The sequence below is a fragment of the Xenopus laevis genome, chromosome 9_10L, assembly GCF_017654675.1.
Source record: "Xenopus laevis strain J_2021 chromosome 9_10L, Xenopus_laevis_v10.1, whole genome shotgun sequence".
Classification (NCBI taxonomy): domain Eukaryota; kingdom Metazoa; phylum Chordata; class Amphibia; order Anura; family Pipidae; genus Xenopus; species Xenopus laevis.
The window spans coordinates 1,343,857-1,404,804 of NC_054387.1; the positions used below are offsets into that span (position 1 = coordinate 1,343,857).

The following is a 60,948-nucleotide window of genomic DNA, read 5'->3' on the forward strand; positions in this document are numbered from 1 at the left end:
AACTCACTACATGTAAGGGCAATATCAAAGGAAATAGTGTTTAATTCTCTTCACTAAAGGAAATTTCAGCCATGGTCAATGTCAACAATGGCATGAGCTCAAAAGATGTCAAACAAGCGGCTATTGGCTGTCTACAAATCCCAGAAATCTCCACTTTCCTGTGGTCTTTTGCACCTGTATTCTCTGTTTTATTGCTTCAGCTCCAACAGGACTATGTTGTTTCATGTTGACTGTAAATATGCTTGGAATTTGGCCTAATTGTTGGGAGGCTTAATTAATATTGTGGGTTTGAATGTTTAGAATTAAGTAGGGTGTGTGTGTTCATGAAAAGTTATTTATTGTGCTCTTATTTATCCTGTGCCATAATGTACAGTAGGGACAGCATATACAGTAAATATTCATACAAAGGTTGTGTTATTCTTTAGTTAGATTATAAAGCAGAAATACATCTCAGGGTTTGAATCTGTCATTTTCCTGGTGTTTACTGTATAAAGGATCTTTCTGTAATTTGGATCACCATACCTTAAGTCTGCTAACGATCATTTAAACATGAAATAAACCCAATAGGATGGTTTTGCCACCAATATGGATTCATGCAGCTTAGTTGCCATCAAGTTGTAATATTATTAAAGAGTAAAGGGACATCATTTTTAACTGAAATTATTTGCTTCAAATTGAGTCTATGGGAGCTTTCTGGATAATAGGTATCCGGAAAAGGGATCCCATGTCTGCTTATCTTTTCCAAAGGAAAGCCTTCTATACTGTATTTCACTCTTTTCCCTGCACTTGCCACATTTTGGGGTATATACTGTACGGTATATCAAAAGGTGAAATTGATGTTGGCACAGTTCACTAGAGGTGAAATTCCGATGCACTCTATTCATCTGCATGGAATTTTCAGCAGCATATGTATCAATAAATTATAGAGAGGAATAGAGGTTTATAAAGCTCTCATTAATTGCAAATGCAGTGGCTTAAGTCAAGAATAACAGCCTGTGCGCCAATGGCAGCCTCCTTAATTATAATTAGCCATGAATACTATTCGATTTCAGATGAATATGAACTATACTCCCTGTACTCCACCCAACAGTGACCCAGTGCAGTAAATAAAATAACTGACCATGGTGCATTTTTGTAAAGTTAGACAACAACTGTAAAGTCTTATTAATATTCTGTGTCACACCCACGGGATATTGCATATAAAGAAATCACCCTCTTCCAGGCATCGACTGTCTGTACCTGAAAGGCTGTTTCTTTGACTACTTAATCATGTCTGTGAAAGGTGGAAGTTATGGGGGAAAAGGGTTTGCCCATTCAAATTCAAATAGGATCAAATGTTATCTTTGTGAACTGAGGGGCTGTAAGTATTGTTGTAAAGACTGTCCTCCTTTTTCATTTAAACCACTTAAAAAAGATAAGGTATTAAAAAGTCTTGCCTATGAAGATAGTGGTGCAGGAGAACAGTATGACAGCAGCCTCTCGGGGAACAAGAAGGAAACCATGCAGAACCTTAATGATCGTTTGGCCAACTACTTGGACAAAGTCCATGAACTGGAGGCAGCCAATGCGGAACTGGAACGCAGAATTAAAGAATGGCATGACAAGCAACACACTGCCAGTGATGGAGAAAAGGACTACAGCAAGTATTTCGCTATAATTGATGACCTAAAACTGAAGGTAAGTTGGTAAAAGTGTCAGATACTACCATAAAATTTAACTCTTTCCCCATTTGTGGTTAAACTTTGTTTTGACATTCTCTTGAAGAGTTCCCTAAACTGTCCTTAATAAGAATATATAATTTTAGATTGTATACTGTAGACAGGGACACTTGTTTCTGCTGCTGTTTCATGTGCAGCGGTTGACATAACTTCTCATGTGTCATAATGAGCTGTAAGCTGTCATTTTGGTGTTTTCCACTGGGTGTCCACTCAGTCTTCCTTCAATACTGTTGGTCCTACTTTCGATGCTAGTCTGGCTGAAGAAGACACAGATACTGATGGCCAAACTGATAAACTTACCAAGTTTCAGACCATGAAACAGTGGGTAAATTCCTGGAAACCTAACTACATTTTCAGGACTGATGATATAAAAGGGGTTATGCCTGGCTGGTGACTATGATAATCCTGTGAATATATATTGTAAACTAAGTATGTATTTGTCCAACCAACTTCTTTCTTTATAGGAGAGATGTTTTCATTCTATAGTTGAATTACATTGGACCCATGTTTAGGTCTATCCAGTTACGTAGTAAAACCAATTTGTATTGCAGACCATATCTGTTATTTGATATCTAAATGTGTGTCCTATAGTCCTATATTAACATTATTTTTCAGTGTAAACAAACCTCTTCCATTTTTTTGGTTTTATGGTCCTTTGGAGGTCTGCTAAAGTGCTGGTAAAACTTCTCTTTGTAGTAAGGCACAATGAGTAACAATATCTTTGGTCTGTTATAAATGCATTTAATAGAAAGTAGACTACATGTTTAGCATCACAAGTATACATCGACTTTTTCAGATAATTAATGCAACAAAAGACAATACAGGAATCCTACTACAGACTGATAATACCAGGCTGGCTGCTGACAACTTCAGGCTCAAGTGAGTTGACATGTTAATATATAACCCAATATATCCCTTATGTGCGTCTATATAGACTATGTCACACTCTTTAGAGTTAAATTCCAAAACTAAGATTGATGGACAATGAGCCAGATTCAATATGACAGGGAACGTTGTTGAGTCTTGAAAGTTTCTAATAGCACTGGATTTCTTACTAGGGAAAATCTGGTTCAATACTGTACCACTGAAACAAACCCAAAACATGCATAAGTAAGATAAACAATCAGGGGCGTAACTACAGAGGAAGCAGACCCTGCGGCTGCAGGGGGGCCCAGGAGGTACAGGGGGCCCCATGAGGCTCTTATTGATGAGCAATTTCAACATATATTGGTAAAACAGGACAAACACTGGATATGTTGGGGGTCCTAAAATTAATTTGCTGTAGGGCCCAGCAACATCTAGTTACGCCACTGTAAACAATGATGCATCATTCATATCTCAACAGGTATGATAATGTGCGAGTCCTTCACCATTCATTGGAGGCTGATACCAATGGTCTCCATAAAGTAATGGATGATCTTACCCTGTCCAAGTCTAAGCTACAACCCCAACTTGAGAGTCTCACTGAGGAACTGGCTTATCTCAAGAAGAATCACGAGGAAGTAAGCCTTTACTGAGACCAACATTAGATCAATTGTGCACAAACATTGTCTTTGTATTTTGCATATTTAAAACTGCACATTCTTAGCAAGACAGTGACAAAAAGTAAAGCTTGACGTTCTAGTACAGGTAAAGTTTTTGAACACCAGTGAGGCAGATGTTGTTCATTGATGATGGGAACAATGGTGGGTGGCTTGAACACTTAAACATGGTGTTTCAAGGTGTTAACATTACACAAAAATGGTACAGAAATTATACATGGTTTTCTACCAGAAATCTACCAAAATCGCCCCTTGGGTGTGGAATAGTGGCTACCAGTGCAGGCTTTCCTCAGCACTTTTATAATGAGGACTTTTTTACCTTTTTAAAAGCTCTTGGTTCCTTTTGGACTGGAAGTAGGAAGTTGACGTTTTAGCCCAGTCAGGGTTATGTAAAGGGGCAATGTAAAATAATAATCTTAATAAGAGAAGTATTTTGTAAATGAGCTGAAGTGAGCATTAAAAGTGACCTCTACAGTATGTTTCATTCATACTAGATTCTGTCTTTTCTTTATAGGAAATGCAGGGTGCCCCAAAGCCTACACTTGGTCAAGTTAATGTGGAAATGAATGTCGTGCCTGGTATGGACCTGACCAAAATACTGAATGACATGAGAGCTCAGCATGAAGCACTGGCTGAGAAGAACCGCAGAGAAGCTGAAGAACGTTTCAACAAAATGGCAAGAAAGATTTATTATAGAATTGTCATGAACATACATATGCAAACAATAGCCCTTCTGGTCACTGATTATACACACAATATACAATACTCTCTGAACAAGGACAAATAATGGGTTTCGCAGATGAAAACAAAGACCAGTGGGTCCCCCTTGTTAATGGAAAACTGACCATTAGAATTTACCATAATTTTTCTCCAAATAGTTGCAATAGGGCAAAAATAAAATGAATCTTTGCAGCTATATTTTCTTTACATATAACAGGGTTACCAGCAACATCCATTAATAAGAGACATGTAAAACACACGCCATATGCTGGAATTTTGGGAAACAAAATCTTTCCTTGTGAGTAAAAAAAAAACATGACTAATGACATGCCATATCAGACTTTGCATGCTACACTTTAGGCTTTATGAATTCCTTCTTTCCGAATTTTCAGCTTTTTAAATGATTTTCTTGTCATTGTTTTGTGATTTTCTCAAGTCTGCAGATCTGAAACAACAAATATCTGCTGGGGCGGGACAATTGCAGACAAGCAAAACTGAGATTTCAGAACTTAAAAGAACCCTCCAAGCTCTTGAAATTGAACTTCAGTCCAAATTTGCCATGGTAATGTATAAAAAAAAATGATTGCAGCAAAGCTTTGTATCAAGATCTAGGAGTATGTTTTGATAGAACATCAAACATTTAATTAAGGGCTTGATCCAATTATGCTGCAGAAAATGATCTTATTCATGTAGACCATGTTAAATACTTTCATCTGCATGATAATAATGTCCATCTGTCTAAGCTGAGGTGCTAATTTCTAAGAGCTCCTAAATGTGTTTGCAATTAATTTCTTTACTTGGCAGAAACAATCTCTGGAGCTGACTTTGGCAGAAACTGAGGGCAGTTACTGTATGAAACTGTCAAGTATTCAGGTGACCATTTCCAGTATAGAAGAAAAGCTGGCACAGATCAGAGCAGACTCAGAATGCCAGCGCTTAGAGTACCAACAGCTCTTAGACATCAAGACAAGGCTGGAACAAGAGATTGAAACATATCGTAAACTCCTGGATGGAGAAGGGTAAGGATTATCCAGAATAGATGGAGACTGGTTGGTTTGTGTGTCCACACTATATACTAATACTGTTTTTAAATTGCAGGAGCAAACAAACCAGGGACTTGGAAAAAGGAAGGGGCAGTGGCTCTGGAACAAATAGCAGCATTGGTCAAAGTGGGCCTGGCGCTGGCCCCATTGATTCTGGAGGTAATGGAACTATTAAGGATTTGTTAAAACGACGAGTCAGCAACTGTGCAATTTATGCAGTTAGTTGGTAACCTAGGACATTGTGGGCTACTGTAATGAAGATAGGACATTTGCTTTGTTTCTGACTCTAAACTGGATTCATTGATTTCAGTTTAATGCATTACAATGTACAGTATATAAGTTTATGCTATGCAACTTTTAAAGGGTGAGAGCCATATATATTCAGTAGTTATCTGCTTAATATTTGAAGGCTTGCCAAAGGTTTGTGCCATAAGACCAGACCATTTTTTTCTTCCGTAAGAGCCCATATTTGTTCCCACTCACAGCAAGGATCCCCATATTTACAGTATTCTGACCCTAAATAAATTATTCAACATGCATAGGCGTACAGTTTTTCAAGGGTTTAATAAATTGGCTTCCTTCATCCAATCATAACATTGATATTTCTTCCTACATCTACAGTCCTTCTTTTCCTTCTCATACTAATTTTCTTTTTCCATTCTCATTCGTTCTTCTCTTTCCTTCCTAAATGTATCCATTCATTTTTCACCCACATTTTACCTCCCACTCCTCCCCCTTCCTCTTCTCTTCCCCATTTCTGCAGTCACACTTTGTTTCCTTTCTGCTCTCCCATTCTGTGCTCCTTCTTGTTTCTTTTACTTCGTTTTTTCCCCACCCACTTATATGCACCCCACAAAAATAGAGTTTCTTATTTTGTTTTTATGAACCAGTGAGAACCATCAAAGTGAAGAAAATTGTTGAAGACGCGGTGGATGGAAGGGTTGTGTCAGTGGAGGAAGAGGTGCGGAAGGTATAAAGCAAAATAATCAATCACCACCTTCTGTGTTACTTTAAGGAAGGAACTTTCTGGGCTTGGCCTTTTTTTTCTTGTTTTATGAGGCTCCTTGATGCTGGATCTATTATTTACATTTTTATTTCAACATTTGACACGATAAACATACAGAGGCTCCTTTACTTGGCTGGAGCAAGCTTTTAAACTGCCACCACCATGTTGTGTGTCCAACTGTGATAGGCAGTCACCACAGTACAGTAGAGAACAGTGTGTCCATGCTAATTATCATTTGTTTATTTATGCTATTAGAAACCTATAATGTAGTTCTATGATTTTGAAAAATGTGAGGGAAACAAACAACCAGGAGAAAAGGAAGGGAGATTTGGTTGGAAATTATATAAAGAACCCATCATTACAGTGCAAACATGCTATCCACTGCACCACCATACAAAAAAAGACATTGTAATGTTATTTATATAGTGCTGAATGCAAAAAAAATGCTCCAAAGGTCAAAGAAACACAGCTTAGAACGCATATGAATGTGGGAAATGAAGAGAACAAAAATAAAGGTGATTGCTAAGCAGCAAACTTGGGAAACTGGGGTTATAAGGATCTCTTTGACATGGATAATGATGTTGGGCAGGGAAACAGAAGAAGGAGGTGGGATGGCATCATTGGGGTTATTTGGAGACATATGAGCTATGCATGGGTACCCTCTTCCTTATTAGCCTGCCTGAAAAAGTCACCTTATATACATACCCCAAACACATAATACAGTGACAGACAGTGCAACCTGTTGGCAAATACCACCCAACAGGAGAAAAAGAGGAGAAGTTTGGTAACATCTGAATGGTTTAGGCTCCCTGAAAGCACTTGATGCTGTGATGCCTAATAATGAATTCAGATGACTGCTTATACACCATTATTAATACTTAAAAATAAACATCCATTAGTAAAATGGTAGAATTCATTATTTGCAAGGTACACAAATAGTATTATAACACCAAACATCGAATTCATGACAGGGAAAGATTCCGTAATTTGTTCTACAATATGCAATAAAGGAGCTGAATAATACAAGGCACAATATAGAGTTAAGCCTAAAAAAACATGTCCTTAATAACCCTATAGGGCATATTTTTTAGTATAAGGTATGCTAGCCACTTCTTTGCTTGCTTTTGGTCAATATCCCATGATGTTCTTATCATGTAATTCTGCCTCTTCACTGTTCTTGTTAAGCCTCGCATATTAAACACTCTTTTACGCAATGATATTTCGAATTCTGCTTTATTATTTATTAATAGTCAGGGATGATGCATCATCATACATAGGTGACTTGAGGAAAACCTCAAGCATTATGGCTCTAGGGCAATATCATAAGGAATGTTTTTATTCTGAGTTTATGGAAGCACCATGCTTATAGCAAAGACTATCAATCTGACCAGTGTCCTTATTTAGGCCATCACATTGTGCCTGTGCCCTATTGAGTACTCTACCTGGGATGATACACTGGTCTAAGCTTAACAATGGACATGGGGCAATTAGCTCCTTGCAGGGCAGGCATACTACATATGCACATATGAAATGTTAAAATAAAAAAGATTCAACACAAATTAAATGAATTGAGTTATTATTTCATTTATTTTCGGTGGGAGGTGGAATAGTGTTTCTTATTGCTTGGTATGGGGTTGGCAGGATCTCATTCCTGGCTTTTGTCTTGTTCCTGACTGGGGTCTTACATTTAAATGGAGTTTTCAGTTTTATTTCAGTGTGAATTATGGGCAGCAGATGTGGCTTCTGTTGCACATATGAAAATGAATTCAGAGTGCGAGTAGGGTTGCCACATGGCCAGTAAAAATTATGGCTGATCCCAATGTTATTAATAGGGAAATAAAGATAAATATATAGGAAGGTCAGTGATCCCAATGTTATTAATAGGGAATAAAGATAAATATATAGGAAGGTCAGTGATCCCAATGTTATTAATAGGGAATAAAGATAAATATATAGGATGGTCAGTGATATCCCAATGTTATTAATAGGGAATAAAGATAAATATATAGGAAGGTCAGTGATCCCAATGTTATTAATAGGGAATAAAGATAAATATATAGGAAGGTCAGTGATCCCAATGTTATTAATAGGAATAAAGATAAATATATAGGAAGGTCAGTGATCCCAATGTTATTAATAGGGAATAAAGATAAATATATAGGAAGGTCAGTGATCCCAATGTTATTAATAGGGAATAAAGATAAATATATGGGAAGGTCAGTGATCCCAATGTTATTAATAGGGAATAAAGATAAATATATAGGAAGGCCAGTGATCCCAATGTTATTAATAGGGAATAAAGATAAATATATAGGAAGGTCAGTGATCCCAATGTTATTAATAGGGAATAAAGATAAATATATAGGAAGGTCAGTGATCCCAATGTTATTAATAGGGAATAAAGATAAATATAAAGGAAGGTCAGTGATCCCAATGTTATTAATAGGGAATAGAGATAAATATATAGGAAGGTCAGTGATCCCAATGTTATTAATAGGGAATAAAGATAAATATATAGGAAGGCCAGTATTTTTTCAGAAAAAAAGTGTGAGGGTAGGGTAAGAGAGAAGTAATTCCATTTATTGCAGGGAGCTGAAAGACAATAGGAACATTCTCTTAGTCCTGCACATGGGAACTGGTGCATCAAGTAAAAAAAGTTTGTAAACCAAATAAACATATATACTTCTATACAAGCAATTCAGAATACAGGTCATATAACATTATGCTGTACTAACACTGTTCTGGAAATACAAATAGCAATCCTATAAATAAACTAGAGTGGCTATTATAAAACAGTATAACACTTTATATCAGGAAAAATACAGGATCTGTAATGAGCATAAACTACTGTGCAACATGTGTACTGATTGTGCAGGTGTAACTGTCTGTCTGCTGTAGTTCACTGCAGGCTGTATGTGCTGGAGACAGTATACAACTATATAGAAACAGCTTTTAACATTAAACTAAGGATTACTAGCTGAAAGACAACAGGAACTTTCTTTTAGTCCTGCACATGGGAACTGGTGCATCAAGTAAAAGTTCCTACCTTGGCTGTGCACCTTAGTTCCCTCTGCAGTAGCGGGGCAGGAAGTGTTCCTGGAAAATGCAGTCTTACAGGAAACAAATATAAGCGCTGAACTTGTTCTATTGCACAAATTTTATTAGGGGGTGCTTTACTTTATACCTCCTTAGCATTATGGTAATAAAATGAGCAATGCTAATAGATTGTCTATAAATATTAACAGGATGCTGCACAACTGGACTTCCCTGTACTCCACCCAATACGGGAACTATTGCAGCAAAAAAAGTGTGATTATAATAACTGGCCATGCAGCAGTGTTGTAATAAGAACAATAAAATCCTAATTAGTATTCCATGTTACACCCAGGGAATCTTGCATATAAAGAAATCACTCCCTTTACACAAGCTGCTGTCTACAATTTCTTTTCTTTCTTCAGCATGTCCTACAGTTGTGTGAAAGGTGGAGGTCATACAGTAACATCAGATTTCAATGAGATCAAGTGCAAGCTTTGCGAGTTATCGGGTAAAACATGTCCAAGTTGTAGCAATGTAGCTAGGGTTTCTAGCAGTGCCTTACCTGGTGTTGGTGGTGGCTTTGGTGCTGGTGGCTATGGTGCTGGTAGTGGTGGCTATTGTGGTGGTGGTGGCTATGGTGGTGGTTTTAGTAATATTTACTGCATGCTTTGCAGGGCGAGGGGCATTATATGTGCAGGGTGTTGCAATGTAGCTAAGACTGCTAGCAGTGCCTTTACTGGTGGCTTTGGTGGTGGCTTTGGTGGTGGTTTTGTTGGTAACTATGGTGGTGGCTTTGGTGTTGATGGCTTTGGTGGAGGCTCAAGTGGTGCTGGAGGACAATATGATAGCAGCTTCTCTGAGAACAAGAAGGAAACCATGCAGAATCTTAATGATCGTTTGGCCAACTACCTGGACAAAGTGAGAGCGCTGGAGACAGCCAATGCTGAACTGGAACGCAAGATTAAAGAATGGTATGAAAAGCAACACACTACCAGTGATGGAGGAAAGGACTACAGCAAATATTTGTCATTAATCGATGAACTTAACATGAAGGTAAGTTGCTAGAAGAGTCTGCACTGTAATAAAATCAAAATGTAACTTTTCTCTATTTGAGGTTATACTTTATTTTGGTTAAGTAGAGCACAATACAAAGGCTATAATAGGACATGGGGCCATGCTTGGACAATATATTGCCCCACAGTAGTGAGCAGACTTCTCCAGTGAAACCCTCCAGTCAAACAAGGCCTATTAGGAGCAGTGACAGTTGCGCATGTATGTTTTGTTCCCTTTTTGTCCTGTGTCCTACTTTTATTGTTAGTGGAACCAACTTTTCAACCTGCCTTCTGAAATGGCTGAAGAATGCACATGCACACTATAGTGCTCACTGCTATCAAGCAGAAATCACAGCACAGATTATCTGGATGGATTCCTGTAAGCCTACATTTTCAGTGATGATTGAAATGGGTGACACCTAGGTGGTGACTATGAAGCAATGGTGAAAAAATTGTGATTACTCTAAGAGCAAACCTAATTATATGGGGTGACGCACTGATTGATTGAAACTGTATGGTTATCAGGTCACAGAATAATCAAAAGGAGCACACTAAAATCACATAAAACCAAACTATACAAGCATATACACATTTTAATGACTTGAAAATATATTTGTTCTATATTCATTCTGTAGTTCTTTATAGAGTCATGAATGGCCTTTGAACAGTACCTGGAATGCTCCCATGTGCCCTTTAGAATCTGTTAGTCAGCTAGTTGAGTCTCCTGCTGGACAAAGGCTCGTTCCATATGCATATTTACTTGGCAGCATAATGGATACCAAAATTATATTATTATGATTTTACTGCCTCAAGTATCTTGATCTGCTCTTCTCTGGCCTATGGCTTAGATCTATACTACAAGACACGAGGGGTGCTAATGTTCCAGGGCCTAGCCTCCCATGGAGGGCCTCATTGGCAAAAATAATATAATTGATATTGCCCAATAGTATGAAAAAGAAACTACAACATAGAAGGGAAAACACAAAATTCTAAGTGCAGGGGATGAGAGATATGGTTAATATGATGACTGTAGGAGTTTAGAAGCATCAACATGTGGTGGTCCTACAATGATGGGTATGCATGTGACTTTTGCAGATACTAAATGCAACTGTAGACAATGCGGAAATCGCCCTACATGGTGAAAATGCCAGACTGGCTGTTGACGACTTCAAATTAAAGTGAGTTGGCCCTAAATAATATCCGGCCTCATGTAAAGCAGACATTCTTGCATGGTTTAATCAGTGTATAATATGTTAAATTGCATTGTTCATATCTTGACAGGTATGAGAATGAGTTGTCCCTTTACCAGACAGTGGAAACTGATATAAATGGCCTGCGCAAAGTCATGGATGAGCTTACCCTGTCCAAATCTGATCTGGAATCTCAGCTTGAGAGCCTCAGAGAGGAACTGGCCTATCTTAAGAAGAATCACGACGAAGTAAGCCTTTACAATAAAATAACACCTATATTCTCTCAAATTTTTTGGGAGCCATTGAACAAAAGGTTTCAGAAAAACAATGAATAATAAATAATTTGTTGCGTGTTTTGGCCTTAAAACGTGAGTGCATGGCTTACATGAAAATATTGCATGAACCACAATAATACATTATAAATCTCTGATAATGCTCAATATAATAACATAGCATAGTATATCAGGGACAAGGGGTTCCAATTTGTTAGTCACCCTCCCAGTAAATATAGTGGTCAACCTTATACTCTGGGCACCTCAAAAAACCAACCAGCCTGGGGTACTTTTCTTCACTGCCATCGTAATAATATTTTTGCCCTATCCCTGTCTATAATACTATTTTTAAAGCCTCAGATTACAAGGAGCACATTCAAACAGAGCATACACCCTCTGCTTGTGATAGATTTTGTTTTAAGGAACACATCTCATGAGATGACAGATTATGGGTAACCATGGGAGAGTGGAAGATTGATAACCATAGTGCCTTTGTTTTCTGGCTTGAGCTTGAGGAATGGTGCATGCCACATTAGAACTTGCTTTTGCCAGAAGATATAAGGGGGAAATTGATCTTTCACATCTTAAGTGAGAAACAATTTGAAATAAGTTGGGGGAGTTACCAATGTTGCCTCTAATTAATATTCACCATTTTGTTTATTTATTTATAAAGGAGAAAAAGGGTGTCCAAAACAATAAACTTAGCCAAGTTAACGTGGAAATGAATGCTGCACCTGGTATGGACTTGACCAAAATACTGAATGACATGAGAGCCCAGCATGAAGCACTGGCTGAGAAGAACCGCCGGGAAGCTGAAGACCGTTATAATAAATTGGTGAGAAAACTTACATACGCAAAGCCCTTGCCCTTCTGGGCACTGATTATACACACAATGAACATCTTTGAACAAGGACCCATAATGTATTTCCCTCCTTTTACATGGCACCTTACACCAGGAAACTAACCAATAGCATTTGTTGTTTTGCTTTTTCAAGAGTGCGGAACTGAGACAAAAAATATCTGCTGGGGCGGGACAAGTGCAGACAAGCAAAAGTGAAATCTCAGAACTTAAAAGAACATTCCAAGCTCTTCAAATTGAACTTCAGTCTCAAATCGCCATGGTAAAGTATAAAATAAAGATCAGTGATGAGTCTTGAATGAGGCCAGTAATGTTTAGGAGATGGCAGTAGAAGTCCAAACACTTAAACAAATACATTCTTTTTTTTTACTAAACCCTAACCCTAATTCATCTAAATGCGTGAGCCTGATTGCTCTTTGGGTTCCTCTTTCTTCTCGGCAGAAACAATCTCTGGAGATGGCCTTAGCAGAAACTGAAGGCAGTTACTGTATGAAACTGTCAAGGATTCAGGTGACCATTTCCAGCATAGAAGAAGAACTGGCACAGCTCAAAGCAGACTCGGAGTGCCAGCGCTCAGAGTACCAACAGCTCTTAGACATCAAGACAAGGCTGGAACAAGAGATTGAAACATATCGTAAACTCCTGGATGGAGAAGGGTAAGGATTATCCAGAACAGATGGTGGAGGGTAAGGATAATACAGAACCGATCTTAAACGAGAAGCAAACCCCTTATTAAGAAAAACCCTACCCCCCCCACAAAGACCGCCCTCCCCCCAGCCTAGCTGCTACCCCGGGAAAATGCCCCTAACTTTTTACTTACCCCTCAGTGCAGATTCAGGGATCGGAGTTCACAGCAGCCATCTTCCAGGTCTTCTGTAATCTGAGACTGGCAGAGCGACGCATGTGCAGTTGGAGCAATTTCCCGGTTTGCGACAACTGCACATGTGCCAAAATGGACGGAAATTGCCGAATCGCTGGAAGACGAAAACCCGGAAGATGGCTCCCGTGAACTCTGATCCCTGAAACTGCACCGAGGAGTAAGTAAAAGGTTAGGAGCATTTGTTTGGGGTAGCAGCTAGGCTGGGGATGAGGAGGGATGTATGTGGGGTAAGGGGGTAGGGTTTTTTTTTAATAAGGGGTTTGTTCCTCCTTTAAAGCTGACAATGCAGTCACATAATTTTAAAGATTTGGCTGGATTAAGCCAAATCTTGTCAAAAATCTGAGAACTGAGTCTTGGATTCGGTGCATCTCAAACAGAAAAGCCCTGATTGGTTTCTATTGGCAACTGCGCTTTTTTTTAATGTAGCACCTATGCTTCTAAATCATCCCTACAGTATTCTATTTGTTTGAAAGCTACACACTTTACATTATCACTGATATTGTCCTTTCCCAACTGTAGGAGCGGAACAGGAAATGGCTCCACTGGTTCTAGAGGTAATGGAACTATTACTGCAAGAATTCTTTAAAATTCCATAATTTCAGTGTAATCTATTTCAGTGTAATCCATTGCAAAGTGCCAAATCTAAATTGGTCCAAGTGCAAACCCAGATTTATGTATTTAAGTTCAATTTCTATCTTCTTTTAATCATTACATTACATTACATCATAAACATATTGCTAAACTTAACTAAATACATTTCTACAAATAGATTTTTAAGGTTTTTTTCTTTTGAGAAATATGTGATCATTTGTAATACTCATATTTTGATAAAGATGATTTAGATGTTTCCTCAGCCTGCCTTTTTAATATTGCAACCCCAGTTGGGAAATCTGATACAATTGTAGCTGATCACTGCTCAGCACTGACAAGAGGTTTTTGATAATAGCTCTTATATATTTATATGTGTGTGTATTTATTTATTTATTTTTTTGAACCAGTGAGAACCGTCAAAGTCATTACATTTGTTGAAGATGTGGAGAATGGAAAAGTTGTTTCAAAGGAGGAAACGGTACAGCACTTATAAACCAATCGTCCATTCTGGCCAAAGATTCTTCTTCAATGCAAGTTCCATCTTTTATTTTGCTTGACACACAATCATGTTAATAAAATGCACTTGCTTTAACCAAATATATTTCATGCCTTGATTACTTATTTGTTACAACAATTTACAACATAAACACAAAGGGTGGCACAACCCAGTTTTCTGAATTGGTCCCACTATGATATTTGTCCTCCTTTGTGGGGCAATGGCCGGCACTGAAGTGGGGTAAAAAATGTTCTATATATATCTAGGACAACTATACACTATATTACATTCAAATAAGGTTTTCACATGTTTCTAGGAGAGCTAATAAGCATTCACCCCAAATCTTACCCTTAATGATCTTAAAACTAACGATTATATCAGCATTAACTCATATTCATATCTTTAATAATCTTTAAGCCAGGCTTTAAAGAGTATCTAGAAGTGGAAATAGGCCAACCTCATCTTAACTTTCCTTCAAGTTGGACTCCCCAGCAACTGGACCATACCCCCTTGGCGACCACTGGACTAGGGTATTAATCTACTTTATGTCACTCAGGAAAGTGAAAAGCGAGTTAAACACTCCGTTCTCAGGTTCAGTTCTACTCCAGCAGTCATTGGTTTAAATAGGACAATAGCATTGAAGCTCATGCTTAAAACGCAAATTTTAGCTGCTATACTAATGGTGATGATGATGGTGCTCTGATATAAAAGATTATAAAAGCCCTCCAAAAAAGCTCTCATGTCCTAAGGATGGAGTGTTTGAAGACTGAATCACCAACTTTCCCACTTATAAAGAATATTAAAAAAAAAAGCATAATGTCGCTAAATATTTAATTACATGATAATCACCCCAAGGTTATCAAGCATTTTTAACACAGTATTTTAGAATTGTGTTTACAGTGGAATTTCCTTAATCCATTTAAGGAAGTCGAAGGATATGCAAGATCTGGAGATCAGATACAGCTACTTTGGTTACATACACTGGAGAACTTATGTAGGCAATTCATTTTCTGTTTGAGAAAGGCTCACGATTACCTTAAATGTTATGGAAGTCATGATGTATTAAAGTAACAAATGAAGATGCTGCGTACTGTCCTCCATCTGTTCCAGCTGAACTTTCATTTCTTAAAGAAACAAACTTTGCCCCTGGACTGAAGATCTTTTTGGGCAACACACTTTGGGGTTGATTCACTAACGGGCAAATTTGCGCCAGCGTCAGCTTCGCACACCTCGCACCACTTCACCAGGCCGCAAATGCACTACGACTATGCTAATTCACTAAGTGCATAAAATAAGCACATACTCACAGGCATATGTATATGTTGCTTGCATTCAAGAACATTGTATTAATAAAGGGCCAGTTGGGGGCAGTATATGGGCACATTCTAGCTTGTGCATCATTTTGACATGGAAGCTAAGGCACCAACAGGCACAAGATGCAGTGAGGCCTAGTAGTTCGGCCAATGTGGGCATTAAGAAGAGGGCTGTGCCCTTTATGCCAGTATAAGATGCAAAGCACTGGATGAAAAAATGCCACAGGTTCAAGTGCTTTGTGGATTAGACCCAAAGAGCATTTCTGCCTGAAAACAATGCATTTGGGCAATTTATTGTGGTGTTTCTTTTCATGCTAAACGCATTGTAATCCGTGGGTGTTTTTTCCCATGCAAAATACATTGACATCAATGAGTATTTTATTTGTGTGTGTTTTTCATTTAATTTGCTATTATGTACAAGCCAGGGCTGGGTTCATATATGGCGCTACCCTGGTCACGTGGCCCCTTGCTTCCCAACCTCCTTCTCAACCATAGTAGTAGTAATGTACCTGTCTACATGAATTGGGATGGGGGGAAAGTGTCTGAAGTGGCTCAAACCAGGTTGTATAACTTGTAAGATCCTCTGAGCCAACTTTCACGCCTTAATTGCATTATGCAAATACATTTTTACTATATGCTGCAGACCAGTTCTTCCTTGTACTCCACCCAGCAAATAATTTGGGATGAAAATAACCAGCCATGTAGCATTGTTACAATGTTATATTATAATTCATATTATAAATCATAATTAATATTCCACGTCACACCCACAACTTATCGAATATAAATGATCCATCCTTAGTCCAGCAACTGTTTTCTACACCTAACAGGTTGTTCCTTTCCTAAGCATGTCTGACAATCTTGTGAAAGGCAGATGTAGTGGAGCGGAAAATCTTCCCAAAATATTTGATTTCCAGCCGATTAGCTGTGAGATGTGCAAATTAACAGGCTGGCCTTGTAAAGATTGTAAGGCTTTCAATAATGCTATTGATAAGCATCTGTTAGCTGGGATTGATAGCAGCGCCGAAAGTGGAGTAGACAATGGTCGTTTTGGCAGTGGCTTTGCTGCAGCTTGTCCAATCCGCTGTGAGCTGTGTAAATTAATTAACTGGCCTTCTACAGGTTGTGAGTCCTACAATAATGCTATTGATAATAAACTCTTAGCTAGGGTTTCTGGTTTTAGTGGTGTACTTAGGGCTAGCGTTGGTCATGGTTTTCTTGGTGGAAATTTGCATGAAATTAGCAGTGCAGGAGGACAATATGACCCCAGCTTCTCAGGGGTCAAGAAGGAAACCATGCAGACTTATAATGATCATTTGGCCAACTACCTGAACAAAGTCAGTGCTCTGGAGGCTGTTGGTGCTGATGGTTTTGGTGCAGGTGGTGGTTATGGTGGTACCTTTGGTAATGCCTGTAGTGGAGGTGGAAATATAGGGGTCTTGGTGGTTAATGAGAAGCAAACCATGCAAAATCTTAATGATCGCTTGGCTGCGTACCTGGACAAAGTCCATGAACTGGAGGTAGCAAATGCTGAACTGGAACACAAGATTAAAGAGTGGTATGACAAACAACACACTACTAGTGATGGAGGAAAGGACTACAGCACATATTTCTCATTAATCGATGAACTAAATATGAAGGTAAGATGATAAAAATAATAAAATCAAAATTAAAATGTACTATTTTAAAAATATCTATATATTAGGTAAAAGGTATTGACATAATGACAGTATTAGCAATGATAATTGAAAAGGGCGAGGTCTGGGTTGTGATTATAATAAGTTTGTGAGGCAATAGTACATACCTAGGTGGTAGGTGACCTAAATTGAATGAGAGAACAAAAGCACATAAATCAAGACTGGACGAATCTTATACAGTTTAAAGATTACCATTCCTACAATAAACCATTTCATGGCAACAACTACCTAAGAGGAAGCTGTATTCCAGATGAATGAATGACATTTGATACCTGTAACCAGGTTTATTTAGAAACCATTCTTCTATTGCCCTATTTTCAACATTATATTTAAATGCATGGAAACCTATTTACCTTTTTTGGTGTTACTGGTCCATCAATGGTCAGCTGAAGCTTTGGTACAACTTTCCCCAATAACACAGATTGATCACTGACCTGCACTAGAATCATAGCCCATCCTTCTAGCTAATGAAGGAAGACCATCAGGCACACTCCATGATGAGTCCTGCAAGTGGGCTAGGCCAGATAGCTGCAACTGGCAGAAGAAACACTTGTGTTTTTATGGAAATAAGTTCATCATACCAGCTCAGACCTACAGATATGCCATAGAAGTCAAAAGGAAGTAAATTTCATTTAGGGAAATATATATGTGGTCTGTTATAAATGGAATGAATTTTGAAAAGTCAGTCCTTTCACTAAAGTTAGCAACAGAGATGCACATGTGACTTTTGCAGATCCTTAATGCAACAAAAGACAATACAGGAATCACCCTAGAGGCTTACAATTCTAGGCTGGCTGCGGAGGACTTCAAACTCATGTGAGTGAATCTATTTTCACCATGTCACAGGGGGTTGTCCTCCCCAAAAATGTATTTTTGTATAGTGAAAGTAAATATGATTCTAAGCTACTTCCCAATATACATTTCTTACAGATTTCAAGTGGTCAAGTTATTTGTAAATATAATTGCTGGAGATACCTGTTGGCTGTTTCTATTTTCCGTCCTCTTGGCTCTTCCTCCCTTCAAAGCTCATCAAAATAATCACATATCTTTCATACAATATATAAGGCAGACGTTGCATGTTATGCAATTGAAGTGCAGAATTTATATACACTACATTGAATTGTTCATATTTTGACAGGTATGAGAAAGAGTGGGACCTTTCCCTGGCAGTGGAAACCAATACCAGTGATCTACGTAGAGTCATGGATGATCTTACCCTTGTTAAGTTTGACCTGGAATCCCAGCTTGAGAGCCTAATTGAGGAAAATGTTTTTATCAAGAAGAATCATGATGATGTAAGCATCTACTTTAAATTACATGGAAACCTCTTTATTAGGGGGGCCATGCGCACAAACCTATCTTTGTGCATACTTTACAAAACCATGTAAATTATGGGAAGGTCCAAGAAACACTGAATAATCTTTTTGTGTGCAATACAATTTGTTGTGTGTGTCACCCTCAAAGTTCAGTGTGTAGTTGCAGAACTACTCCTGAGTACTCCCCACTTGACTACCCACAGTCTGGCTGGTATCACCTGGTGAACTATCCACATACCTGTAGGGCTCATTCTCTTTCTACCACTTCCTCTAGGATATCTTGCCTTCCCCTTATCAAGGGCTCCTGTCTCAGGATCTCCAGCAGCATCTGCCCCTTCATAAAGTGGAAATTATCAGGTCAAGGATAAATTTAGGACAAAGGTGAAGCATTTTATGTCAGTCTTGCACTGAGGACCTTCTAGAAAAGCAGCAAATCAGGCAGGTCTTCTTTTATTGCTGCAGAGCATCAGAAAAGTGAAGTCACAAAAACTGGTGGAACATTTAAATAAATACATACAGAATTACACAGTTCTGGTTTTCTTACTACCAACCACTAACCTTCCTGAGTCCCATGGTTGGTGGCATAGCACTTTCCTAGGCTTTATTATAGAGATGTACTGTAGATATATACATAGATTATATAAATTCTGTATTTTATTTATAGGAGATGAAGGGTGCCACAAAGACTACATTTGGCCAAGTTAATGTGGAAATGAATGCCGAGCCTGGTATGGACCTGACCAAGATACTCAATGACATGAGAGAGCGGCATGAAGCATTGGCTGAGAAGAACCGCTGGGAAATTGAGGAACGTTTTAACAAAATGGTAAGATTTATTATGGAATTATAGTGAAAGTCATATACTTATACACCCAGACCCTATTCAATTATTTCCTTGCTGTTTTGTATTTCCTCGAAGACTGCAGACCTGAGACAACAAATATCTGTAGGGGTGGGACAAGTACAGACTAGCAAAAGTGAAATCTCAGAACATAAAAGAACACTCCAAGCACTTGAAATTGACTTCCAGTCCAAAATCGCCATGGTAATGTATAAAAAATACAATAAATACACTACTGCAGCTTTTGATTGTGATCTTGGACAACATAAATAAAAAGGGTGCTGGAACATCAGATTCCACAACAATTGCTGTGTGGTGGCTTTATGAAAAGCCAAAAAGTTGTTTCTAGCAATAATGATAGTTACCTCAATCAAATTGTTCCTTCAGGATTCCCAAGTTCATTATTTAATAATAGATCTTTGGGTTCACATCAAATCCTACACTGTAGATGCAATCAACTGGGAACATCCCATTAATCAATGAGAAGACTGTTTAAAAAAAAAAATTCTACCTGGCAGAAACAATCGCTGGAGTTGACTTTGGCAGAAATTGAGGGCAGTTACTGTAGGAAACTGTCAAGGCTACAGGTGACCATTTCCAGTATTGAAGAACAGCTGGCACAGATCATAGCAGACTCGGAATGCCAGCGCTTACAGTACCAACTGCTCTTAGACATGAAGTCAAGGCTGGAACAAGAGATTGAAACATATCACAAACTCCTGGAAGGTGGAGGGTAAGGATAATCCAGAACATGGCATTTACCATACTATACAGTACATTATAACTAAAATTATCCTTTCCAAACTTCAGGAGCAAACAAAGCAGAGACTTGGGACAAGGAAGAGGCAGTGGCTCTGAATCAAGCAGCAGCGTGGACCAAGGTGGTGGGGGTTCTGGCTCTTTTGATGCTGGAGGAGGTAATGGGACTATTACTGCAAAGAGTGCAATTAACTGATAGATCTGAAGAAGGACATGGAAACATCTTGACTGCTGTAATAAATTTAGGCTGCCAATTTGTTTCTGCCATAAGGCTAAGCCATCTTTTCCAAGCTTACTTGCAAGGGCCTCATATTTCTTTTGTGCCCCCCCCCAGCAGTACAAATATAGATGTTTGTGGGTATATCTGCCTCCATATTCATAGCCACAGTTGGTATCACAAGTTTTAAAGGTGGAACTATCATTAACGTAAACATCCAAGCATTTTGGCATCAGGCTCTGCCGGCCTTAGCACCATGGGTATCAATCAAGGTGTATTCAATTTAATAATGTCAGGAGCAGTGACAGTTGGATCGGGGTGTTCTTTGTCATCTTTTGTGCCTTAGGGCTTGATGTAGCTCTTCTTCACTTTATTTTTCTACTTTTTCAATTATCTCACTTTTGCCTTTTCCCTCTGTCAACCAGTTAGAAGCAGTTCACCGATCACTGACACTTAATGAATCTTAATAACAGAACAGTATTCACTATAGTGTTTCATTTTGTTTTATTTAACCAGTGAGAACCATCAAAGTGAAAAAAATTGTTGAAGACGCGGTGGATGGAAAGGTTGTGTCAATGGAGGAAGTGGTACAGAAGTTATAAACCAATATAATTACCATTCCCTTTAAGGAAAGGACTTTATACACTGCACCATCATCCAATAAAAAAATGTTTTGCCTGTATTGTCTGTGCATATTGAATGCCTCTCTTCCTTATTCATTTGGCTTCACAAGTGACTTGCTGGGCCACTAATAGAAAATCATCTATCAATACAATTACCCTGTACAGTACTATAACCCTTTAGAAAATGAGAGACACCTTTGTTCTTACCTGTCCAAAAAAGGTTGAAGAAATGATTCCAGTATTTGTTCTCCATAATGTCACCAGAATAGAATACTGTAAATGTTAGCCTGTTAGTCATTAATAACCCTGTGGGACACGTTTCCTGGTATAAAATGCGCCAAAAAGTAGTTTGCCTTCTTTTGGTCAATATACTTTTCTGCTAACAGAACTGGGACGACGACAAGCTTGCTGTTTGTTGGATATGGATTGGAGGTGACTACTGTGTCCTTTCATGGGTTGGAAAAGCTGTTTGTTAATAACAACCTATGTAAATTGTACTCTTTGTAAAATACTTAGTGGGCTATTTACTAAACATCGAATCTATCTTTTTGGGGCAAAAACTCGAAATTTTCATGGAAAAAAACTCTCAAATTTGTTAACATTTATTATACGACAATGCTGCAAAAAGAGGGAATCTGAAAAATCCACCATCTCAGACCTGTGGAGGTCCTGTATGAGTCATTGGGAAAGGCACCAATCTCAATTGGAAGTTATCATGGTTTGCGCTGGGTTTAGCCTGAAATTAAGGTTTTTCCAGCAAAACCCTGAAAAAAGTCTGAAATAAATGGACGATTCAGGTTTTCACTCGATTTTATCAGGTTTTTTCCTGATACGATTAATTTGAGTGTTTTAATTAATACATAAGGTCAAATCGGGCATGGGAGTTTGGTCGTGGTTTTTTTTTAATAAAATAATGAGATAAATTCAGAGTTTACAAAATAACCCCCTTGGTGTGTAAGGGGGTACCGGTCATCAGAACAAGGGGTTAGATCCTTATGCCCATCCATTAGAAAGCTAGACATTCTTTGGTTTGGCTGCATATTACAGGCAGTATGAAATAGACTTTGCTCATATTCTTCCCCCCTTGAATCAGTTGCTCCCCACAAACCCATCGCACAGGGAAACCCTTTAAATTGGTGCCCATGGTGGTAACTTAGCTTTATGCTAATGTGCCTGTCTGCCTCGTGGAGCAGGGGAAAAAGACCAAGCAAAGTACAGATGATTTTTGGAAGCATAGATGGAACTTTATCCAAAAAATTGTATTTGGAGACTGAGCACTTAAACTAGTATGGGAGTCCTTTCTCTGTGGGACAGACGTTGCCAATGCAAAAAGTAACCCAACTATGATTCAGAAGAGTGCTCGGTGGCTATATTGCTAACTGAATAACAAAAACATCTTCTGCTAATTCCCTTCTTCTTCATAATGGGAAAACTCCAACACCAATGGACATTTGTGTTACTAGGAGCAGCAGAGCCCATGTATATGTAGACAAGCTCCTGGGAAGATAGTTCTAATGCTGAGCCACACCACAAAAGGGTTGTGTTCTGCTCTATTACATAATATAATTGCCATCAATTATCTCTTCCCAATACCGGCTTCACACATACCAGCCAAAGGCAAGGCACAGGTGGGAATATTGGGAAAGACCATTCTCACCCAACCAGTTTTAAACGCAGGTGCCAGAGGTGCAGGTGCATTTAATTCTAAAAAGTTGATGACTTTGACTTTATGAGGGTTATATCCTCCACGGAGCATATCAAATGAGCAGAAAAAAATGCTTTATACTGAAAAATGAAAGTTCATGTAACTAGAAATAAAACTATTCATCCTTACACTGTTTTCAGAATATGCAGGGAGTTGATACCTAAACAAATTCATTTCTAATTAAGAACGTATTTAAAGGAGAACGAAATAAAACTTTGGAGGCCTGGATCTTCACTGCTAAACTGTGGTTGCCTTGGTTTGGTACAGAACCCTAGAACTTTATGTACAGCATTTCTACTAGTTTTTTGTTAAGCTTTAGATCTCCTTTAGACAATGCTAAATCTATGATGAAGGAATATTTAGTACATGTTACAGCATGATGATATCAGTCCATCCTAATAGAAGAGACAGTTCCTTATAGAAACATATGTAATGCAATAATGACCTCTGCTGGAAATACACAGATGTTGCAAGGACTGACTAAGCTACAATATTTCTACCTATTATTATCTTTATCATCTATTCATTTTATCCAATGGTCCTTAAATTGGCTGCCAACTGCTTAAAGCTTGATAACACTTTCTAAAGAAAAGAAAATAACACGGGAAGACAGAAAATATAAATTATTAATCAACCAGATAATAAGTATTATTTTCAGTTCTGAAGAATATTAGTAAATTGCAGAACGTAGAGACTGCTGCTTAATCCCTCCTGACTCCCGTTCTGGATCGAGCACAATTCCCCAGGGCCGGATTTACATAGTGGGCGCCCCTAGGCCCACTACCGGTCGTCACCCCTGTCCCCTCTAGGGGGACAGGAGCAATGGGGATTGGCACACGGGAAATTTATTAAATTATTGTATCTCCAGCGCATCCCCAGTGTTTCAGAACCAATGTGGGTGTGGTTGGGCAGCATGCCTCCCCCCTAAAATCCTGCCGCCCTAGGCCCAGGCCTAGGTGGCCTTTCCACAAATCCGGGCCTGCAATAGGAAGCCTGGAGCTCATGTCAGCTCCAGTTTGGACCAAGGGGTAGTTCCAGGGTTCCCAAAGTGCTGTGGGTTTGTGTAATTCGCATTTCTGTACTGTTATTATATATAAGAAAAAATTTTTTTTGATAATTAGTGGGGTGATTTACTAGTATTTGTTTGTTTGGTGATTTCTTTTATTAATAAAATCAATTTTTCAGTGACCCAATGGCACAAAATGGGTAGCTTCCTTTTCTTTATTTTTCTTTTGGTTAACGTATTGGTAGGTCAGCTGAATAAGACTTTTTCTGACTGCAATACACTTTTACTGCTGCATTGTGGGTAAAGAGTCCAGTCTTATAGAAATGAGAGCAGAGATTTGGGTGGATCTGGGTGTGGCATAGCTGGGTAGGGCATGGCTGCTCTGCCAACAGAGAGAAGGTAGAGAAGGTACATGCTGCATTTATTTAGAGCTGCACCTGATCTGCTTCTCATCTGGTCTTTAATGGACACACCACCGATCTTGGTGCTAGTTTCCATGCCAGTAATGACATTTGGGCTTCCCACGTGGCCCACTGTTAATGTCCATACTAGCGGTGCCAGCTCAGTTCACTGCAATGGGCAACATTTACATTGGTCACTGGAAAAAGCCCTGGTCTCATCACAGCTGTGATCCTTGGCTCTGAAAGTTCTGCCCTGCTTTTTTATTAAAATAAAAATATACATTGCCAAATATTTGGGCAATGTCCTAAGATAAGACCTTACTGGCCGGAGATTCAACAATCGTTAATTAAATTTACGGATATGGAGATAGAAGATTCAGCAATCTTCTTTCTGTTACATAAAAATAAAATGTCCACATCTCAATACAAAAAAAATCGGTGATCTCCACTGTGATCAATGCAGCTAAGTTACTCATTTCACAATATTGGAAATCCTCAGATATTCCAACAATCAAGGAATGGCTACATAAAGTTCAAGAAATTTACACGCAATAAATTAGAACAGATTCAACAACTTCAGTTTCTCCAAAAATGGCTTCTCTTTCTAGATTCTAGTGAATATCAAAAATGAATTAGGTAGAGGGTACATAGGAGCTCAAGAAGCGGGAAGAGGGAAGGATTGAAGGAGGGAGAGGTAGAAGAAAAGGAATGTAGTGGAAGCGCTAGAGAGGTCAACCCATGGTCTTAAGTGGTATTAACAAACAAAATTATTTTTTTTCCCTTTCTTCTTCTTTTTGGTATCTTTTGTTTTTTGTATATATGTTTTGGAATGTAAATGTCATTTTAAATGAAGTTAGATAAGGAAATCTTTGGCATAAGTTAAGATATGATATGTCTTGTCGAAAAATATAAATAAAGAATTTTTAAATAAAAAAATAAATAAATAAAGTGTCCTGTAAGTTGCCTGTTGAAAAGTGAAATTCCAATATAATTAAAATACAGAGATATAGCCGTGACCTGGCTGTGGACCCTTAGAGTATCAATGGTCCTCTCACATGCTGACCCTGCCTGCTGCAAGTATCATAACCAGGGAAATTGCAGTGAAAACAGGGATGAAACATGTCACTTCTTGTATGTTCAAAAGAAGGATTTCTGGAAATTCTGTTCTTCTAGTGCAATTGCAGTCTCTGCACTAATGATAGCACCCTCCTTGGAGCTGCTCCAACACAAAAGAGGTAGCAGAGGGTGGGTAAGCTCTCAGGCAGTAATGGGGGAAACTTACCCTTTAACACAGAGGTTCCCTAAAATGGTATTGCAATGTGACCTGACATTCTGTTATTGGAGGATATCATATTCATATATAAACACCATGTGATCTAGACCAATGCTGTCTAACTGGAATCTAAATGTGGCTTTTGCACGGCAAACATGGACAGCTACACCCCTTGAATAAGTGGAGTTTTGGGGGATGTCAGTGCCACTTGAGGGCCTGGATCCTCTCACTTTGCTTGGATCTATCATTGAGGCAGTGGATGTGTTTCCAGCTATTGCAGAGGCCCTTTGGGCTGATTAATAATATGAATTTTTTCTCCATCTACTCCCTGCAGTTTAGCAGGGAATATCATGCTGAGACACAAGTCTTGGGATTGCCTTTTGATCCTTTGAGCTCCAGAATTTTTTATGGAGTGCAGCCAAGTAGTCTGGGTATTTTGGGGCTGTTCAGGGTGATGATCAGGGGGCCCCTAAGCTCAGCATTTCTTTCATTAGGCTGTGCATAATAGATAATTTACACTACCCCCTGTACCCCATGACTGTGCCCAGTTATTACCAATCACGCTGCCAAGCCAACCAATTTTTGGGAATACTTGCTTATGTTTCCTTAAATCTCTACCTTCCTGCCTAAATAGGGACTTCTGAAAGGAAACAATTCTCTGCATTTATCCAAAATATTGTCCATCCACTATTTAGTGACATTTGTTATGGCTGCCCCGTAGAGGAATATACAGTATATCAGTGGAATACACAACTTTCCTAGAAAAAAAACTCATAGAGTGACATGTGCCCGTACTCAACAAGGCATAACTCTCCTGACACCAGGTACAGTCAGGGAAATATAGACCATTTACTGGGCCCAGTCAACTCTTCATGAAAACAGCAAACTCCACCAAACTCTATCAAGTAGTAGAGCCCGGGAAGATATAGATGGGCTCCTGTTGCCCCCAGTCATTGTGTTGGGTCAGCTCCCTAAACTGTTACATCCCTGGACACACTTTAAAGCTAAAAGGACATTATACACAGTAAATCATCCAGAAAGCTGCTTCTCTCCTGTTTCCTACACTAGGGAACACGTGGAATTAAGCAATAACCTTAAACTTGCCCTCATTTTCTTTCATAATTAAAAGCACCTCCGGCAAAGGTGTTGGAACAGACACCCTACAATTGAGCAAAAACAGCAGATATGCAAATCAGTTCCAATCCTAATTCACCTTCAGGCAGGGCCACCCCACCCAGTGCTTTACACCCTCCTAAAAGAACCAGCCCACACTTTGGGAACCTGTGCCTTAGTTTGTAGAACTTGTAGAATTTCCGAATATAATTATAAATAATATCCCATATCCACAACATAGTAACATTTAAGTGTAATTAACACTATTATCAGCATTTATTTGTGAATAAAACTATTTCAAGAGAGTCAAGAGTCAAGTCAAAAGTTTATCGTCATTTCATCCATATACGTTTGTATAGTACACAGTGAAACTAAACAACTTTCCTCTAGGACCATGGTGCTACACACAACATAGAAGTACCGGACAACAGACAACACACAAAAGGGCAAGTGCAACAAAATGTGCAACTACTGCAAGATAGTGCAGGAACAGAACAATACAGTGCACACTCAGCAGATGTAATATGTTAAGTAAATAATGCTAAACATCAGACATGATGGGTGTATCATTGTGATATGATAGTAGTAAGAACATGATAAAGTGCAGATGTGCTCATAGAGAACAATTGTACACAATGGTTATATACAATAGCGTAGGTCAGATGGAGTGTGTGTGTGTGAGAGATCTGTCCGGTCCCTGAGTGTTCAGGAGCCTTATGGCTTGGGGGAAGAAACTGTTACACAGTCTGCAAGTGAGGGCCAGATGGCAGGAGTGTGAACAGTGAGTGTGAGGGGTGTGTTGGATCAGACACAATGCTGGTGGCTTTATGGATGGAAGGAAGAGAGACACCTATGATCTTCTCTGCTGTCTTCACTATCCTCTGTAGGGTCTTGTGCTCCATGACAGTGCAGTTCTCAGCCCAGACAGTGATACAGCTGCTCAGGATGCTCTCGATAGTCCCTCTGTAGAAGGTTGTGAGTATGGATGGTGGGAGATGGGATTTCCTCAGCTTGTGCAGGAAGTAGAGGTGCTTTTGGGCTTTCTTGGCAAAGTAGCTGGTGTTGTGGGACCAGGTGAGGTTCTCCGCTAGGTGGACACCGAGGAATTTGGTGCTTTTGACGACCTGCACATTAGAGTCGTCGATGTACAGTGGAAGGTGGTCACTCCTAGTCTTCCTAAAGTCAACAACCATCTCTGTGTACATTGAGAGACAGGTTGTTGGCTCTGCACCAGTCTGTTAACCACTGCACCTCCTCTCTGTATGGTGACTTGTTGTTATTTCTGATGAGACCCACCACGGTCGTGTCATCAGCAAACTTAATGATGTTATTTGTGCTGTGAATGGCTGCACAGTCATGCATCAGCAGATTGAACAGTAGAGGACTAAGCACACATCCTTGAGGAGCTCCGGTGCTCAGTGTGCTGGTTCTGGAGATGATGTTTACAATTCTGACATACTGAGGTCTGTCGGTCAGGAAGTCCAGAACCCAACTGCACAGGGAGGTGTTCAGACCAAGCAGACTCAGCTTTTCTATCAAATGCTGAGGAATGATAGTGTTGAATGCTGAACTGAAGTCTATGAACAGCATTCGGACGTAGGTGTCTTTTTTTTCCAGAGATGAGAAAGAGCCAGATGAAGGGTGGTGGCTATTGCATTGTCTGTTGAACGATTTTGATGGTATGCGAACTGAAGGGGGGCGAGTGTTGGTGGCAGCAGGGTTTTGATGTGCTTCTTGACAAGCTTCTCAAAGCACTTCATGAAGATGGGGGTGAGTGCCACAGGACGGTAGTTGTTGAGGCAGGACACTGATGACTTCTTTGGCACGGGGACAATGGTGGTGGTTTTGAAGCACTTAGGGACAGTGGAGGTGAGCAGGGAGATGTTGAAGATGTCAGTGAAAACATCTGCCAGCTGATCTGCGCATTCTCTTAGCTTTCTGCCAGGGATATTGTCTGATATTTCTAATATATTCTTGCCTAGTTTTTAATTCCTTACAGGCCTGTATCATAGTATTCCTTGTACTCTTTTTGCTGGGTCTACTATTTTGCTGTCAAACACCAGATGTAATGTCAGCCATTAGTCATGAATTAATAAGCGAAAAGAAAACAAAATCTGAAATTGTTTAAATTCCACTTATTTCCTTCTTTGCTGTCCATGTGTCCCAGCAGGCGGCGGCAAATTAGCCGTTCCAACAATTAAAAGGTATTCGTATAATGTGAAAAATATGTAGGTGTATGTAAACATGATATCAGTGCTAAAATTAATAACACGCTTTTAAATGTTCCTATAAATCTGTCTGTCCCAGTGAGTGCATGCCAATGTCGACAGTGGCTGTGCTTTACACATTACTTTCATCTCAAGCATTTTAGTAGAGTTCACAACCACGGTGCATTTTTTTCAGATTGAAATCAGGTTTATTCAAACAGGTCCCAACAAAACAGCCTCCAGAATCATTCAGTTTAATATCACCCACCATAATTCTTTCTTTTGCTGGAATACAGGCGCAAATAATTTGCCCTCTACAGGCATATGGTCAGCGGCAAGACTTTATGGCCTATTCTGGAGGTGCACAGAACTCCATCGGTGCTAGAAAGAGGGGCAGGTTCATTGTGGACAAAAAACACCAATTAATTTTACTTTTCCAAATAAATCACCTGATCTTAAATCGGTAAAATGGAGTGTCTTTGTTGATCAAGTGTGCTCAGCAGAGTTTTATGTAACACACATGACACAGAACAATATTATGCTCAGTATTACCATTGGGTCTACTCACAATGCCAGAGGCCACAGATCCCCCCACCCAATACTTTATAATCTCAGTATTGTTATGTGACTCATTAATCCGTGTTAAAAGACTGCCATTAACATCATATTGCTCATCCAGTGTCATTAAGTCAAGCTCTCTTTAATCAGCACTTTAAATATATGTAGTTATATATATATATATATTGAGCTTAAGATACATTCTTGGATAATAGTATGCCTTCAGCTGATCGCACCTGCTCATTATCTCCATCCACTCCCTTCTCTAAGCCACTTCATCTCAGTGGCTCACTGACTCCATGTTTATGAAACCAAGTGACCAGAAGAGATGTATTGACCTTACTTATATGTGTCATTTCACTTACATTCTCCCGATATATTTGTGGAAAATAAATCAGTGATGTCCATGTTAGAACCTTCTGAGGACCTACTGTCCTAACATTGGGTAACCCTTGAAATATATCCAGAACTGATGACCCAGTTGTATCATTAACATGTGCTGTTTCTGTAATCCAGTGACTCCTCAAAGAAGACTGGGATCAAAGAGACACCAGTTGGACCTCACCCATCAACACATTGACCTGCTCCTTCACAATCCTTTAAATATTCTTAGAAATATATACTATTACCAAGAATTAGTAATTGAACATTGATGTATATATACTGTATACATAAAATGGAAATTGCTATCCGCCCAAACTGAGTTATTGATCATGGAATTTGCCTGTCCGATTTCATAAAAGTAACATACATATTTTTGACATAAAAATGTCTATTCTGCTTTAATGTAAGATGTACATAACGGAATTATTTATCAAAGAAATCATTTAAAAATATCACAAACCAAATGTGTAACGCAGACTAACTACCACTGGAATTTAGAAACAAGGAAATAGCTCTCTTTTATTCTTCTTGGGGGAATGCACCAAAATGATATTTTATGAGCAATTATTGAGAAATGAAAAGTAAAAATAATTTGAATGTAAAAATAAATATCAATACATGAATAAAACGTGTGTTTTTATGGTTGGAAATGTTAACATAAAGCATAACTGAGAGTAATTTGGAAAAAATTTGAGTTTTGCTATGCAATAGAGTAATTTAAGTAGAAATGATTTTGAATATCTTTCCAAGTAGCAAAGTGTCAGATCTACTGAAGTACCTGAATATACACAATGCAAAAATGAATTATTGTATATCCCAGGCTATATCCAACCAGAATCTCCTGAATATGTTTGCTAAGAGTTAATCAGAAAGACTAGGGGGTTATTTACTCAACTCTGAATGCAAAAATCACAAAACAATCGTGAATTTCTTTTATTAAATCGGACTTGTAAAAAATCACAAATTTTTCGGAATTTATTAAACCCCAAGGATGGAAAAGTCTGAATCTGAAAATCCGACATCTCAGACCTGTCGAGGTTGTATAAAAGTCAATGGGAGAAGTCCCGATGATTTTTTGATGTGCGCTGGGTTTCGAAATGTGTGGTATGGAAAAAATCGGATGAAAAAGTCAGAAAAATTTGTGAAAATCTGATTTTTTTTCCCGCACAGCAAATTTTCGGGAAAATGTAATAATAAATAAGCGTTAAAAATCCGAGCGGATTTGATCGGAGTTTGCAGCAGAAAATATTGAGATCAATTCGGACTTTGATAAATAACCCCCCAAGTATATGACTAGCGTCCCCCACCTTTGTGCCCTAGCACACTTAACCTAGCCTACCCCTTGTTCCAGCCCCTGAGAAAATAAGTGACCCCAAAATTTACAAATTTATTACAAGATGCTTGTAACAATCTAATGTTTGAGCTGGTCAAGTGCTGTACATTATAAAAATATCCAAAAACTGGATTAGCTTTAATAACATCAGGGCTGATGGAAATGCAAAGTGGACTTTTTGGATGAGATTCACCATGTTTCATTCCCACAATACTGCATTTTTCCCCCAAAATATCAGCGCTATTGCAGATACCCACTAAGGAGCATCGGCTGTGACTTCTTGCACAGAACACTAATTCTTACACAATTCTTGGCAATTTTGTCATCATTTACAGCATCTAATTCATTATGTGCAAGTCAGTATAACTGGGATTTGTCCCTTGCGTTTACTGTTACCGATTGTAAGCCATTAATGCTCCAGCTTTCTTTTTCCTTAGTTGTGTGTATAGTATAAAGGGCCAGACATTAAAGGGATACTGTCATGGGAAAACATGTTTTTTTCCCAAAATGCATCAGTTAATGACTATGAAGATTTTCATTCATCCAGGTCATGGTATATCTAGTATAGGTAAATCTAAAAACAACTGGACTTGCTGAGTAATCAATGAAGATGTTTCACTACTCATCCGAGCAGCTTCTTCAGTTCAAGCTCCCTGGTAGATCTAAAAACAACACTCAATAGTAAAAGCCAAGTTCCACTGAGATTGCTTCAGTGCTCAAAGAGAGAGACAAAAAGAAAGGAGTATATGGCGTCGCACAATCTATTTGCAAATTTGTGTTCGTGATTGTGTCTTAAAAGACGTTGTGATCAACTAATTCATCGTGATTATACAAGTAAATCGATTGTGTTAATTTGTGGAAATTGCTTTTGTAATTAATAAAATTGAATTAATAAAGTGAAAAATCTTGTGAAATTCATTGCGGAATAAAAAACTTTTAAAGTGCGAGGTGCTTCTTGTGAACATTGATACATGATTGGACCCACGACATATGACCCATGGATGAGAAACCTGATAAAATGTAACTTTTATTGACTCCTAAAAATTCATAAATTGTGAGAGGGAATTAATTGATAAAACCACTTCAAAAAACAATTAAAAAGAAAGGGTGGAGATTCGATCTAGTATGTAGGTGAATAGGGATTACAGCGTAATTAATTCGTTAGACTGTTCCCTTCTAGATCCTACATCACCCAATTACCCTATAATGAATTGATGGTAAGAAAGGGGTAAGTAGAGAACATTAGTGAGCAAATGTAACAGTGGTATAGTGAGAGGGTGGGTGAGGAGTTAATAATGTGGTAAGAGTTAATCTTTAGGTCAAGCCTTTAAACTCTCTCTTGAGGGTGGGTTTAGGAATGAAACTGATCAAGTTCCACTGAGACTGATTCAGTTACATTGAGTAGGAGAAATAACAGCCTGCCAGAAAGCAGTTCCATCCTAAAGTGAGGGCACAAGTCACATGACTGGGGCAGCTGGGAAATTGACAATATGTCTAACCCCATGTCAGATTTCAAAATTGAATATAAAAAAATCTGTTTGCTCTTTTGAGAATTGGATTTCCGTGCAAAAGTCTGCTGGAGCAGCACTATTAACTGATGCGATTTGAAAAAAACATGTTTTCCCATGACAGTATCCCTTTAAAGAACATGAATGATGGGCAGAACATTTAATCCTGTATGAAAAATAGGAGAACCTTTGGCGATACCCAGCCTGATTCTGTGAAATCATTTCATTCCAGCGGGTGGATATTGCCAAAAAGCAACGTGAGAAAATGTCAATAGTTCATAGTTCTCTATATAAACAGAATGCAAACGCAGCAGAAATGGCATGAAATAAGATTAATGATGATAATCCATCAAATATAGAAGCACACCTACCTGAGCCAAACCCAAAGTGGTTTTTCAGGACACACCAGTGGTGCAGGATTGAGGCATATCATGAAAAGATCTATAGTTGGCAGCGCTGGATTGGTATTACTGACTGAAGGACTGATTGATCTGGCTGCACCCATGTGGGAATAACCTTAGAAGTAGCACAGTTACTATGGTTTCATAACAAAAGTAATCCCTTTTGGCAGAGCTGCAAAGCCTACAGGTTTCCATATGCAAATGAGCCATGGGTGTTGGTTTTTTGTATACCAACAGCTGGAGGTCCACTTCTTTGATACCCCAATTCCCCTGATTAATGCCATGAGTTCTAGCAAAATATATTCAAATAGACAAACTGAACTGAAGTGATACATATCTTTGTGCATATTTACAAACTGTAGGCAATGCATATGGATGAGCATTTCCCAATGATCTGATCAATGGGGCACTTGGGCAGTAAAACAACTAAAGGCCTTAGGTAATGAGATAATCTTGACAATGTGTTGCAGGTTACCAGGGGAAATTGGGTTCTTCTGGTGCTCTTCAACAAAGGTCTAGCAAACATGCCATTTTGCGTTAGCACCTCACAATTCAAATACATGGTTGGGTTGTGTCCCTTTCCCCTCAAATCTTGGCATTCCATAAATGGCCTCACTGGTGAAAAGGTGGACACTCAAAGTCAAGGTGCTCAATATACACTTCGCTCTGGTTACATTGTAGTTGCCCAATGATTGCACCAAGAGGGGTCATCCACTGTACACACTTATTACATTTATGCCCAAAAGCAACATATCCAATGGGAAATTGGGTTATTTGACTACAGCGCAGGTGTTGGTCAGTTTGGTACTTTTTTTTGCCATTTTTAGCTATCTATGCGTACTCAAATAAAAGAAGGAAATGTAACTGATAAAATATGCCTTTCTGAAGTAGTTCTTATTCATTATATACTTATTCATAGTTGGTTAGAAGAAATTGACATTTGCTGAAAATGATATGGTGTTTCGATAAAATTACATATTTAATAAGTAGAGATGACATGTAGATGTTTTTCATTGTTTTGTCTAACTCTACTAATTAATGCCTATGGTACTAATAGGGGCATATTTCTCAAAAGGTGAAACAGAGCTCCCCATAGGGCACCGGAGGAAACCACTCTTTGAGGTCTATTTATTAAAGGCTGAGTTTTGTTTTCTTTAAAAATTAGAGAATTTTTAGAGAAAAAAAAAAAAAATTTTTTGAGATTTATTATGCCCAAAAAAATCTGAATATGAAAATACTCTAAAGTCTGAAATTCATGTAAAATTCAATGGTAGAGGTCCATTTATAACGATTTGAAGATGATTTTTGCCTTCATGATTTTTGGGTGTTTCACACTGGTTTTTCTTTGAAAAATCGATAAAATTGAGGTATTCGTGTTTTTTTTTAAGCACATAAACTAAAACAATTGAGGTATTTAAGCCTATAAACTAGAAAAATTCATTTCACTCCGAGTTTGTTTCTGTTAGAATATGAGAAAAAAAGATTTTAGGAAATAACCCCCTTTATGTTTCTCTTTATTCACTTGTATGGTACATTTAGGGGTAATATTTGTCACTTTTTGTTACTTTGCCAGATAACTGAATTGTGAATCAAAAGAATTTTCTTCTTATGACCTGTGGAAAGCTCCGTTTATACCTTTTGAATAATATATCCCATAGTGTATCAAAATGCCTGGAATCGCCGCCTGCAAATCTAACCTGAAAATACACTTTTATGGGCCATTAGTGCAAAATGTGGGGTTAGAAAATGCTGTTTTTTGAACAAAGAAAAGCATGGAAAACAAAATGCCTGGGAGTATCTACCTGGACCATAGGATAAAAAGTGATAAAAACAATGGATGTGCCCAACTAAAATGGGCATAAAAAGTGTTGGAATGGTCTTATCCCCCATCTACAGTTTGATAAGGCTCTGTCCACGGACACCTCCCCCAAAATGTCCACTGTCCACACCTACTTTATAGGCTAAAAATGGTTTTTAAATCATAAAATGAACTGAGGATATACTTTAGCTCCAGCAATATAGAATTTCCCAACATTAATAACACAAAAGTGTCATTGACTACATGAAAGGCAAGGTGCACATTTTTATACTTCACCGTCTTGCATGGTCGGAGAATTTCTGCAGGTCTCTGAGCTCCTAAACAATCAATACAAAGTTGCCTGCATTCAGTCAGGGGGTGCCTTGCACCCAGGGCTCCCATCAGGGGGGGACAGGGGGGAGAGTTGTAGGCAGCCCTGAGGGTAAGGGGGACCCGGCCACGCCACATTTACTTGATTAGCCGGGCCCCCCATCTTTCTGAGAGCTGCTGACTTTGGGAAGGCATGGACGTTTAAGGGGCCCTGGTCACCAATTTTGGCCACCAATTTTTTTTCTCATGTGGGGTCCTAGCCACCAATATTTTTTTATGGGGGGGCCCTGGACACAAATGTTTTTTATGGGGGGCCCTGACCACCAATATCTTTTTATTAACATGTGGGAACCCTAGCCACCAATATTTTTTCGTTTTTTTTTACTGTGGTGGGGGGCAGACCTGTGGGGTGGGGAGGGCGGACCTGTAGGTGGGGCTTGCGGTGGGCGCAGCCCAGGGGGCCCAGGAAATTTTGTCGTATGGGGCCCTGCAATTTCTGATGGCGGTCCTGCTTGCACCCAATGATGGTGCTCTCTGCAAAACAGAAGTTCTCTTTTAAAAAGCCCTCTCTTGTGCTTCTTAGTTCTCTTGCACTTCTGTCCGGGGGTTCCAGCATTTCACTTGTCACAGAAGTTATTTAGTTGAATATCAATCTGTTTTTCAGAGGTATCCCCCAATGTTACTCAGTAAAAATGTTCCCTTCTCTTGAATCATGCAGGGAACAGCTTCAAATGTGAGATATTTATTGATTACACTGTTTTTGATGTAATGGTGTAACAGTTCTAGAACGACAACTGTTTCTGCAATGTACTATTCATTAATACCTCTTAAAGTTCCTTTAAGTACCCATTATGCACAATAAAATGCATTTAAAGTCAATCTGCTATATGTTTTTACTTTTTCTTTCAATTGTTTTAACAGATAAGTTATATATACAAGTTTTATATGTATGTTTGTATATATATATATATATGTGTGTAATACAAATGGGAAATGTTTGCAAAGAGAGGATAACAATAAGATAATTCAACGTGTGTTCAGAGGCAGAGCCGTACTCCACCCATCAATCTAACTAGCACAACACTTTGGGGTGAAAACACCAGGGGGCAAAGTGATGCAAGTTAATTAATAAGTATAATTGATCAGGACAGTTGGTTTTATTTGGCATGTACATTGCTGCAAAAATAATCCAATATGACACACCCTTTGGATATAATATAAAATGACTGAGAATTGTTCAAATGTTGCACTCACCATAGCAGCTCTTTTTTTACTACTGGAAGGGTGTCCTTTTGCTTCCACAACATGTCTCACATGTCTCAACAATCTTTCAAACAATCAACAAAGTCTGTCCAGTATAGCAGCCATGGAGGAGGGCATGGAGGCAGTCAATCTGGAGGTGGCTATCACTGTGGTGATGTAGGCTTTGGTGGTGGAGCTGGTTATGGGGCTGGCTATGGTGCTGGAGGTATTTGTGGCTTTGAGGGTGGTGCTGGTGGTTTTGGTGGTGGCTTTGGTGCAGGTGGTGGCTTTGGTGCAGGTGGTGGCTTTGGTGCAGGTGGTGGTTTTGGTGCAGGCGGTGGCTTTGGTGCAGGTGGTGGCTTTGGTGCAGGTGGTGGCTTTGGTGCAGGTGGTGGCTTTGGTGCAGGTGGTGGCTATGGTGGTGCCTCAGGTGGACTGCACCTTGTCAGTGAGAAGGAAACCATGCAGAACCTTAATGATCGCTTGGCCACCTATTTGGACAAAGTCACTGCACTGGAGGCAGCCAATTCTGAGCTTGAACGTAAAATTAAGGAATGGTATGACAAACAAAAAACTGGGACCACACCTGGAGAAGCTGCAAAGGACTACTCCAAATATTACAAAGAAATTGATGACCTTATAGCTAAGGTATGACAGAAAATAACTATATTACTTTCTATTAAAATAAGGCATGCAATATATATTATGTATTAGCATTTATTATTACCTTATTTTTTTATAATAGACATAGCAAAGGAAGTCTTACTATTCTTGTATCAAAACCTTGGGTTCTGGCAAGGTTGCATTTCTACAGTATATCACTATCATGATTTATACTGGGGGAAGGAAAATCTTGTGAAATTGACTTTGATAAATCCCAAGATAATTAGAGAATCAGTATTGTACAAATATCAGCTCTTTCCATGAATGTGTTGTGGAGACTGCGTGTGTCTCAATTATTCACCCCACTCTTGACTTTCACACCCATGTTTTGAGTAGTTTACACAAATCACCTATAAAATGGCAATTCTCTTTCATATTACAGTGTATTATGCTGATTAGTTATTGTCTCACTTCATAAAGAAAGAGCCTGGGGCATCCCAGAAAAACCCATTGTTAGGACTTCCTAAGGCCAACACATATTTCTGATGTCACGCTCTCCACCCCCCAACCAACAGCACCAATATTTAGGCACTTCATTAATATTTCCTTTATTTACATAGTCTTTTATTTATTTATCAAATATTTTAGCACCAAAACAAGCAGGTATCTCTCTGTAATAATTACATTTACCCTGTTCTTTCTACTGCATGGTACTTCTCTGTTGTGAGCATCTATTAAACATTGTCAGACCTCTCTTCTCACAGGCTTCCTAAAGACTTTGGCTGAAATTCTTTCTATATTTTACTTTTGCAGATCATTGCAGCATGCAAAGACAATGCAACCTTTGTATTACAATGCGACAATGCTAGGCTGGCTGCCGATGACTTTAAGCAGAAGTGAGTTTACACAAATACACACACACATATATATATATATATAAGCAGTTGTATTCAATTTGAGTTTTTTCGAATGTTTTGAGAGCTTGTAGAGCCATTGAAAATGAAGAACAAGAATACAAATTCAATGCATACAAGTTTTTTTATCATTTTATTTGATCAAGAAATTTCTAATAAATAAACAAACCTTCAAGTGTGGAAAACAAATTCATTCATTCACAAATTTAAATTTTGATAAATGTGCATATATCTTCTTAAAATGCATAGGAACTTGCAAATATTAGTGAATAACTTCTTCTTCAGTTCTCCATTTTGCATAATCTGATTTAATGTTTTCCTGCATTTTATACAGTTTCTTTGTGGCCCCACAAATGTTTAATGCATAATAAATTTCCCTTATTTTACAATTTTCCAGATTTTACACCAATTTTTTCTGGTCCCCTGAAACATGTAAAATGGGGGTTCCACTGTAACTGCAGCATTCTTATTAAAGGTGAAAACATATTCCAAAATCTTTCAGTTTACTTAGGGAAAGATCCCAACATTTAAGGACACATTCTTTACTGCAAGGGTATTTATTACATATAACGGCAACATGGTATAGAATTCATCAGGCTGCATTGTACAGGTTCATCTGCAAATCATGGAGCACCACGTAGAGTATTTTATGTAAAATCCAGTATTTATTTAATCCACTTTAAAATTCAATACAAAAGAACGCCATGTGTATTTAGAGCCATCACGCTTGACGTGTTTCATAGCCCTACTTTTTCAAAAGCTTGTACAGGTTCAATTGTATTGTCCATGTCTTGGCAGGTATGAAACTGAGATGCATCTTCGCCAGACAGTTGAGGCTGATATCAATGGTCTGCGTAGAGTCAAGGATGATCTTGCCCTTGCCAAAACTGATCTGGAATCCCAGCTCCAGAGTCTCACCGATGAACTGGCTTCTCTCAAGAAGAATCATGAAGATGTAATATTTAACTTTAAATAGCCTGTAACTACAGTAATAGATGATAACTGTGTATGCCTTTGAAATTCCTATGGGCTTATGCCGTAATATTCTGTTTTGTGATCTTACAGGAGGTTAAAGTTGTTAAAGTGGGTGATGCCGGTACAGTTAGCGTAGAAATGAACGCAGCACCAGGTAACGACCTGACCAAAATCCTGAATGACATGAGAGCTCAGTATGAAGAACTAGCCAAGAAAAACCGGGCAGAAATAGAGAAAAAATTTCTGACTCAAGTAAGTATAGTTAGTTAATAGAAATGTTTATGCCTCACCCAAACCCAAAGAGATGTGTGGTGTGTCTTGAAATCTAAACTCAACTTTGCTCTAATGACCTTCCAACTTACCTCTCCCTTAATTGGTGAAATTGTTTGTGTGTTTCCCAACCCCCTAACACTATGGCCTGTTTAGAAATATGTCTATTATTATTTTATAGGCAGCTCCAATCAAAGAAAAACTACAGGAAGACGTCAAAGAAGATACCACAGTCAAGACTCAAATTACAGACCTTAAGAGATCACTCCAGTCTCTGGAAATTGAGCTTCAATCGCTACTTTCCATGGTACAGTATGGAATGCAGCACTGTCATTATATACCAAGTTTCTCAGAAACGTTCTCATTGCAGTATGTAGAAGACAGCTAAACAGTGTAACTACTAATACAAGGTGTAGTATGTAGAGATTATATGCTGTCTTTGACTGTACTGCACTTTGTACTTGGACTGCACAGGGATTTCACTTGTTTTAGAGCAATGCTTTTCGACTAGTCACCCGTGACACCCCTTGTGTAGCCCCTACATAAAAGTCTGCCTTCTGTGACTGCTTACCTTGTGTAAACTTTAAAAGGTATCATAAACTGGCCCCCTGCATTGTGTACACCTCAAATTCAGACTGTAAGCTCCTGATAGGTTTCCCTGTCTCCTGCTGTATACTACCTGTACCTATACTCCCTGTGTGTACCATATTCTGTCTGCCCTATGCTCATTGCATGTGCCATATCCTACCTGCCATACGCTACCCTTGGGACATGAGCCTGGTATTAGGGTTAGGGTGTGGTTTAATAACAGGGAGTGGTCAACACTAGCTTCATTTATCAGCCCTCCAGCGTGTATGCCTGAAACATTCTGGCCCCTGATACCACAGAAGTTGGACAGCACTGCTCTAGAGGCATATTTGGTCTCAAAAACTTACATTTAAAGAATTATTAAAATTTGAGATAAGGATTTAGCCACAATTTGCCAAAAAAATTTGATCTTGACTTTTTTGTCGAGGAAAAATAATATGATCAAGTAATTACATTTAGAAGAGCCCATAACTTACACAGCGACTTGTCCTGCAGAAATGTTACTGTATATGTTCAAAGCGTCTAAAAATCATGATTTATTTTTTTTAAAATGGCAGAAAAAATCTCTGGAAATGCAATTAGCAGAGACCGAGGGAAGATTCTGCATGAAATTGTCACAAATACAGGAGACCATTGTTAGTTATGAGCAGCGTTTGGAACAGCTCAGAGCCGAGTCCGAGTGCCAGAAAGACGAGTATGATCAGCTCTTGGAAATGAAGTCTAAGTTGGAGGCTGAGATCAAAACATATCAGTCCCTTCTGGATAAACTGGGGTATGAATTTTCCAAATCATATTTTATTTGTTTATGGTTTCCTGTTATTTGCTATTCTGATTACCTCTTTCCTTAATCACAGGGCCATACAAGTCACCCAAGGACAAAGTCAAGGACAAAGTCAAGGACAAGGTCAGGGACAAGGTCAGGGAACAGGCGGAGGTGAGATACTTTCATGTTAAAAACACTTCTTATGTGATCATATTCTTCACTGAATATGCACCCCCTATGGATACGTTCTTTGGTTTCTGTTTTTACTACTTCTGTCTATTCTTTCCTGTCTAACTAAGGTTGGTGTCCTATTTTCCTCATTGTTGACTGCAATAATTGTGATCTGTATCTTTGCATTATAGAAGCTGTTTTTTTTTTTTTTTTTTACATGCAATGCATTACTGTCTGTAAGACTTTTTATGGAAAATAGGTGTACTGGCTGTAATTTGATTTTCTTCTGTTTCTTTTTCTTTGTAAAACAAAATAAAAATATTGAAAAAAAAAAAAAAAAAAAACACTTGGCCCCAGTATGAACATGGATACAAAGAAGTTTATGCTCAGTGTTCACTAGTTTGCATCAATCTACATCTTGATTTTATTCCAATGGCAGGAATGTATATGTAGATGAATAGGGAACAGGTTCCCTGGAAATTTCCATCACACGTCACTTTATTCTTCTAACTTTCCCCTCCCTATTCCTGAAATAAAAAGGCAGGTGCTATTGGAAAAATACATGTCTAAATTTTAGCTTTTTCAACATAAGAATTTATATTCATTAGAGGCCCAATAAAAAGTACAGTATACTATACTTACTAAATAAGAATCAGAATGCTATTTTAGCTTCAGCACTATTTATTTGTCTTGTGCTGGACATTGAGTTCTGCTCCTCATGATGATGATTTTTTCAAATTTTGGCAACTACTGACAACACTGCTCTCTTCTCTAATAGATACTAAGAAACCTTAAAGGCCGAAAAACAAATCTGAACAAACGCCGATCTGAACGAAGGTGGAAGTGGAAGAAAAAAAAGAAAGAAGGGAAAAATCCCAGGATAAATCTAATTTACTAATGCAATATAGATAGCGGTTTGGTTCATATGTTCTTTGTATTTCGGGACTGCTTTAGATTGGGGAGTGAGCACATATGTTAAAACAATTATTGACTCAGCCTCAGTCTCATGCTGTTTCTTGTTGTCTCCTTTCCTTTGCATAGTCTCTGCAATAAACTATTTTCTGATGCAAGTTAAATCCAGCCTTGTGGTTTTGTTCTCCATTTTGTACTTTACATGTTTTGAGAGCAATGCATGAAGCACCTTCAATGAGATTTGTACCAAATAATGTCCCATGAGACTTGTACAGGTAGACCTCGTTTGAACAGACTCAATGGTAATAAAAGGGATGGCTACGAGAGGAGAAGTGAAACTGAGGGATGTGATCTAACATAAGTCCCATGGTTCTTTGATACTCTCAGAGAAGAACAAAAATTGTACAAAAGTCTCTGTAGTTTATATGCAACAGAACCTTATAAAGCAAAGGAAACATGGTAACATAGTATTTTATTATCCCAGGGTGGCCATTCATTTCTTTTTTTTATCAATAATATGTAAAATGACTTACATTAAGTCATAAAAGGTAATTCACAAAATTCCTAATTTTTGAAGACCCCAAAATGAAGTTCAAGTTAGGTTATGGATATTGGGATACCTGCAACAACTCATCTAGGGTGAAAAGCGAGTGCCCAGTGCAAAAACATGGTATGTTGTGTCCGCCTGTTGCAGTTTGCACCCTGTCTTCCATGTTGTAAATGACCCTTAAGGAATGGTTGTCACTACTGGTATGGGTATGTGGTGTTATGGGGTTACCTATCTGCAAAGGGCTTTTGCCCAGTATAAAGACTTTTATATAGCGATACTGGGCTAATTTGGGATCTGTACACAGATCTGTCCACAATGAAGAGCAAAGGCCTGCATGAATACAGCACTTTGTGTGTTAGGCAGCACTGTATATATGAGGGGTGGTACATGAGGATTAGCTTTGAAGTCCTTATCATGTGTGCCATGCAGGCTGGGGAGCGCCTATGGGCAAACGACTGCGCCTGTTTCGTGAATACAGCAATGTCTATGTTTGGCAATACACGAGAAACAGTACCCAGGCATTCCCTTGGAGGCCCCTTACCTTGCACATCATTCATACAGAAGCTTGGGAGCACTAATGGGCACAAGACGCACGAGAGCCTTGAACTTCCAGCCTGCCTATAGCATTGTGTCCATAGTGCAGCACTTTATACCTTGTACCATCTTCTGTGCAAAATGGTAGCACTGCCTGGGGGGGACAATGGCTCCAGGGATTGGTTGCAGTTTTATGCACCTTAGAGTTCTTGCACTTGCTCCCATAGAATTTGTAAACAAAGCCAACACTGAATGCAGAGGCCAAAATGCCAGCCATGAAAATTATAATAAGATGTCATATCAAATTATTCAAGTTAGAAGCGTTCAGCCTTTTATATTCTGGAACTTTGATTTTGTTTACATCTAGAAAATTGTCAGCGGGGACATATTTTGGAATGAAGCATTTGTTTTGGCATTCAACTATTTGCTTATTTCTGGTGTGGCCATGAATAGCTGAAACAGGCAGCTGAATTCCCCTAATAGCTCCGACGATAGTTGTCTAGCTTCAGAACCCAGACCATGTTAGATCCCTGAGTTTTTAATATATATAGAGGGTGGAACTAATTATAAATGCTCAATGTTTGTGCAGAGTATACTTATCTAATTCACTGGAAGTTTAAAAGTAACCTTCATTTAAATATTCATTAGATGCATTAAAAATCCTTCATATATATATATATATTATATGTAATTTACTATGTCTTCTTTTCCAGCACTTTTCCTATATACTACAAACATGAATTGCTGGTATAGCGAGCAGGAACTGGAACTGTTCGATACTTAATTGATATTCTGTTTTTCCAACTGCACCCATCAAATACTACGGTAAAACCAACAACTTAATGGGGAAAATGCAAATTGATGCAAATGAATAGTTATAATTGACTTGGACAGAGATGTTTCTTTACTTTGGAATATAGACTGGTTCAACAAAATTTAGATATGACACACCGTTTGGATATCATCATGGATATAATCATTTCACTAGAAAGGTGTCTCTATGTTTCTGCAATATGCCTTATGGTGCTTTCAAACAGACAGTTAAGTTGGGCCAGTATGGATCAGCAGTTGGCTGTTCTTATGGTGTAGGGGCTGGATTTGGCTTTGGTGGTGGAGCTGGTTATGGAGGTGGTTTTGCTACTGATGGTTCTGCTGTAGGTGGTGGCTATGGTGGTGGTTATAGCGGTGGTGCCGGTGGACAGATGAGTATCTCGACTGTTAACAAGAAGGAGACCATGCAGAATCTCAATGATCGTTTGGCATCTTATCCATGAACTGGAGGCAAAAAATGCTGATCTTGAATTTAAGATTAGGGAATGGTTAGACAAACATGGGCCAGCACCTGCTGAGGCACCAAAGGACTACAGCAAGTAGTATAAGGGAATTGAGGATCTTAAAGCTAAGGAATGCTAATTAAATCTATTTGTTGTTTTTTCTTTCAACCAAGCTTACCTTCTATGTATGAACTTATTCCTTATGATATAGCACTGAGCATTTTAAGAACATAATCTGGTGCAGCAGACATAAAATATAAGTAACCTTTGAGATATTGCGGCAATAGTGCAACAAGGTAATGCTAAATTATTGTTTTGAGTCCTTAAATAGGAGGCAAAATATTGAATTTTGATTTATGTGAGAATCCAATGATCACATCAAACCTTACACCAGAGGTTCTCAAGAACATTTGACTGTAGCAGCTGCTCAGCAATTAGACAAACAGTTTTCCATTATACTATTACTATACTATTAACGCTGTTATGTAACAATATTTTTGTGAGGGGTGTAAGCCTTAACATTAACTTATTCCCCATATTGTAAAGGTTGTTCTATATTTTACTTTAGAAAAATTTATATCAAAAAATGATATAAGTCCCAAAGCTTTCTTCAAGTAAAAAATATTAATTTATTGAAGTACATTTTAAAAGAATTAAAGCTGGTACATACTACCCCCCATATCCCACCTTACGCGTTTCGCACCCTCCGGCGCTTAGTCATAGGTGTGAGACACACCTATGACTAAGCGCCGGAGGGTGCGAAACGCGTAAGGTGGGATATGGGGGGTAGTATGTACCAGCTTTAATTCTTTTAAAATGTACTTCAATAAATTAATATTTTTTACTTGAAGAAAGCTTTGGGACTTATATCATTTTTTGATATACATTTTTCTATAGTTGATGGCCCTTTTGAACTGGGGCAAGTCCCGTGGGCTTGGTTTGATTAATATGGACTCCCGATTTTGTATAGAGTACTATATTTTACTTTCACAGATCATCACAGCAACCAAAGAAAACGCAGCAATTTTATTACAATGCGACAATGGCTGGCTGCCGATGACTTCAAGCAGAAGTGAGTTCACATAGAAATTTACACACACATACATTATATATATATATACAGTACATGTATAACACGTTAAAGTATCTCCTTGCCTCAGCTGCTCACTTAAACATTAATTAGTTTGTCTGCAACCCAATAGTTCTACAGGACCTAGGAAATTATCATAATACACAGGACAGCCACTTCTGCTGGTGCCTCCAAAAGGACTACCCTTGGCAGTCTCATTGATCCTTCAAATATCTATGGGAGCCGGATATGCTACATATACTTTACAAGTTAACACCTTCAGAGAACCCCCTTGCCTCAGCTGCCCACTTAATTAAACATTTAATTAAGTATTACAAATGCAACTTTATATTGAAGACCTCTCATGGCTGGGTTGACAAGGAACATGGTCAGGCTCAAGGAGCAGTTACCAGCAGAGGTATAAAGTAGAAACATCATATTTCATATGTAAAATAACAAAGAGCCAGCCAGAATTTATTACAGTGGAGGGTACAGAGCTGCCTTTTATGGGGTCAGGAACCTTATTTGCCATCCATAAAAGCTCATAACTCCTAGGGATTATGCTTGCCTTATGCAATAAACCTTATAGTTCTAGAATTTTCCTAAAATTTTTATTCCAGAATCATTCGTCTGGTTCAGAAAACTTGTAATAGCAGGAGTGGTCATGAGGTGTATCATGCTTGTGTTGAAACTATGTCAGATAGAAAAGTATGTATTATTCTTGACAGGTATGTAAATGAGCATGTCCTTCGTGTGGCAGTGGAGGCTGATATTAATGGTCTCCATAGAGTGAAGGATGATCTTACCATGTCCAAGTCTGATCTACAATCCCAGCTTGACGGTCTCACTGAGGAACTGGCTTTTCTCAAGAAGAACCATGACGATGTAAGATTTGACTATAAGTAACTGGTGCTATCCCAACAACAGCACTGGAACATAATTGGCCTGGCCAATGACTATGTATTCCGTTTAAAGTTACAAGATATATTTCGGTATTTCATCTTGCAGGAGGTTAAAGCCATCAAAGCACCGGAAGCTGATAAAGTTAGTGTGGAAATGAATGCTGTGCCAGCTAATGACCTGAACGACATGCGAGATCGGTATGAAGAACCGGAAACAAGCAGAGTATGATTTCAACAAACTTGTGAGAAAATAGTTTATAAAAATATAATGTTGCACACATTGAATAAATGCACACACACACGGTATATATATATATAGATATAGATATAGATATTTTTTTTATTACTTTTAGAGCGCTGACTTGAAAAAGAAAATAGACCAAAGACAGACTACAATTGTTGAAAGCAACACTGAAGTTACCACCCTCAAATGTACACTCCAAGCCCTGCAAATTGAGCTTCAGTCCCAACTTGCCCAGGTACAGTATGAAAGACAAGCAACATGGAAGCCGCTCTAGTAAAGAGCCGTGTCTCCAATTCTACAGCTTATGATATTGTTGTTCCCAACTATTTACCGCAATTTCTTCCACCAAAGGCTGAGCAGCGGGCAATTTGAATGATAATAGAAAAAATAGTGTAATAGATGTAAGGTAATCTGTTGAGTTGGGCAGGAATGCACAGTTGACTTACAGGTGGGTTCCCTTCCAGCTCCAAAAGTTAATAAGTGGGTTGTAACAGGAGTTTTATTATTTTGTTTTGCCACAAAAAAAGACAAAACACTCTACAAAAATGTACCTACTGATAATTACAGAACTAAGGTGTCAGAGGAATCCAAGGAATTCAGTCTTAAGGGTCTTTCAAGGCTACAAGCACCTAAAAATCTTTTGAACATTCCCTTTTCTCATTGCCAGAAAAAATCTCTGGAAATGCTATTAGCGGAGACAGAGGGAAAATTCTGCATGAAACTGTCACATATACAGGAGACCATTGCTAGTTTAGAGGAGAGTTTGGCACAGCTAAGAGCTGATTCAGAGCGCCAGAAAGATGAGTACCAACAGCTCTTGGATATGAAGACCAAGTTGGAGAAAGAGATCAAGATCTATCAGTCGCTTATGGATAAACTAGAGTATGGACGGTCATCAAACATATGCAGGTTGTTTACAGATTGATTTTAGGGCCATACAAGTCACCCAAGGACAAGTCACCCAAGGACAGGGTCAAACACAGGGACAAGGGCAGGGACAAGGTCAAGTACAAGGAACAGGTGAGATATTTCCAGGCTATTTGTTGATGTTATATACAGTCATAAGTGCTTTTCTCAGTGTGAATCATAGCATTTGAAAAAATACAGAATGTGATATCTGCCTGGATGAGAAAGGAGTATTAGCTCTTTGGTTCCACTCTCTCCACTTTAAGGCACTGGTAGAATAACATCATATGGAGCAATGGGAAAGCAGGCATCAATACTTTCTGTGTAAGCCACTACCTTCTCAGGTTTATTTCCATGTCATTGATTTGATTGGCTTTTCACTCTTTTAGTAAACAAGATGACAGCTGAAAACATGTTCAAGTATGTAGATATATATTGACAACAGACCTTTCTCCTTTAATAACTCCACAGAAACATTAAAGTTGGAAAAGCAAATCTGAACCAGCATGGGCTAGAGAGCTGTCCCCCCCACCATGGAGGAAGTGGAAGAAGAAAACAAGAAAGAAGTTAAAAACAGCAGAATTTAAGCCCTAATTAGCACCTTTACTAATGCATTAGTGGTAGCAGCTTGGTTCTTATATTCATCTTTCTTTCTTTTTTGGGACTTCTCTAGACAGGGGAGTGAGTGACACACAAGTTAGAGATGCTTGAGGGGAGAGATATGCCTACATGCTTTTCAGCAGCCTATGTTTCATGAGAAACAGTACCTGGGCATTCCCTTGGAGGCCATTTAGCTTGCACATTATTCAAGTACACGAGTTAGGGTGCACAAGACACAGGAGAGCTCTCAAACTGTCCAAGGGGACAAGTGCTCCATGGATGGGTCCCAAGGAAAGTGATTTTGTGCCCTTAGTGTTCCAGCACTTGCTGCCATAGGATTTCAAAATGAAGCCCAATTCATTTTGAGTGCAGAGGCCAAAATGCCAGCCATGAACATTATAATGCACAATATATATTTTGGGTCTCTAGAAGTCAAAATGTCATATGAAGTTACTCCATTCCACTTATTCTGGAACTTTTACTTTGCACCCAAGAGAATACAGAAGGCATTTTGAATTCAGCTGGTTGTTTACATCTAGAACATATTATCCATGGGGACATATTTTGGAATTTAGCATTTGTTTTTCTAGTCTAAATCTGAAGGTCTGGTGATCCATACTGAGAGATCCTATATCCAGAAAACCCTATGTCCTGAGTTTTAGATAATGGAGCTTAAACCTGTACCATATGTGGTCCTGAACAGCTGAAACAGGCAGCTGACTTCCCCTGCTGGCTCCAAAGAAGAAGATAATTGTTATAGCTTAACTACCCAGACCATGTTAGATCCCTGAGTTTTTAATGTATGGGTGTAACTAATTATAAATACTCAATGTATAATTGCAGAGTATAATTACCTAATTCAAAGTTCCAATTACAAACTTCACTAAAATATTCATTAGATACTTTAACAAATCCTTGATGTATATATATTATATGTAATTACTAGAACTTTTTTTTTCTTCCAGCTATGTTCATAGGAAATTAGAAACACGAAATGCCTGTACAGAGAGAGAGAATGACTATTCGATACTTCATTGATAGTCTGTTTTTGCTACTCCACCCATCAAATAATACGGCACAACAAACAACGTATAGCACGAATGCAAACTGATGCAAATGAATCGTTATAATTGATCTGGACAGAGGTGTTTCTGTAATTTGGAATGTTGTCTGGTTCTCAAAAATTCACATATGACACACCCTTTGGATTTCATATATAAAGACTAAAATTTTGTTCAGCTATTGCACTCGCTATAGCAGCCTTTTCTCTGTCACTAGAAGGGTGTCTCTTTGCTTCCGCAATATGTCTTACAATTCTTTCAAACAGACAACCAAGTCCGTCCAGCATAACTCAGTCGGATATGACGGCTGTCAAGTTGGTAGCTATTACTCTGGTGTAGGGGCTGGAGTTGGCTTTGGTGGTGCAGCTGGTTATGGAGGTGGTTTTGCTGGTGATGGTTTTGCTGTAGGTGGTGGCTATGGTACCGGTGCCGGTGGAAATGTAAGCATCTTGTCTGGTAACGAGAAGGAGACCATGCAGAATCTCAATTATCGTTTGGCATCTTATCTGGACAAAGTCCATGAACTGGAGGCAAAAAATGCTGAGCTTGAACGTAAGATTAAGGACTGGTTAGACAAACATGGGCCAGGACCTGCTGAGGCACCAAAGGACTACAGCAAGTATTATAAGGAAATTGAGGACCTTAACGCTAAGGTATGCTAATTAAATTTCTTTGTTATGTACCATCTTATTCCTTATGATATAGCACTGAACATTTTACCTACAAAATGTGGTGCAGCAGATATGAAGTATACTGTATGTAACCTTTGAGATACTTGTAGCAATATGTCATTCAAAATGTAAAATTCTTGTTTCTTGACTCCTTAAATTGGTGACAATTGTTTGAATTTATATCAGAATCTGAGGATCATGTTGAACCTTACGCCAGAGATCCTCAAGCGCATTTGCCGTGAGCATCTACTCAGCAAGGCCTGATGAGTTGCACTGGTGCAATGTTTTCTAAGGGGTGTCAGTACTCCATGTGAAAATGAACTTATCCCCCATATTTTGCTTTTGCAGATCCTCGAAGCATCCAAACAAAATGCAGCAGTTTTGTTGCAATGCGACAATGCTAGACTGGCTGCTGATGACTTCAAGCAGAAGTGAGTTCACCTACAAACACACACACATACATTATATATATATGTTTATAAAACTTCATAGAATGCCCTTGCCTCAGCTGTTTGCTTAAACATTAAGTAGTTTCCCTCGACCATACAGTTGTTCAGGACCCTATAGTTCTAAAGGACCATAGTAACTCCAAGAGGACTATGATTACCATTTGCTTCGATCCTATGGGAGCTTGCTATGTTACATACACTGTACAAGTAAACTACCCATCATGGCTGGGTTGACAGGGAACATGGGTAGACACAAAGAGTAGGTACCAGCACAGGCATGAAGTAGAACTATCATATTTCGTATGAACAAAGAGCCAGCAATAATTTATTACGTGATAAGGAACCTTGTCTGGCTTCTGCAAGGAGCTTTCGTCCTAATTACAATGTACAAAGACTCCAAACTCCTTCTAGTACTTTAAAATAATATATCATTATAGGTTACCAACACACAATGCCATATAAATAACATATTTGTGAATATTTTTATATATGAGCAGCATTATCATAAAGGATTTCATTAGGTAATAGGTTATAGTAAACATGGTCATGAGGTGGTATCATGCTTGTGTTGAATTGTTTAATGACTCTTGATAGGTATGAGAGTGAGCACGTCCTTCGCCTTACAGTGGAGGCTGACATCAATGGTCTCCATAAAGTGATGGATGATCTTACCATGTCCAAGTCTGAGCTACAACCCCAGGTTGACAGCCTAACTGAAGAACTGGCTTATCTCAAGAAGAACCATGACGATGTAAGCTTTGGCTATAAGTAACTTGGGTATGACTGTTGTTATGATATTCCTTTTAAGTTTGTACAATATATATATTTTGATCTTTCAGGAGGTTAAAGCCATCAAAGCCCCAGAAACTGGTAAAGTTAGTGTGGAAATGAATGCTGCACCAAGTACGGACTTGACCAAAATTCTGAATGACATGAGAGCTCAGTATGAAGACCTGGCTATGAGGAACCGCAAAAAAGCACAGGACGATTTCAACAAGCTTGTGAGAAAATAGTTTATGCAAATGATGTTGCAAACATAAAATAAATACACACTCATATACATATCTATATATATCATTCTCCTATTACTTTTAGAGCGCTGAATTGACAAAGAAAATAGATCAAGGACAGACTACAATTGTTCAAAGCAACACTGAAGTTACCACCCTCAAACGAACACTCCAAGCCCTGCAAATTGAGCTTCAGTCCCAACTTGCCCAGGTACAGTATGAAAGACATGTCGCATGGAAGCCACTCTAGGAAAGAGCCGAATCTCCATTATTAGAGCAGCAAAATTGAAGTGTCTGACAGAAACCTACATTTCTCTTTTCTCATTGGCAGAAAAATTCTTTGGAAATGCTATTAGCGGAGACAGAGGGAAAATTCTGCATGAAACTGTCACATATACAGGAGACCATTGCTAGTTTAGAGGAGCGGTTGGCACAGCTAAGAGCTGATTCAGAGTGCCAGAAAGATGAGTACCAACAGCTCTTGGACATGAAGACTAAGTTGGAGGCTGAGATCAATACTTATAAGTCCCTTCTGGATAAACTAGGGTATGGATGGTCTTAAATGATATTTGAGTTGTTTACAGATTGAGGTTATATGCAATTCTTATCAAGTGTCTTTAAATTCCAGGGCCATAAATGTCATCCAAGGACAGGGTCAAACACAGGGACAAGGGCAGGGACAAGGACAAGTACAAGGAACGGGTGAGATAATTTCCAGCCAATATGTTTATGTTATATACAGAGATCATTAATCTTATTCATTTGTTTATAGAGTATTTGTGGTGCATTTTCACTTATTTTTTTATCAATTAGCATCATTATTTTATTCTAGTAGTAGGATTGTATTTGCTCCCTATGTAAATATGTTTGGTTTGCTCAGATAATAAAAGTTCTCCAGCATTTTCCTAAATGATACATTAATTAGCTCAAGTTAAATAATAAGTGAGCCTGGAACATGATCAGCCTTGTCTCTTTTGATCCGTTTCTGAGATGAACATTAGCTGAAAATGTGTGAGAGCAGGTAGGTATAGATTGTAAGCTCTAAGGAGCACCCAACAATTATTGGTCTTATTCTGGACATATATTATATACCTTCATGTTCTATAGAATTGATTGCATTGCAATAAACAAATCCTCTAAAATGAACTCTTACACTAAAGCAACTGCTGACAACAGACTTTTCTTCTCTAATAGCTACACAGAAACCTTAAAGCAATTTGAACAAGCCCCGGGCTGAAGATATGGATGTGGATATGTATGGTGGAAGTGGAAGAAGAAAACAAGAAAGAAGTTAAAAACAGCAGAATTTCAGCCCTAAAATCACCTTTATCAATGATTTATTGATGGCAGCTTGGTTAATAGTTTCTTCTTTCTTTTCTTGTTGTGGGACTTCTTTAGACAGGGTCTGGTCAATTGGATTATTGATGACAAACTCAACCTGTCACTTTCTGTTTCTTGTTGTTTTCTGTCCTTTGCATAATTCGAACAATAAACTCTTTTCTGATGCAAGTTATTTCCAGCCTTGTTGTCTTACCTATTGTAGGTCCCCTGTTCTGAGATTTGTTCCAAATATTGCCCAGTGAGACTTGAATAGCTTTGGTCTGTCGGTGTGAGTTTCATGGGTGTCAGTCCTAGAATTCAAATGTGCACTAAAATGATGGCATTAAGGAGAAGCTTTAATAGCTGAAAATGTTCCATATAAACTAGAAGGAAATTGAAGGAGAAGCTGGCATAAGCTAAGAGCTAGTTCCTCATAAACGAATGGGAAATTAACTAAAATACATTGCTTGGGTTCTTCGATACACTCAGGGCAGCGTACAAAAGTCTCTGAAGTTCATATACAACAGAAATGTAGAACTTTTTAGTTGCTGTGGAAAATGGGTCAATCATGGAAATCATTACGCACTATTGATATACTGGGTTCTCTTCACGCCACATAGTTTGGCAATCATTTTGCAACTCTGGAATCAACTCAGAAGACCACAGTGTAAATGACAACCTCATCCCACAAGTATTTTTATCAGGCAAGAGAACGTTGATATCAGGGAGATGATTTTCTATGAATATTCAGCAATCAGCCCAAGGTGTTGGTGCCATTTTAAACATAGCTTCATAACATTTAGCACCACCAGCTGGCAGGATTTACCAAGCGTGTCCCATAGATGTGTAGCCAGGCCACTGACAGACTACTACCCCACAGTCCCAGATCTTATTGTTCTTACAGGTTACACAAATCCAATGGGACTGATGGATCCATAAGAGTCTAAATGGAGTCTTTGGCCCACCTGCAGTAGTAGAACATGCTTAAGGGGGTCTAAAATTGCAACAATGGGTTTCAGTGCATATGGGTGAAGGGCAAGAAACAGCCCCTTGGCTCACATCCATGCCAAATAAATGCCTACTCAGATCCAAAGCCACTCCGAGTATCTGCGCCCAGGCCAATGCAAGCTTCCAGGATTTTATATTCTGGAATTCCATATTTGCACCTTAGAGCATGCGAAAAATATAGCACTGTGTATTTGACTATTGTGTCAATGTGTGAATCCTTGTTAAAAGAAAATGGATCTCAAGATAAACAGGAACAATTCACAAAAATTTGGGACCCATGGATTCACTACGCTACCCCGAGAGATTTGATCGTAATGTTTTAGCCTACTAGTAGGCCATATGAAGAAACAGGGCCGGAGTCCTATGGTACAACCTTACTGCTATTTTGTTTGTATAATGCTTGGTGCAGTGTATGGAAGAAATCTCCTTCTCTCCCTCCCCCCCCTTTTTTTTTTTTTTTTTCTTTTTTTCTCTCTTTCTTCTTTTTCTCTCTTCTCACTGCCCTTATCTGTTTCTCTTTTCTTTTCCTCTCCCACCTAACCCCTGTTAAAAAGAAAATTCAAATACCTTGTTTATCAATATTTTTACATTCTCGGAAGCATATAGCACTCACCAATGAGTTTAATTGTGATCTGTTGCCTTTAACGACTGTTTAACCGAACATTTTTTATCAATGCACTGAGATGTAATTATTGAATATCTGCAATAAAGAAATATTGAAATAAAAAAAAAAAGAAAATGGATATTTGGCAAAAAGCAGAGGTAAGGTCATTATAGTCACACAATTTATATCCGTTTTTGTCCTTGATGTGAACATCAAAATAGGGACTTGTTAAAATCCTCCTCACCAGTAGTAACGAGCAACAATAGTATCAGGCTGATTATAGAATACAATTTTTTTGTGCAGGACAATTTAGCTTTAAATACTGGAGGTATTCTATCAATTATTGTGTTTGACAATGGATGCTAACTCATGGGTCCAACACTAGGTGGCAATGCAATATGGTATATAATAAATATTTAATATATATATATATTTCTTGTATACGGGCGGAGTTGCTATTGATACTTGTATCTGCTACTTGGGAGTTGACTAATCTCCTACTAATATTTCTGCTCTGCATGAGGCATGAATTTCTGTATTAGTACGCTAAGGGGTAAGGGGATTTCAAAATTAGCCCTGCTTTAATGCTTATAAAAAAATGTAAATACTATTTCTTGTTCAAGTAAGTAAAATAAATGTAACCCCCCTATAAATGCCCCTAAAGTGAAAAAGCACTATTAATGTTAAAAATGTCCTTGCCTTGTCTTTTTAGCTTTGCTAGAAATGATGGTTAGATCCCTAAGAACATTGTTTTAGAATACCAGTGTATTATATCCGGTGTATTATAGTCATCTCAATTATAAGCAGTTTCCTCTTCTTCAAACTTCATTAAAATATTCATTAGATAGAGTAATGTATATTTATCATATGTAAGGATATAATCTCAGAATCCTTTACCTGGTCCAGGTAACATATAATAGCAGCACATGGCATGGTTATGGTAACACGCTTGTGGAAAAAACAATAGCAAAGTCTATTTTACATGTACAGGCATGAGAGTGAGCAGGTCCTTTGACTTTCAGTGGAGGCTGATATAAATGGTCCCCATAGAGTCCTGGAGGATCTTACCCTGTCCCAGTCTGAGCTACAATCCCAGCTTGAGGACTTGTCTCAAGAAGAACCATGACAATTGGCTATAAGGAACTCGATTTATCGCAACTCAGCCACTTAAACCTAATTAGTCGTGCCTGTGGCTGTGATATTGCTGTATGTAAATAATTAAACTTACACAATTTATTTTGGCATCTTATCTTGCAGGATATTAAAGCCATCGAAGCAGCAGAAACTGGTATAGTTAGTGTGGAAATGAACTCTGCACCACATACAGACCTGACCAGAGTGTTGAATGATATGAGAGCTTGGCATGAAGAACTTGCTATGAGGAACCACAAAGGTGCAGAGGACCATTTCAACAAAAGTCAAATGACATTTGAAGGTTTCCAAAATGTTCTGTTGGCAGCAAATTAAAAAAAAGCACGATTTTCTCTAAAGGCTGAACTGTGAACTGTGTGAGATAATCTGCTGCTTCAGGCAGACACTTGACTCCAGTGGTCTCCTCTTACTAAACTTACAGTACACGGGGGTTCCTTTCTCGTCCCAAAATTTATAGGCAATCTTTATGCTTTAATTTTACCCCAGAAATCCATTATACTAAAGCAATATATTTAGTTAATATGAACTTTTTTCTCTTTCTGTGGGAATGCTTTATATTGGAGAGCAAGTGCATGGATTCACCTGTAACAGCAGTTACTGACTCAACCTGTCGTGTTTCATGCTGTTTCTTGTTCTCTTTCCTTGGCATAAAGTGTGCAAAAAACTCTTTCCAGGTGCAAGTTCTATCTCTAGGGAGTGTGTTGGTCCTATTCTGACAATATCCAGCCTTGTGGGTTGACTGAGTGACGGAGTTCAGGAGCAACAATAAGGAATTCAGTATTCAAACTGCTGAAAATAGTAACATACAGAATCCATGATACAGGAACAATCCTATGGAAAAGAATAGACTTGTTGGAACCATCCTCTCCATTGGAGGCAATAAAATTGTTGGATTACAAGAAACAACTGAAATATACTTTTTGTTTTCATATAGGACTCAACCTATGAACTCTTGATATTTCACTGTGGATGCTTTCTTATGGTTCCGAACACTAGGCGGCCATGTAAAGTGCTATATGAAAAGGAGGAGTCACTTAATGGCTCGTTAGCACTTGAGCACAGATGGGATTATCCCTCATATTCCAAATGATATGTCCTTTGCTTTGGTATCTGTTAACTATAAATAAAAATGCTATTAACACTTGATTCCAGCTACTTGGGAGTTGGCTATTTTCAACTAATATTTTTGAATTATATGAGCCCTGAATCTCTATAAAAATCATATTGGAGTGATATATAGATATAAAGTATATATGTTTCTAGTGCTGGTTTTGTACCCGGCTAGCTCCAAAGAAGAAGAAAACTGTTATAGTTTAATAATTAAGACAATGTCAGAACATAGAGAACAGTTTTTAATAATATAATAATTCATTTGAAGTTTACTTTTTAATCATTTAATCTAAGCAAAATCCTGGATATGTATATATATATATATTATATGCACCTAACTTTCCTTTTCTTTCAGTTGCTGTGATAGAAATCGTATGAGAAACAGGAATCGCCTGTACAAACAAGATGATAATTTCGATACTTTATTGATTTTCTCATTTTGCTACAGAGGCACAATTGTACTCCACCCACCAATAAAATAATGCAACAAACAGCTTTATGGGGATAATGCAAAGTGATGCAAGTTAATAATTATAATTGATCTGAACAATAATTTGGCATGAAGACTGCTGCTCCAAAAAAATCTGATATGACACACCCTTTTGATATCATATATAAAGACCAAGAATTGTTCAGCTGTTGCACTCACCATAGCAGCTTTTTTCTGTCACTAGAAGGGTGTCTCTTTGCTTCTGCAATATGTCTTACAGGTCCTTCAAACAGACAACCAAGTCAAGCCAGCATGGCTCAGGAGGATATGGAGGCAGTCAAGTTGGCGGTGGCTATTGTGGTGTAGGGGCTGGAGCTGGCTTTGGTGGTGACTTTGGTTTTGGTGGAGGTATTGGCGGTGGTGCTGGTGGTTATGCCAGTGGATTTTCTGCTGATGGTTTTGGTGTAGGTGGTGGTTTTGGTGGTTCCTATGGTGGTGGTGGTTCCTATGGTGGTGGTGCCTTTGGTGGTTCCTATGGTGGTGGTGCCTTTGGTGGTAGTGGAGGTGGAAATATGGGCGTCTTCGCAGTTAATGAGAAGCTAACCATGCAGAATCTCAATGATCGCTTGGCATCTTATCTGGACAAAGTCCATGAACTGGAAGCAAAAAATACTGAGCTGGAACGGAAGATTAAGGACTGGTATGACAAACATGGGCCAGCACCTCCTGAGGCACCAAAGGACTACAGCAAATATTTCAACCAAATTGAGGCCCTTAAAGTACAGGTAAAATAAATATATCACTGCATTGTTTTTTTATTACTATTAAAATGCTGTGTATAATGTTATTTCCTTATGACATAGTCCTGAACATTTGCAAGTCTCTCAGATATAAAATATAACATTTCAAAATGTGAAGTGGAAATGCCTGACCAAATATGGGTGGCTTGAACCCAAAAGGTCTGAGATATGGGTTCAGTATTGTGCAACACATGAGCCGGGGCTGTCAACTTAATCAAAAGGCTACCATATACTTCTGTAACGGATAAAGCTTATGGCTACCAATGACTGATCTTGCACAGAAATCTGCCATACAACTACAGAAACATTGTTTTTGTTGTAAAAATGTAATGAAAAAACTAAAATGTAATGACTTTGCACCTATAATGTAATACTAAAAATTTTCCCTTCAAGGTTCATGTTTTACATTACAGGTTGAGACTGAACTCTCTGGTACCTAAGTTTATTACGTATATTATATTTATATCTTGTATTACACTTATGCCTTTGTATCTATTAACTTATAATAGGATATTTTATATTTCACTTTTGCAGATCATCAACGCATCCAAAGACAATGCAGCAATTTTATTACAGTGCGACAATGCTAGACTGGCTGCCGATGACTTCAAGCAGAAGTGAGTTTCTGTAGGCTTTTATAGGATCCGCTTGCCTCACTTGCCCATATGAACATTAAATAGATTGCTTGCACCCCTATATACTTTGGAAAGTCTGATGACTGGACTGTTGGGGAAGATCTAGGAGATCTTAAAACCAGCTTTCAACAAAGAAAATAAAGTGCCATCCATGCAACTATGGCGGGTGTAGCTGCACCGGGGTTTGTTCATTAAGGGTCCTACCTGGTGGCCATTGATGATTGTGCCACTGGAAGAACCATAATATTTCATATGTGAAAGGAAAAAGAGCACTTAGAGTTTCTTACAATGAAGGGTACAAGTTGCCTTTTACCTTAATTACTGTCCAGAAACCTCCTAGTTTCTTATAGAGCCCAAGAATAGACTAAAGTTTTACATCTACCTAAGAGACTAAACCAACATATCCAATCCAACGCAGCTCATGGCATGTACATGAGATAGTATCAAGACTGTGAGGAAATTTCATCTTAAAATGCAATGTATGAATTATTCTTGACAGATATGAGAATGAACAGGTCATTCGCTATTCAGTGGAGGCTGATATCAATGGTCTGCGTAGAGTCCTGGATGAGCTTATCCTGTCCAAGTCTGAACTGGAAGCTCAGCTTGGGAGTCTTACTGAGGAACTGGCCTATCTCAAAAAGAATCATGATGATGTAAGATTTTTCTTTCATTATAACATATTCTGGTATTAATTCCTATAGGAAGTAAAAGCCACCAAAATAACTGACGCTGGTGACGTTAACTAGGCGTGTCTGTTATATTCCTTTTAAGTTTATAAGATAAATCAAGTATTTTATCTTTCAGGAAATGAAAGCCATCAAAGCACCAGAAACTGGTAAAGTTAGTGTTGAAATGAACGCAGCACCGGGCACGGACTTGACCAAAATCCTGAATGACATGAGAGCTCGGTATGAAGACCTGGCTAGGAATAACCGCCAAGAAGCAGAAAACAACTTCAACAAAATTGTAAGAACATGTGACAACATATAGCTTTATATATATTGATTTATTCTCCTTGAAAACGTCCACCCCCTCAGAGAATAACATACCTCTCCGATCAGTATACTGATTACCTCATTTCTTGCTCATTATTTATTCCAGAGTGCCGATTTGAAAAACCAAATGCAACACGTACAGATTACCATTGATGAAAGCAGGACAGAAGTAACAAACCTTAAAAAAACACTGCAAGCCCTACAAATTGAGCTTCAGTCACAACTTGCCCAGGTACAGTATGAAATACAAGCAGTATATAAGCCTATGTAGCAAAAATACATGTCTCCAGTTCTACCATAGAATTCTCATGACATATCAAGGTTCCCAAACATTTTCTAATTAAAATACACCCTGTTTACCAAATGCTGGATAACTGCTTATGTGATTGAGATTGAGAGAGTTGAGTGATAACAGTTGACCTTCTCTTAATTGACCTTCATAGTGGCCTTCATCTGTGTGGTACACGACAAGTTTCAGGTTTCAACGGCTCCACCAAAAGCTGAGAAGCTAAAGAAGTTATGGGGGGGTATAGTTTTGGAAGTAATTGTTTGTGGGCTGTTGCTGGCTAGCAGAGGCAACTTTATTTTTTCGTCAATTAGCAGATGTATCCAGAAGATTACAGAAATTACTGAAATTTGAAGTTGAATTTCTTCAAAGTGAAGTTCTTCAAAACTTATAAGCAGTCCTAAGAGTCAATTGTTTGCAATAATGTCCTGTAGAAATGCAATATGCTCAAAACATGTTTTAATTCTTCCTTTTCTCCTTGGTAGAAAAACTCCCTGGAAATACTGTTAGCAGAGACCGAGGGAAGATTCTGCATGAAACTGTCACATATCCAGGAGACCATTGCCTGTGTAGAGCAGCGGTTGGCACAGCTCAGAGCTGAGTCCGAGTGCCAGAAAGCTGAATACCAACAGCTCTTGGAAATGAAGACTAAGTTGGAGAATGAGATTGCAACATATCGATCCCTCCTGGATAAACTAGGGTAAGGATGGTCCATACCATATAGAAGATGTTAACAGTTGCACATTAAATGCTGTTGCTAATGTCTTTTTTAAACCACAGGTCCATACAAATCAGTCAAGGACAGGGACAGGGACAAAGCCAAGGACAGGGTCAAAGCCAAGGACAGGGACAAAGCCAAGGACAGGGAAAAGGACAAGGCAGAGGTGAGTTACTTTTGGCTTCATGTAATATACAGAGATAAGCAATTGCCCTCAGTTTTTATTTTATTTTATTATAAGTCATAGCATGCAAGTCAACAAGTATTTTCAACAAGTACCTGCCATGAATTATTGATTGTTCTTTCCTTTTATACTGACACCAGTTCTTTCTCTATAAGGTTCTTGGAAATCATAAGCGAAGCTGTTCAAGCATTGGGCTGAAAAGTTGCTGCATCCATGGTGGTGGAAGTTGAAGAAAATAAAAACCCCAAAACAAGGCAGTTTCAGCCCAAGCAGCAGAGTTAATATGTGTTACTTTCTGAGGGACTGCTTTAGACTGGGGAGTAAGCACTTGGATTGCACTAGATATGTCACTTCTTGCTGTTTCTTGTTTTTTTCTCTTTGCATTCTTTTCTCAATAAACTCTTTTCTGATGCAAGTTATACCCAGCCTTGTTATTTTTAAGATTGGAATTTCTATATATATTCTGAGTTGTGTAAGGCAATTAGTAGAAACCGAAGATGAACAAGGAAACAATGACTTATGGCTCATGCAGCAGTTTCTCCGCCCGTTCCAGTCCTGTCAATTCTGAAAGTGGCACAATCTGCCTTTTCTCTACTGAAGGAAAGCATTAGCCACGAAAAAATTCAAGTGTTTTAAAGTAATGGCAATATAATGTACTGTTATACGGCACTGGTAAAACTGGTGTGTTTGCTTCAGAAACTCTACAATAGTTTATATAAACAAGCTGCTGTGTAGCCATGGGGGCAGCCATTCAAGCACAGGATACACAGTAGATAACAGATAAGTACTACTATAGTTTATATAAACA

General features: G+C 38.5%; 6 protein-coding genes and 1 pseudogene across 6 annotated transcripts; all 7 read left to right on the forward strand.

The window, feature by feature from the left end:
* The first annotated feature begins 1,232 nt into the window (after positions 1–1,232).
* Positions 1,233–7,247, forward strand: krt56.L (keratin 56 L homeolog). Its single transcript, XM_041576801.1, has 8 exons — positions 1,233–1,677; positions 2,515–2,597; positions 3,064–3,220; positions 3,774–3,935; positions 4,416–4,541; positions 4,784–4,998; positions 5,078–5,181; positions 5,913–7,247. The coding sequence occupies exons 1-8, from the start codon at positions 1,270–1,272 to the stop codon at positions 5,996–5,998; spliced, it is 1,341 nt and encodes a 446-aa protein (XP_041432735.1). The 5' UTR covers positions 1,233–1,269; the 3' UTR covers positions 5,999–7,247.
* Positions 7,248–9,458: 2,211 nt separating this feature from the next.
* Positions 9,459–14,507, forward strand: krt55.L (keratin 55 L homeolog). Its single transcript, NM_001085569.1, is given in 8 exon segments — positions 9,459–10,117; positions 11,212–11,294; positions 11,398–11,554; positions 12,252–12,413; positions 12,574–12,699; positions 12,879–13,093; positions 13,837–13,871; positions 14,316–14,507. Coding segments are annotated over 8 exon segments (1,494 nt in total). The 5' UTR covers positions 9,459–9,487; the 3' UTR covers positions 14,402–14,507.
* A 1,145-nt stretch (positions 14,508–15,652) lies between these two features.
* Positions 15,653–21,249, forward strand: krt54.L (keratin 54 L homeolog). Its single transcript, XM_041576800.1, has 8 exons — positions 15,653–17,357; positions 18,148–18,230; positions 18,553–18,709; positions 19,395–19,556; positions 19,650–19,775; positions 20,090–20,304; positions 20,382–20,488; positions 21,064–21,249. Exons 1-8 carry the CDS (start codon positions 16,566–16,568, stop codon positions 21,147–21,149), a joined length of 1,728 nt encoding a protein of 575 aa, XP_041432734.1. The 5' UTR covers positions 15,653–16,565; the 3' UTR covers positions 21,150–21,249.
* A 15,178-nt stretch (positions 21,250–36,427) lies between these two features.
* On the forward strand, positions 36,428–41,789 carry krt53.L (keratin 53 L homeolog). The gene is made up of 8 exons (XM_041576372.1): positions 36,428–37,077; positions 37,846–37,928; positions 38,745–38,901; positions 39,012–39,173; positions 39,373–39,498; positions 40,337–40,551; positions 40,634–40,713; positions 41,492–41,789. The coding sequence occupies exons 1-8, from the start codon at positions 36,493–36,495 to the stop codon at positions 41,506–41,508; spliced, it is 1,425 nt and encodes a 474-aa protein (XP_041432306.1). The 5' UTR covers positions 36,428–36,492; the 3' UTR covers positions 41,509–41,789.
* Positions 41,790–43,722: 1,933 nt separating this feature from the next.
* LOC108701756 lies at positions 43,723–47,207 on the forward strand (annotated as a pseudogene).
* A 1,752-nt stretch (positions 47,208–48,959) lies between these two features.
* Positions 48,960–52,408, forward strand: krt51.L (keratin 51 L homeolog). The gene is given in 8 exon segments (NM_001088182.1): positions 48,960–49,418; positions 49,785–49,867; positions 50,480–50,636; positions 50,725–50,886; positions 50,981–51,106; positions 51,227–51,441; positions 51,524–51,597; positions 52,090–52,408. Coding segments are annotated over 8 exon segments (1,245 nt in total). The 5' UTR covers positions 48,960–49,007; the 3' UTR covers positions 52,107–52,408.
* A 4,316-nt stretch (positions 52,409–56,724) lies between these two features.
* On the forward strand, positions 56,725–60,559 carry krt50.L (keratin 50 L homeolog). Its single transcript, XM_018236783.2, has 8 exons — positions 56,725–57,304; positions 57,854–57,936; positions 58,454–58,610; positions 58,762–58,923; positions 59,059–59,184; positions 59,724–59,938; positions 60,019–60,122; positions 60,296–60,559. The coding sequence occupies exons 1-8, from the start codon at positions 56,789–56,791 to the stop codon at positions 60,310–60,312; spliced, it is 1,380 nt and encodes a 459-aa protein (XP_018092272.1). The 5' UTR covers positions 56,725–56,788; the 3' UTR covers positions 60,313–60,559.
* Positions 60,560–60,948: the final 389 nt, after the last annotated feature.

What these genes read in the sequence shown, in the direction of transcription:
- krt54.L (XM_041576800.1), top strand. Translation starts at nt 16,566, where the DNA reads ATGTCTGACAATCTTGTGAAAGGCAGATGTAGTGGAGCGGAAAATCTT. An exon ending in TCAAGAAGAATCATGATGAT is followed by an intron (nt 18,710 to 19,394) that starts GTAAGCATCTAC and finishes TTTTATTTATAG; the next exon opens with GAGATGAAGGGTGCCACAAA. An exon ending in AGGAACGTTTTAACAAAATG is followed by an intron (nt 19,557 to 19,649) that starts GTAAGATTTATT and finishes ATTTCCTCGAAG; the next exon opens with ACTGCAGACCTGAGACAACA.
- krt56.L (XM_041576801.1), top strand. Translation starts at nt 1,270, where the DNA reads ATGTCTGTGAAAGGTGGAAGTTATGGGGGAAAAGGGTTTGCCCATTCA. An exon ending in AAGAACGTTTCAACAAAATG is followed by an intron (nt 3,936 to 4,415) that starts GCAAGAAAGATT and finishes GATTTTCTCAAG; the next exon opens with TCTGCAGATCTGAAACAACA. An exon ending in TGGCCCCATTGATTCTGGAG is followed by an intron (nt 5,182 to 5,912) that starts GTAATGGAACTA and finishes TTTATGAACCAG; the next exon opens with TGAGAACCATCAAAGTGAAG.
- krt53.L (XM_041576372.1), top strand. Translation starts at nt 36,493, where the DNA reads ATGTCTCACATGTCTCAACAATCTTTCAAACAATCAACAAAGTCTGTC. An exon ending in TTGATGACCTTATAGCTAAG is followed by an intron (nt 37,078 to 37,845) that starts GTATGACAGAAA and finishes TTACTTTTGCAG; the next exon opens with ATCATTGCAGCATGCAAAGA. An exon ending in AGAAAAAATTTCTGACTCAA is followed by an intron (nt 39,174 to 39,372) that starts GTAAGTATAGTT and finishes ATTATTTTATAG; the next exon opens with GCAGCTCCAATCAAAGAAAA.
- krt50.L (XM_018236783.2), top strand. Translation starts at nt 56,789, where the DNA reads ATGTCTTACAGGTCCTTCAAACAGACAACCAAGTCAAGCCAGCATGGC. An exon ending in GCCGATGACTTCAAGCAGAA is followed by an intron (nt 57,937 to 58,453) that starts GTGAGTTTCTGT and finishes TATTCTTGACAG; the next exon opens with ATATGAGAATGAACAGGTCA. An exon ending in TCAAAAAGAATCATGATGAT is followed by an intron (nt 58,611 to 58,761) that starts GTAAGATTTTTC and finishes TTTATCTTTCAG; the next exon opens with GAAATGAAAGCCATCAAAGC.